This window comes from Bos grunniens, chromosome 5 (genome assembly GCF_055505025.1).
Source record: "Bos grunniens cultivar Pamir isolate PY7600 chromosome 5, Bosgru_T2T1.0, whole genome shotgun sequence".
In the NCBI taxonomy this organism is placed as follows: Eukaryota; Metazoa; Chordata; class Mammalia; order Artiodactyla; family Bovidae; genus Bos; species Bos grunniens.
In genome coordinates, this window is record NC_141169.1 from 58,642,072 (window position 1) to 58,714,160 (window position 72,089).

Genomic DNA, 72,089 nt, shown 5'->3' on the forward strand with positions numbered 1-72,089 from the left:
ATCTATTTCCCACTTCCACTGTATAATCATAAAGGGATTTGATTTAGGACATACCTGAATGGTCTAGTGGTTTTCCCTACTTTCCTCAATTTAAGTCTGAATTTGGCAATAAGGAGTTCATGATCTGAGTCACAGTCAGCTTCTGGTCTTGTTTTTGCTGACTGTATAGAACTTCTCCATCTTTGGCTGCAAAGAATATAATCAATCTGATTTTGGTGTTGACCATCTGGTGATGTCCGTGTATAGAGTCTTCTCTTGTGTTGTTGGAAGAGGGTGTTTGTTATGACCAGTGCATTTTCTTGGCAAAATTCTATTAGTCTTTGCCCTGCTTCATTCCGTATTCCAAGGTCAAATTTGCCTGTTACTCCAAGTGTTTCTTCACTTCCTACTTTTGCATTCCAGTCCCCTATAATGAAAAGGACATCTTTTTTGGGTGTTAGTTCTAAAAGGTCTTGTAGGTCTTCATAGAACCGTTCAACTTCAGCTTCTTCAGCATTACTGGTTGGGGTATAGACTTGGATTACTGTGATATCGAATGGTTTGCCTTGGAAACGAACAGAGATCATTCTGTCGTTTTTGAGATTGCATCCAAGTACTGCATTTTGGACTCTTTTGTTGACCATGATGGCTACTCCATTTCTTCTAAGGGATTCCTGCCCGCAATAGTAGATATAATGGTCATCTGAGTGAAATTCACCCATTCCAATCCCTTTTAGTTTGCTGATTCCTAGAGTGTCGACATTCACTCTTGCCATCTTGTTTGACCACTTCCAATTTGCCTTGATTCATGGACCTGACATTCCAGGTTCCTATGTAATATTGCTCTTTACAGCATCGGACCTTGCTTCTATCACCAGTCACATCCACAGCTGGGTATTGCTATCCAAAGAATAGCAAGAAGAAATAAGAAAGCCTTCTTCTATGATCAATGCAAAGAAATAGAGGAAAACAACAGAATGGGAAAGACTAGAGATCTCTTCAAGAAAATTAGAGATAACAAGGGAACATTTCATGCAAAGATGGGCTCGATAAAGGACAGAAATGGTATGGACCTAATAGAAGTGGAAGGTATTAAGAAGAGACGGCAAGAATACACAGAAGAACTGTACAAAAAAGAGCTTCACGACTCAGAAAATCACAATGGTGTGATCACTGACCTACAGCCAGACATCCTGGAATGTGAAGTCAAGTGGGCCTTAGAAAGCATCACTACAAACAAAGCTAGTGGAGGTGATGAAATTCCAGTTGAGCTCTTTTAAATCCTGAAAGATGATGCTGTGAAAGTGCTGCACTCAATATGCCAGCAAATTTGGAAAACTCAGCAGTGGCCACAGGACTGGAAAAGGTCAGTTTGCATTCCAATCCCAAAGAAAGGCAATGCCAAAGAATGCTCAAACTACCACACAATTGCACTCATCTCACATGCTAGTAAAGTAATGCTCAAAATTCTCCAAGCCAGGCTTTAGCAATATGTGAACTGTGAATTCCTGATATTCAAGCTGGTTTTCAAAAAGGCAGAGGAACCAGAGATCAAATTGCCAACATTTGCTGGATCATCAAGAAAGCAAGAGAGCTCCAGAAAAACATCTATTTCTGCTTTATTAACTATGACAAAGCCTTTGACTCTGTGGATCACAATAAACTGTGGGAAACTCTGAAAGAGATGGGAATACCAGACCACCTGATCTGCCTCTTGAGAAATTTGTATGCAGGTCAGGAAGCAACAGTTAGAACTAGACATGGAACAACAAACTGGTTCCAAATAGGAAAAGGAGTTCATCAAGGCTGTATATTGTCACCCTGCTTATTTAACTTATATGCAGAGTACATCATGAGAAACCCTGGACTGGAAGAAACACAAACTGGAATCAAGATTGCCGGGAGAAATATCAATAACCTCAGATATGCAGATGACACCACCCTTATGGCAGAAAGTGAAGAGGAACTCAAAAGCCTCTTGATGAAAGTGAAAGAGGAGAGTGAAAAAGTTGGCTTAAAGCTCAACATTCAGAAAACGAAGATCATGGCATCTGGTCCCATCACTTCATGGGAAATAGATGGGGAAACGGTGGAAACAGTGTCAGACTTTATTTTTCTGGGCTCCAAAATCACTGCAGATGGTGACTGCAGCCATGAAATTAAAAGACACTTACTCCTTGGAAGGAAAGTTATGACCAACCTAGATAGCATATTAAAAAGCAGAGACATTACTTTGCCAACAAAGTTTCGTCTAGTCAAGGCTATGGTTTTTCCTGTGGTCATGTATGGATGTGAGTTGGACTGTGAAGAAGGCTGAGTGCTGAAGAATTGGTGCTTTTGAACTGTGGTGTTGGAGAAGACTCTTGAGAGTCCCTTGGACTGCAAGGAGATCCAACCAGTCCATTCTGAAGGAGATCAGCCCTGGGATTTCTTTGGAGGGAATGATGCTGAAGCTGAAACTCCAGTACTTTGGCCACCTCATGTGAAGAGTTGACTCATTGGAAAAGACTCTGATGCTGGGAGAGATTGAGGGGCAGGAGGAGAAGGGAACAACAGAGGATGAGATGGCTGGATGGCATCACTGACTTGATGGACATGAGTCTGGGTGAACTCCGGGAGTTGGTGATGGACAGGGAGGCCTGGCGTGCTGTGATTCATGGGGTTGCAAAGAGTCAGACACGACTGAGCGACTGAACTAACTTGGGGTGTGCTGCTCCTGTCTTCAATATCCTGCAGTGGGTCTGAAGTCCAGCTCCCTCAGACTAGTGCACTCTCTGCTGTGATCCTGGGGAAAAGGGTCCTGGCCTTTGGGGAACCACAATTTCTTGTACTGGCAGCCCTCTATAACAACTCTAGTGGGAAGGTGTTCTAATGCTGTTAAGAAATAAATTATTCTCAGTGTGATCTCTAGACTTAAAGCACTTTAGTCAAGGCTTCCCTGGTTGTCCAGTGGCTAAGACTCTGAGGTCCCAATGCAGTGGGCCTGGGTTCGATTGCTTGTCAGGGAACTAATTCCATATACCACAACTTAAAGAGCCTGAAGAGCCTGCATGTCACAACTCAGACTCAGTGCAGCCAAATAAATAAATTAGTAAATAAATATTTACCAAGAAAAAGCAATCCAGTCAAAATTCTAGCAGGATTTTTTGTGGATATAGATAAGTTGGTTTTAAAACTTACTTATAAAGAAAGGCAAGGAAACTCAGATAGTATAAACAATTTTGAAAAGAATAACAAAACTGTAGCATCTACACTATTTAATTTCCAGCCTTTGATGCAAAATAGATCATTTTTTTGGTGTGTGTGTGATCAGCTGCTTTTGTATTGGTGTTGAGTGGGCATTGATCATACACTGTTTTCAACAGTAGTCATTTCAATCTCCTGCTCCATAGATCTTGTTGATTTCTTTACATTAGATAATCCAGTTGCTGAATCATTTGCCATGGCATATACTGCATGACTTTTACAATCCTGAAGACCACATATCAGGTACTATAAAGTGGACAAACTTAGATAAAGGTTACTATTAAATTTTGCAAATTGTCATTGTCCTGGATTTCTAAATCTGGGCTACAAAAGCATGTCTTTGTTTTTTTTTTTTTAATTTTTATTTGGTTCTACCTTAGATAACTATCTATTTTAAAATATGGATGTAATTTGGCAAAACTAATACAATTTTGTAAAGTTTAAAAATAAAAAAAATATGGATGTAGATTGTTTAGTTTTGTAAGAATAATTTGTCATTGTACAGCAGGATGTGTTTACAATGGTACATACATTCTCTTGACTGAAGGAGATTCAAGGTTGTTTTGCCTTGATAGTTGAGATAGTTTGTCCTTGCTGCTGCTGCTGCTGCTAAGTCGCTTCAGTCGTGTCTGACTCAGTGCGACCCCATAGAAGGCAGCCCATCAGGCTCCCCCGTCCCTGGGATTCTCCAGGCAAGAACACTGGACTGGGTTGCCATTTCCTTCTCCAATGCATGGAAGTGAACACATGTATACCTGTGGCGGATTCATTTTGATATTTGGCAAAACTAATACAATTATGTGAAGTTTAAAAATAAAATAAAATTAAAAAAAAAAAAAAAAAGAAAGTGAAGTCGCTCAGTCGTGTCTGACTCTTAGTGACCCCATGGACTGCAGCCTACCAGGCTCCTCCATCCTTGGGATTTTCCAGGCAACAGTACTAGAGTGGGGTGCCATTGCCTTCTCCAAGTTTGTCCTTATGTCTAAGTAAAACACATTGGAGGAGCTCCATGAAGCCCTAGATTCTTTATTAATCAGATATTCCACTGACATTGGCACTATGATTGGAGCTGAGCCTATTGAGGTTCAGAGCAATCTGTTTAAATCTCTTTCCCAATTTTTATAATACCTTCTAAAACCAGAATCCAAAGAAGTCTTAAGGCCAACCATGGAAGATATAATAGGAAATCACATTATGCACCATCCTTGCAACGTTCTTGTCCTCCTAGGTAAACATAATACCATTGAGGAAATAGCTCGACAAATTCGAAACACAGGATTAACCAATGAAGAAGAGGCAAATATGGGACCAATTATATGAACACTTGTTTATTTATTTTCATCTCCACCTCTCAAGCTTGTCCTATAAAAATTGTTCAACTACACAAAGCAAACTTTTTCTCCTGTGGATCAAAATGACTGGAGGACTCTTGTAGCAATCATAGAACATTCCAGGAATGATATGTACACATTTTACATGTGTACTCTTGGAGTCTGCTTACTTTGAGGGGACCAGACATTCACTGATTTGCCACAATCCAATCTTTATAAGCTTATGGGAATGATTATAAAAGATTTCCAAAATTTCACATTACCTACTCTCCCAGTTGATTATATATGCTAGGTAAAGGCTCAATTGTTGGTGGGTACAACTCACTTCCTCTTAAGGCATTTATCTGGACAATAATACCTGCTGTATTTGTAGCATCTGAGATAATCTTTATTCAAGAATAACCCTTATCTGTGGGTCTCAGGAATTGTTCCTACATGTTGAAACATCTTATTGTTTAATTTTATGATACACAAAAATATTTTGAGTCTTGGTTTTTGATTTATTATCTTTTTGTAATGTTCTCCCATTGTTGTAATTCTTGTTGAGTGGTTATAACCCATTTTACTCTTAAAAATTACATCTCATTTCACATTTTAATCCATTAATCAAAAGTGAATATAGGACAACTGTTGAACATACACAGAAGGCCACTTGTACAGATGGAGTAGGAGGATGGAAGCCTTAGAAGTGAGGTCTTTAGGATGAAAGAGGGCTCAATAGAATGTTTAACAGACAAACATTTGAGAGTAAGATACGGCAAATAGTGTTAAATAAAAAGGCAATTAGGCAGAGGAACCAGAGATTCAATTGCCAACATCTGCTGGATCATGGAAAAAGCGAGAGAGTTCCAGAAAAGCATCTATTTCTGCTTTATTGACTATGCCAAAGCCTTTGACTGTGTGGATCACAATAAACTGTGGAAAATTCTGAAAGAGATGGGAATACCAGACCACCTGATCTGCCTCTTGAGAAATTTGTATGCAGGTCAGGAAGCAACAGTTAGAACTGGACATGGAACAACAGACTGGTTCCAAATAGGAAAAGGAGTTCGTCAAGGCTGTATATTGTCACCCTGCTTATGTAACTTATATGCAGAATACGTCATGAGAAACACTGGACTGGAAGAAACACAAGCTGGAATCAAGATTGCCAAGAGAAATATCAATAACCTCAGATATGCAGATGACACCACCCTTATGGCAGAAAGTGAAGAGGAACTAAGAAGCCTCTTGATGAAAGTGAAAGAGGAGAGTGAAAAAGTTGGCTTAAAGCTCAACATTCAGACAATTAAGATCATGCCATCCAGTCCCATCACTTCATGGGAAATAGATGGGGAAACAGTGGAAACAGTGTCAGACTTTATTTTTCTGGGCTCCAAAATCATTGCAGATGGTGACTGCAGCCATGAAATTAAAAGACACTTACTCCTTGGAAGGAAAGTTATGACCAACCTAGACAGCATATTAAAAAGCAGAGACATTACTTTGCCAACAAAGGTTTGTCTAGTCAAGGCCATGGTTTTTCCTGTGGTCATGTATGGATGTGAGAGTTGGACTGTGAAGAAGGCTGAGTGCCGAAGAATTGGTGCTTTTGAACTGTGGTGTTGGAGAAGACTCTTGAGAGTCCCTTGGACTGCAAGGAGATCCAACCAGTCCATTCTTAAGGAGATCAGCCCTGGGATTTCTTTGGAAGGAATGATGCTAAAGCTGAAACTCCAGTACGTTGGCTACCTCATGCGAAGAGTTGACTCACTGGAAAAGACTCTGATGCTAGGAGGGATTGAGGGCAGGAGGAGAAGGGGACGACAGAGGATGAGATGGCTGGATGGCATCACTGACTCGATGGACCTGAGTCTGGGCGAACTCCGGGAGTTGGTGATGGACAGGGAGGCCTGGCCTGCTGGGATTCATGGGGTTGCAAAGAGTCGGACATGACTGAGTGACTGATCTGATCTGATTTGATTTGAGACAATTAAAAAAGCTGTTCAAGAAAATGATGTAATTGTATGGTATCACTTGTATTTATTGAAGAAGGAAATGGCAACCCACTCCATTATTCTTGCCTGGAAAATTCCATAGACAGAGGAGCCTGGCCGGCTACAGTCCATGAGGTTGCAAAAGAATTGGACATGACTGAGTGATGAAGCTAATTTCTTTAAAATGTTCACAGTCTCCCACCTGTGCCTTTAAAATACAATTGATGTATAACATAGGGATCTGTATCCAGTGCTAGGTGACAACCTAGAAGGGTGGGATGGGGGTGGAGGGGAGGAAGATTCAAGAGGCAGGGGACATATGTACAGTTATGGCTGGTTAATGTTGTTGTATGGCAGAAATCAACTATCCTCCAATTAGAAATAAATTTAAAAAACACAACTGAGGAAGCATTTCAGAAGAAATCATAAGACACTAATTCTAAGGAAAATATCAAACAGCACAGATGGTGGATTATTATTATGAAAAGAGGCACAGTGGAATGCTTCCACTTGCCAGGCAAGTAGATTCAAGATTTTTCTTGTTCTCATTATTTCCTTCAGCATCTACCTTGCATGTCTAAAACTTTAATTTCTTTTTAAATTAGGTATGACAAGTCTTTTCCTTCTCTACATGACCTCTAGTTGACTGGCATTACTAGACTGAAATAATTTTGAACTTCACTTATAAAACTTTGAAGGTATAGTGAACCTTTTTAACACTGCCAATTCAACTGTTTTGCTTCCACTTCTGACAATTTTTAAGCCTATAATTTCTGACTTCCAGGGGGACGTTTTACTTCCTTTTCTATAATATCTCTTTATTTCCTTTCTCCCTTCTTTCCTTTCTCCTTCCCTTCTTTCCTTTCCACTGTCTCCTTCCTCTTCCTCCTCTTTCATCTCTCTGATGGCTACTATTGGCAGACTTTATTTCAGAATATCCTTGATTAGAAACTATTTTTCAGACTGTTTCCTAAGTCTGTGCTCTTCAATCACTCTGAGATAAAAGCCAGACATTTATGTCCAAGCCTCACTTGTTCCTTGGATAGCTTGCTCAAATTTACCTTTAAATTAATCTTATATTTCACATGTCCTAAAGCTGAGTCCATTGGCACACTGATAAACAAATACTTCTCATACATTTATTTTTTCATCTGTGTTTCAAAACAAACTTGATTAAATATAACTTGTGAGTATTAAGCTGACAAATGTTTTTCTCTTGAATCCTTCATTTGATTTATGGCTTTATCAACCATGCAGTCTTCCATGCTGGAAAACTTTCTCATCTCTGTCCACTACATTGCTTGGATTGAGATTGTAATTGTGTCCGTTCTCTCTATCTTATGGACCATAATGAAACCTTTACTATTGTTTGCTTGAATGCTATTCTTGAGTAATTGCTTGTCACTCATCTTGTATGTAAAAGTTAATTTATTCACTGCTTTATTATATTCCTCATAAAGCAAAATTTATATATTACTTTCTTATAATTTCTCTTGGCTCATAACACTTAGTTAACTCTTAAATGTGCAATAAATATCTTCACTACTGGGCTCCTACCATTCACTCTAAATTAATATCCTCCTTCTGTTCCCATTATACACCATTTTTGCCTCTCAAATGTCTCAAAAGTGAGAAATCATGATATCAAGAGCAAAGTTGTTTCAAATCATTTTTTATGGCATCTCATTTATTTCTTTGTAATAGCATTTATTAAGTTTCATTATAATTTATATGTTTTTATATTTCTCTATGATACTGGCCTGGAGGTTCTTAGAAATTTGGGAGCTATGTTTCTTGTATTTCTATTCTCAATGCCCAGAATATCCCTTGAAACATAGTCAACACTTATTAGATATGTATTAACTCAATTATTTGTTAATTTTACTAATTAAAATAATAAATTCTGATTATTAAAATTTTGTAATTTTTTAATGGTGTTCTTAAAAGCTTGATTCACCTGCTGATTCTTTAGGGTATAAATAAAGGGGTTCAACAAAGGGCTAACTGAAGTCATGAGCAGAGATATTTCCTTGTCGAAATTCCCTCCTTTTTTGGTGATGGGTTCATGTATAAAAAGATGCAGCTGCCATAAGAGAGTGAGGTGACAATCATGTGGGAGGAACAAGTGGCAGAAGCCTTTGTCCTTTGCTGGGCAGAAGTAATCCTCAGAATGGTCCTGATAATATATGTATAAGAAAGTGTCACCAGCAAAAGAGTAACCACCAGAGTCAAAACAGCTAAGAAGATGACTATTAATTCTAAAAGGCTTGTGTCTGAGCAGGCAACCTCTAGGAGGGGTCTATAGTCACAATAATATTGATTCAGAACATTGGAGGCACAGAAACCCATCTGGCTTTTCAGGATAATTGGTGGCAAGATAGCCAGGGCTCCCAGGGCTAGCCAGGAGCAGAACACCAGTTGTATGCAGACTCTGCTGCTCATGATGGTCAGGTAATGCAGGGGTTTGCAGATGGCCACATAGTGGTCATAGGACATAGAAGTCAGGAGGTAAAACTCTGTTGCTCCAAGGAGTATAGCAAAAAAATACTGAGTCAGGCAGCCAGCAAAGCTGATGACTTTATTTCCTGTTGTCAAGCTGGTCAGAAGCCTGGGAATAAAAATGGATGTGAAAGAAACTTCTAAGAAGGAGAAATTCCGGAGGAAGAAACACATGGGAGTCTTGAGGTGAGGGACTACCAGAGTGAGCATGATGATAGTCAGATTTCCTAAGATGCTTAGCAAGTAGGCGAGGAACAGAAAGATGAATATCACCACCTGGGTTCATGTTGATTTGTGAGGCCCAACAGAATAAACTCAGTAAATGTGGTTTGGTTTTCATTGTTGACCTTCAGTAGATCTAAAGGGAAAAGGGAAGGTCAGTGATGAAAACTGGAGTTTCTCAGGCTAGGACAAATGAAGTTAATTGGAACCAACAGAATCAGGTCATATGATAAACTCTTCATCCAAATTGGCCCGAAGTGGCATCCCACTGGACTAGGGATGGATCATTGGAAGACCCAGTGTTCCTATGTAAGTGGCTTCATTCATAAAGCTCTTTTTTGGCAAGTGAATATTTTAATGGATCAATATTTTCACATTAAAACATGAATAAAATTGATTAAACACAAAGAATGATCTAAAATACACACAGGAATGATTTGCATAGAGAATTCATATAATGGAGTAAAAACACCAAAACATAAAATATTGGTTCAATTAATAAAGCTTTTGTCATTTCTCCTATTCCTGGGTTCTTAACACAGACATGTCACACAAGAATGACTCTGTCTATACCTGTCTTTATTTATAAAATATTCATAAGTTTCCTACATTTAAATAATTTTATCTGATTTGAGTTCTCTATGTCTTTTTTACTTCTATGTTCTTGGTATAAATTTTTCTCTTTGTTCTTCTTTTCTCTTCTTTTTGTGTTCCCCTTCATACACTACCTGATACTTCATCATATATGTAGCTGACCCTCATCTCCTTCACAGTCTAGTTGCCTGGTTTCCTCTTTAAAGTAACCTGTGGAAATTCTCTCAGTACAGGCAACGCTATAAACCCCAAATCCAAAGCTGTTTGTTTTTGCTATATTCCTGAGTTTTTTTTTGGATGAATGTCTATTTGGCTTTTAAGATTATGAGACTGTTTCAGGATGCTATCATTTTATACCATAAGTTTTTTCCTATGTCCAGGCTTGGGCCATCACTAAATTGTATTGATATGCATTAAGCCTTATGCTTTATGGGCTTCCCTGGTGGCTCAGATGGCAAAGAATTTGCCTGTAATACAAGGGACCTGGGTTTGATCCCTGGGTCAGAAAGATCCCCTGGAGAAGGGAATGGCAACCCACTCTAATATTCTTGCCTGGAGAATTCCATGGATAGAGGAAACTGGCAGGCTACAGTCCATGGCGTTTGCAAAGATTTGGACATGATTGAGTGACTAACACTTTCACTTTTCACTTACACTTCATTGCCAGAGTCTTCTGGGCATTAATTCGGCATACAACTGGGGAGAGAGATATTGTGGCAGTCATAGGACATAGCTCCCAGAATGGATTTTGTTCAAAGTTTTGAAGACTGCTGAATGGTATCTAGGAATAGAGGCTGGTTATAAATCTCAAAAATACATGTTTCCAGTGTTCACAGAGCACAGAAATGAGGAAATTGATGCCAGTATTATTGGTTATAGTTGTTCTTTGTAGATATACTGGTAGTCACTAAGGAAGGCAAACTTGATAGTTACAGATTTTTGCACCTGTAGCCTTATCTGGTTAAAAATATTCTTGTGGCAAAGGACATTTTAAAGGATCCTTTAATCAACCTGTATGGTTAGTTAGAAAAGTCATATACTTTCAGACATCACTGATATCCCATTACGGCCATACATGAATATTGAGAGACCAGGTAAGGTGAAACCTGAATCTGGTTTTCTCAGATCTGGATCTTATTTCCTTGGTTGTACTCACCTGAAATTTTTAACAGTGGCTTTACATTTTCTTTCCGAATTTCACAATGGTAAAATTTCATGGTCTATGTCCACTAATGATTCCATCAGTGATTTTGGAAACTAGAAACATAAAGGGCTTATACTGGGGAGGAGGGAGGAGGGTTCAGGATGGGGAACACATGTATACCTGTGGTGGATTCATTTTGATATATGGCAAAACCAATACAATATTGTAAAGTTAAAAAAAAAACTTAAAAAAAATCAACCAACAACAACAAAAATAAATAAAATAAAGCTTGGTGATGCAACCATGGAAAAAAAAAAAAAGGGCTTATACTGTTCACAGTTTGAATGACTGTGGTGGTCTGTTTACCTGGTTGATACTAAAAGATGAATCAAAGGTGAGATTCACATATGAGTCTACAAAGAGCAAAAAATTAGCATAATTTATTTGTATTGTCTTGCCTTATCCTGCCATGCTCTTTCATGGAAGTACTCAAACTTATAAGGCTTAACTACATAGTAAGAGAATTATTTTCTCTATTACTTCAAATAATTCAAATTAGATTAAACTTCAGTTCTTGAGAGACAAGGTTCTACTTAACAGGGGCAAAATAGCATACTAAAAAACTGTAAAAAGTAGCAGTGATATGATTAAAAAGGGGGACTGATCATACTGAAAATACCCTAAATTTTCTGATCTGTGATAAATTATGTTGCTCTCCTTAGAAGCCAAGATATGGACTTCTTTGCAGATCCTGTGTTATCAACAGTGACCCAGGTTTTATCTGTTCCTTTTAGAGAATGCACATGGGGATCAATTTCCCTAAGAAGCTCAAGGTGCCCTGTGGACTCAAGTTCAGAGGTGTTAATGAGCATCAATTGTTGACAACTTTGTGAGCAAGTTGTGGACACATATTTGAGAGAAGAAGGGCCAAAGAGACTATGTTAAAAGTACAATGAGAGCATCAAATTATCACACTGTACATCTTAAAGTTACTCAATATTACATGTCAATTATATTTCAATATATTTGGGAAAAAAGACCAAAAAAAAAAAAAAAAAAAGGTACAGTGAGAGAGTCAGCTACAGCCTAAGAATCTGAGAGAGAAGATGAGAGTAACGAGATGAGACGTTTGAAGATGGTTAGAAAAATTACCACTTGGTTATCACTGAAACATGCTACCACATTGGTGACACAATTTGAGGGTCATTGAAGAGCCCCACATTCTGAAAATACTTTGTGAGTCATTTTTCTAAAATCAGCACAATTAGGGGCTCTTTCATTTGTAGGAGTGTGAGTGGCCCTGTACAGTACTTCTAAATTCATTAGAAATTAAGCCATCTCTCAAATTATGATTGTCATTCATCCACCACCTACCCCCAAATATAATCAAATATTATCTTATTTTCGGTCCATTTTTTTCTTCTTGTTCATCTTTTTGATATTGTAAGATATTATAAGAATGAAGTACAAAGATTATACTCAAAAAGGAAAAAAACATATGCTGTGAGAAACTTCATTTTGGATAAATGTTTGTGTTCTCAGAGATTTCAAAAGATAAAAAATCAATGGCAATACTAACACCACGAACATTAATAGCAAGGCCAAGGAGAAAATTATGAATAACTATTAAGTGATCTCTACTTCTTTTTAAGCAGGGGGTGAGTCTGTTACATGGATTAACTTCTTCAATTATTTCAGAAATCTTTTGAATCTGGATTTATTTGTATCTCCATTTATATATGAGAAAATTTCAACAAATTAAATTTCTTACATTTACAATTTTATTACTTTACGGATCCTTAAACAATATAGTTTTGTGTTGCCTGTTTCAACCTTTATAAAAATGGAATTACATTGTATGTATTCCTTCGTGTCTCACTTTTGTTCAGTTTTATGCATACAGTTCATTTGTGTTGCTGCTGATAGCTGTGACTCATTCATTTGCATTATAATATTCCATTGTATCGGAGAAGGCAATGGCACCCCACTCCAGTACTCTTGCCTGGAAAATCCCATGGATGGGGGAGCCTGGTGGGCTACAGTGCATGGGGTTGCAAAGAGTTGGACACAACTGAGTGACTTCACTTTCACTTTTCACTTTCCTGCATTGGAGAAGGAAATGGCAACCCACTCCAGTGTTCTTGCCTGGAGAATCCCAGGGACGGGGGAGCCTGGTGGGCTGCCATCTATGGGGTCGCACAGAGTTGGACACGACTGAAGTGACTTACCAGCAGCAGCATTCCATTGTATGAATCTGCCACCATTCATTCATTTAGTTAGCAGGGATTTATTTTTCATTTTGGAAACACTATGAAATGCACAGTTCTACTGACACATGTATTCCACAAGTGGAATTGCTTGGTTATTGGGTATGTATTATTTCAACTGTAATAGTAATGCTGAATTGATTTCAAAGTGGTTGAATTGTTTGCAATATCCAATTGCTCTCTGCTCCATAGCTTCCTTACTTGGACTTCAGATTGTCCACGTTTACCTATCTGATTATGTGATGTTGAACTCATGTGATCTTAATTTGCTTTTTCCATGATTATTAGTGTAGGTGAAGAATTTTCTATAGCAATATTAGCCATTTATATTTCTCTTTTTTGAAGTCCTTTTTCCAGTCTCTTGCTCACTTTTTTCCCATTGGGCTATCTGTCTTTTCTCTATTGATATGTTGGAATTCTTTATATATTCTGAAGATAAATACTTTTTGGTATTGAGTTGCAGATATCTTACTATTTTTTGCTCTGTTAATGATTTTCGTTTGTGAACAGATTCTTAATTTTAATGCAGTCAAATTTATCAATTTAAAAATTTATCAATTTTTTTGTTGTACCTAAGTTAAGAAAATTTTTCCCTAACCCACTTCCATGAAAATATTCTTCTATATAATCTTCTTTAATTTTTTGACTTTCAGGTTTATCTATAATTCATTTGGAATTGATTTCTTCTGTAATTGATATCCAATTTCACTTTTTCCCATATAGACATAAAATATTCCCAGAGTTGTTTGCTGTTAAGACTGTCCTTTTCCATTTTAGTGATAACTTTATTATAAATTAAGGGTTCACATACATATGAGTCAGTTTCTAAGTTCAATTATCTTCCATTGTCTTCCATTGTAGAAATATTTGTCTATTTCTACAAAAATAATATGCTGTCTTAATTAACTAGGGCTTCCCTCATAGCTCAGCTGGTAAGGAATCTGCCCAAAATGCCGGAGACCTGGGTTCAATCCTTGGGTTGGGAAGATCCCCTGGAGAAGGGAAAGGCTACCCACTCCAGTATTCTGGCTTAGAGAGTTCCATGGACTGGATTGCAAAGAGTTGGACATGACTGAGCAACTTTCACTTTTTCACTTTAGAATAATTAGTGATCTCTGATAATTTCATTTTGTTACCCTTCTTTTAGAGTGTGTCATTATTTTTTATCCTTTGTAACTCAGCAGAAATTTTGCCTATCAAGTATTACACAAAAAATCTATGAAATCCTTACTGAGGTTGCATTATATCTATAGTAAACTTGTGAAAATTGGTATCTTTAAGATGTTTTGTTTTCCAGCCCATAAGTATGGTACAGCCATTTATTTGAATCTTTAAAATATCTGCAAATAGAATGTTATCTTTTTCTCTGATAAATCTTGCATATATTCATTCACCACTATTTGATTTGTAAATGAAGTCTTATTTTAGTTTCATCTTCTACTGGTTTGTTTTTGACATATAGACAATACAACTGATTTTTGTATGTTGATGTTATACACAGTAACTTTAAATTGAAACTAAAGTATGGAATATAATACTATTTTATTGTTGATTTTTAAATATTTATTTCTATTAATTTTATTCTTAAATGTACACCGAGGTATTCAAGATCAGAGGCAGATTTCTTATTATTTACCTCTCAGGTCAGGTCAGTTCAGTTCAGTCACTCATTTGTGTCCTACTCTTTGTGACCCCATGAACCACAGCATGCCAGGCCTCCCTGTTCATCACCAACTCCCAGAGTTTACTCAAACTCACGCCCATTGAGTCGATGATGCCATCCAACCATCTCATCCTCTGTCGTCCCCTTCTCCTCCTGCCTTCAATCTTTCCTAGCATCAAGGTCTTTTCAAATGAGTCAGCTCTTCGCATTAGGTGGCCAAAGTATTGGAGTTTCAGCTTCAACATCAGTCCTTCCAATGAATATTCAGGACTGATTTCCTTTAAGATGGACTGGTTGGATCTCCGTGCAGTCCAAGGGACTCTCAAGAGTCATCTCCAGCACCACAGTTCAAAAGCATCAATTTTTTGGCACTCAGCTTTCTTTATAGTCCAACTCTCACATCCATACATGACTATTGGAAAAATCATAGCCTTGACTAGACAGATCTTTGTTGGCAAAGTAGTCTCTACTTTTGAATATACTGTCTAGGTTGGTCATAACTTTCCTTCCAAGGAGTAAGCGTCTTTTAATTTCATGGCTGCAATCACCATCTGCAAGTGATTTTGGAGCCCAGAAAAATAAAGTCTGACACTGTTTCCACTGTTTCTCCATCTATTTGCCATGAAGTGATAGGACCAGATGCCATGATCTTCGTTTTCTGAATGTTGGGCTTTAAGCCAACTTTTTCACTCTTCTCTTTCACTTATATCAAGAGGCTCTTTAGTTCTTCTTCACTTTCTTCCATAAGGGTGGTGTCATCTGTATATCTGAGGTTATTGATACTTCTCCCAGGAATCTTGATTCCAGCTTGTGCTTCATCCAGCCCAGCATTTCTTATGATGTATTGCGCATATAAGTTAAATAAGCAGGGTGACATCATACAGCCTTGATGTACTCCTTTTTCTATTTGGAACCAGTCTGTTGTTCCATGTCCAGTTCTAACTGTTGCTTCCTGACCTGCTTATTTACCTCTCAGTAAATAAATATGGGGCTTTCCTCGTGTTTCAGACAGTAAAGAATCCCCCTGCAATGCAGAAGACTCCAGTTTGATCCCTGGGTTGGGTTGGGGTGATCCCCTGGAGAAGGTAATGGCAACCCACTCCAGTATTCTTGCCTGGGAAATCTCATGGACAGAGGAGACTGGCAGGCTACAGTCCCTGGGGTCGCAAAGAGTTGGGACATGCCTGAGTGACTAACATTTTCAACATTTGGTGAGTAGCTATGTAATCCTCTGATCTTAAGAAAGTGCATCTGATTCAACCTTTATTAGTAAACCTTTATTAGCCCACAGGACAGAGGAACCTGGTGGGCTACAGTCCTTGGGGTCTCAAAGAGTTAGACGTGACTGAGTGACTAACACAAATAAATAATAAGCATATTAGATCTCCTCACCCTAAGTCTAATCACTGCGGTGACATGATGACAGCCAAGTCAGATATCCTGTGTGAGCAATTCTAAACCCACAGGCAATGCATGCATGCTAAGTCACTTCAGTCGTGTCTGACTCTGTGCGACCCCATGGACTGTAGCCTGCCAGGCTCCTCTGTCCATGGGATTTTCCAGGCAAGAATACTGGAGTGGGTTGCCATGCCCTCCTGCTGGGGAATCTTCCCAACCCAGGGATCAAACTTGCTTCTCCTATATCTCTGGCATTGGCAGATGGGTTCTTTACCACTAGCGCCACCTGGGAAACCCATAGGCAATAGATGAGGAAAAATAATTGTCTGCTTACAAAGGAAAAGGAGGCAGTTGTCCGCTCCCTTCCAGAAAGGGTCTTCTCTTTAGCCATTTGATAGGTAAATAAAATGTCTCCAGGAGTCAGATAGATCCATGCAGGTCTTAGCTTTTACAATTCAGAGACGGCAGCCAAGTTCCTGAGTTTCCTTCTTCCTTGATGTGTAAAATAATTAGGGAAACGATTCTAGTCTTCCTGGAACCTTGGTGTTTAACCTAAAGACAGTCTTTGGCTGTAACCATTTGACTTGCTAGGGGAGATAGAAATTTATTATTATCTTTTTGGATCAGAGCAATTAACTAGTCAAATGGCTGTAGACCTAATTCTTAAGGCAGGATAAGAGTTGGGAATTGGCATTCCCAACTGCCAATTAGCATTCCCAAATGCCAACCAAAAGAATTAACATTTTACAGGAACCATAAGAAATCCAGGGAAAATTCATATTCCCACATTTATCTGAATACTCTTCTAGACTCATATATCTGCCTTTCATTCTCTAATGTTTCTTGATGAATGGAACCTTCCTAACTGTAAAATATTTCAGTTTACCATACTTTAAAAAAAGTTATTTTTTAGGCTTTTAAAAAAATGATTAATGTTTTCTGTTTTTAGTTTAAAAAATATTCTTTAGCCACTTGGAAATCTGCTCCATATTCTGTAATAACCTAAATGGGAAAATAATTAGAAAAGATTAGAAAAAAATAGATACATGTATATGTATAACTGGTGGTGAAGGAAATGGCAACCCGCTGCACTAGACTCGGACATGACTAAGCAGCTAAAACAACAACCACAGCATATGTATAACTGAATCACTTTGCTGTACACCTGAAACTAACACAACATTGTTAATCAACTATATTCCAATAAAAAAAATTCTTTGCCCCTAGATCATGGGAATATTCTTCTAGTTTTCATCTAGAAGATTTATTATTTTTTTTCACATTTTTAAGATTAGAGTGTGATCATCTATTAAGAAAAAAGCCTTAAGGTGTTGTAGTTAATTACGATAATATGTTGTCTTAGAGATATAGTCATCAATATCAAAGTGGCAAACAAGCACATACTTGAGAGAAAGTATATCCTAGAAGGAAATAAATCTGTGCATATGACTTCACAAATAATTTTCCCTTTTGAAGACAGCTTTATTGAGGTAAAATTGATATTCACACATTTAACATACGTGCAAAGTACATATTTTCACAGAAATTCACATTATTTAATGTATACAATGAGGTCAGACATATTCATACACCAGTGAAACCACTGTCACTGCTGCTCCTGGGAGATCTGGGACTCAGCTTAGGACATATCAGTCAGTAAAAGAGGAGTAGCTGAGCACCAATATAATAGTGCATTGATATTGCCTACATTTCTTGGTTCTGTAAGTAACAGACATATGGTTATAAATATTTACAGAGAATTTCCCCCATGTATTCCTGGAGATAGGCTGAGCTAAAAGGATTATCAATACATGTATTAATGGTAGGTACTAAGTGTAACAGAATGAGATTGTGGTGTATAAAACCATGGCTAACATACCATTAGAGAAAAATAAATGAATACCAAGGAATACTTTTACAATTTTTTTTTTGTACTCAGTAATCATTTTAGTCCTTTGAAATATGATGCAACCCTTTTGATCATGTCTTTGAAAGCTTGTACCACTTGTTTGTTCCTCAGAGTATAAATGAAAGGATTCATTACTGGTGCAACAGAGGTGGTAAGAACTGACACCACTTTATTAATAGCTACCCCTTCTTTTGCATGTGGTTTAATATAGATGAAGATGCAGGTTCCATAAGTGATAGAAACCACAATTATATGGGAAGAACATGTAGAAAAAGCCCTTTTCCTTTGCTGTGCAGAAGGGAATCTGAGAATGGTCCTGATGATGTATGTATAGGACATGATTACACACACCAAGGTGAACAGGAGCGTCAATGCAGCCAGGACCAAGACGAATCGCTCTAGGAACTCTGTGTCTGAGCAAGTAATCTTCAGGATGGGAGCAGCATCACAGCCAAAGTGATCTATGACATTAGAGTCACAAAACTCAAGCTCAAAGCCCATGCCAAATGGTGGCAGGACGATGATTAGAGCAATCATGTAACAGCCAATGAGGAACTTAATGCAGACCATGTTGTTCATGATGGTTGTGTAATGCAGGGGTTTGCAGATGGCCACATAGCGGTCATAGGACATGGCCGTCAGAATAAAAAACTCAGTCACAGCCAGGATAACAACAAAAAATAATTGAGTGGCACATGCATTGTAGGTAACAGTGTTGTCCCCAGATGCCATTGTGTAGAGGAATCTGGGAATGCAGACGGTTGTGAATGACACTTCCAAGATGGAGAAATTCCGGAGGAAAAAATACATGGGTGTTTTGAGGTGAGGATCTACCAGAGTGAGAGTGATGATGATCAGGTTCCCAGCAACACTCAAAAGGTAGGTTAGAAGCAAAAAGATGAACAGCAGAATCTTTAGATTCGGGTCATCGGTTAGTCCCACAAGGATGAACGTTGTTATTGCTGTGTAATTTTTCATCCCTGATTCCTGACAGTGGTTGTGTCTGTGTGTTAAAAAAAAAAAGAGAGAAATTAGATCAGAGAACTAGACTGTTACATGAGTTAGCAGAGGGGTGACATGAAATTCCTCGCTAATGTTAACTTAGCTACATAAGCCAAGGTTTTATTTTATTTACCTGTGAATCAAGAATGCTATTTTATTTACGTGTTAATAAAGAATACTAATGGAGCAGCGGTTAATTAGTCATTATTGCTACTGCAGTCTCACTGCTGAGCATTGTACTGGGTACTAGTCAGAAGGCTCTACTTAAAGATTCTTATTACTATATCAGTGTAGTATTAATTCAATAGTAAAGGAATTATTTGGTTAACAACCTAATGGAAAGGAAGCTAGGCTTTATTATCAGTGTTAATGAACAGAAAAACACTGTCATAAAAATACACATGGTTTGTAATTTCCTGACAATAAAACCTCAAGCTGTGCTGTCATCTTGGTTCTATGTAGGATACAGGGGTGACTACAGTTAAGGTTGTGAAATTAAATTTTTTCTCCTCTCTGCCTCTGCTTCCTTGCTTGTGATGATAATCCACATTCTCCTCTAAGGTGCCTCACATCTCTCTGCTCTCTTCCCTTTTAAACCACACAGAAGTACGCTCATAAGTCTATTCGAAAGATAGAATCAGAGTAATTTTCAAAACCTTACATAAGATCCAATTCTCTGTTTACAATCACTCACTGGAGTTCCAGAACCCTTGGAATAAAAGTCAGACTCCTTACTCTGGTTTATAAGATGTTTCATGATCTCATTGCTGTGAAATGCTCCTAATTTGTGTCTAGCTTAGCTGTTTGGGTCTTCTGTTTCTTGAAGATGCCAACTTCTTTTCCATCCCCGACCTTTTGCAGTTTTCTCTCTTCTAGAAATGCTCTGTTTGCATTCTCGTGTGACGGATCTTATTTTTCAGGTGCCAGCTTAAACATAATCCCCTCAAAGATGCATCTCTCAGGATCCTATCTGTATTGTTTGTACCTCCAGTGTTGTGAGCACACTCTCTGTTTATTTCTTTTATTATCCACTTACTTTTTACTTTCATCCTCTTCTTTATAGCAAGTTCTGTGAGAACACAGATGGATTTATTTTGTAAACCACTGTAAACCCAGGGCTAGATTTTTTTCCTGGCATGTAGCAGATATGCAATACAAGTTTACTGAGTGAATGAGGCCGGGCATTTTGTCCTTGATAATTGACTAGTTTTGTTTAAAGTGTAACTGAAAAGTTATATCATTCATTTATATTTTAGGTTTTAATCTTCAATTAAGGATCTCAGTGTATTGAGGCAATTCTAGAAATCAGAAAGATAAATGATCAATTTTAGTCATCATCTCCCATGATTACACTAAGCTACATCATCTGTACCTAAGATCTAATAAGAATTAATCTTTTTAAAGCTACTTGGGGTTAACAGCTGTGTCTTGAAGGAAGGATTGCAGAGGGAAGGAGGTGGCCTGGTGGCAAGGTTTTCACTTTGTTCATCTGTTTTCCTCATTTTCTCAGAAGGAACTTGGCCGAGGAGAATTGTCACCCAGTCCAAGGTCTCCTCTGAGACAGCCCATCTGGGTTAATTATAAGATGTAGGGATGGGACTTCCCTAGTGGTCCAGCAGGAGGATATGGGACTTCCCTGGTGGCCAAGATATGGGGATATGGGTTCGAACCCTGGTTTAGGAACTAAGATCCCACATGCTGCAGGGCAACTAAGCCCATGCACCACAACTAATGAGCCTGCACTCTAGAGCCCGCAAGGCACAACTGCAAAGCCCATAGGCTCTACAGCCCATGCGCCACAACAAAGAGAAGCCACCACAACGAGAAACCCACAGACCACAACTAGAGAATAACCTCCGCTCAGTGCAACTAGAGAAAGCCCACCCACAACAATGAAGACCAGAGAAACTTAAAAAAAAAGAGGTAGGGGTTAAGAGTGGAAGTTCTGGAATAAAATAGATACCAGGGCTTGATACTTGGGTTCACACATGGTCATGAAACTTTGGAAAGTTCAGTAATGGGCTCTGTTTCCTGGTCTGTGACATGCAAACAATAATTGTATGTTTTCCAAGGGTTAGTATAAAGATTAAATACATGAATTCTTCCAGGCTCTTAGCATCCTGCCTGGCATAGAACAGATATCAAATATGTTCTATTCACTCAATTTCTTCTTCCAGGACCTACTGTCTCTCCCTGTGTTCACATACCATCTCATACTTTCTCCACCTTATCCCTAGATTTACCTCTCAACTCTTACTGTATTCTGTAACGTATTTTAAGTTTGCTGCTATCTTTGAGATTAAATACAAAATTATAAGGTCCTCTTAAGTTCCACAAATGTAATATTCATTGATAAGTCTGTTTACGTAGAAGTATTTCAACTATATACAATGTAACATGTGACTTATTCTCTCTGAATCTCGAACATTCATGATCTATACTGTTAATACTTTCTAATGTGATTTCCTGCCCAAGTCTCTTAATTCAAGCATTGTTCCTTGGGATATTCACTTCCTTTAAGTAACTGCAGCTTTTCTATTCTCTCCTTGTCCTAGGGTCCTCTTGTTTCATTTCATTGTACTTGAGAACTCCCCAGAAATTCCCCCCACTCATTTATAAGAAATCTCTTTTATGACCTCTACGTGTTGTCTTATCTCTTTCTCTTTGAACTATTGTGAAGGAACAAGAGAGAAAAACAAACAAACAACAAAAAACAAAACCTTAGTCAAATGGATGCCAGGTTACAGTAAATGAAATGGTCAAGGACTTAAGAGAGCTACATAAATTGAGATACAAATCACCTTAATAATTATTTTAGCCAACCCTCTAATTTTAAAGATAAAAATCAGAGGGTCAGCAGTCACCAGGCTCACTAGGAACAAAGTCTAAGGAAGAATCCCAGTTTTCTAAATCTGATTTCTATGCTTTTTTGCACTGTGCCAAAATTATGAGAGAATTTCAGGGTTTTTTTTTTTGGTTTCCCTGATTTCCACTCACCCCTTAGGAAGTTTGCCACTTCTAATGTGTGTGTGTTTTAATCTTCCAAGGGTACTCAGTCCATTCTAGCCGATTCCTCAGTCTCTATATTACTTCAGGGAACACTTACCATCAGTGCTGTAGGAGGAAATAAATTCACCTAGGGTTTTATAAACTGGTAACCATATTTATGTTACTCACTTCAGGCATATTTATGTTTTTAATTGAAGAATAAACTTGTCATGAGGAAATTCCTGGGATAAGAATTGGGTTTTAATGGAGATACCAGTGTAGAGAATCTCCTTTTCATTTTATTCAATTTAATTCACAAACTTCATCAAGGAAGGTAATATTTATAAGGCAGGTACTAAATGTCAATAATTATGTTAAACATTTAGAGCATATCATTTAATTCTCAAAGCAGCCCTCCGAGGCTGGTTGTAATTTAATCCTCATTTTACAATTGAGTAAATCATGGTCCAGAAATATTTAGAATTGTGCCCAAGGTCAATGACTTAGGATGCGGTAAAGCAGGAATATTAACCGTCTGTCTATATGACCCAGCTCATAACCACTATAAAACACTGCCTTCTCAACTCTTTATTTGACTGATTTATTTCTTCTCTTCATCTTTTGAGAGACAGAAAATGACCAACATCTTCTCTGTGATGCTGTCAAATAAGTTTCAGGGAATGAAATAAATCAATGCCCAGGGTGTATTTATTTCTGAGTTACAGGTTATAGAAGAATGATAGTTAGTCTTCAACAGTAATAATTCATTACATTTGTAGGGTTTTCCTGGTGGCTCGGACAGTAAAAGAATCTGCTTGCCATGCAGGAGATGCTGGTTCAATTCCTGGGTCAGGAAGATCCCTGGGTCAAGAAGATACCCTGGAAAAGGAAATGGCAACCCACTCCAGTATTCTTGCCTTGGAAATCCCATGGACAAAGGAGCCTGATGGGCTACACAGTCCATGGGGTCGCAAAGAATCAGACAGAGTGAGCAACTAATGCACACGCTTGTAGCAAACAGAATGTTTCCCATTTGCAGTCACTGTCTCTAGGGCCTCTGGTTTCTCTCATCACTGGGATGGAACAAGATCTTCCCAGGAGAGCTCAATTAGTTTAGAACATGAATATTTTCTCTTGGATGTTTCCACCTATTTCCCATAATGATCTTCAGGCGTTTCCCCTGAGACTAGGGATATGTGGCTTTTCCCTTCCCACTGGGGGTGCAGCGTCCATTTCCAATATATGCTCAGATCTCACTTCAGAGTCCACTGTCTTGCACTGATGGACAGGGGTCTGATTTGGGTGTGTAATAACTGGTTGGTCAATTAACTGCTTATTTCTCAGGTACTGTGGAACCACTCAGGGAGTGACCACACCTGACCAGATGTGAAAGTTGAGTAGCATTCCTGTTATCCTTCCTTGTCTTCTGATCTAGATTCCCAGTGCCCATATATGGTGTCCACCAAGCTCTCCTCAACCTGGGTAAGCCCCGTGAACTCACAATATTCTAACTTCTCTCCTTGCAAATATCTGTTATTACCTAGTCTCACCTGAAACATATTGGGTAAACTCATGCAGAATAACATACAAAAGTTCATTGATGTATTGTGGCATCTTATTAATAGCCCCTGTGCAGACAGTGATTGCAGCCATGATATTAAAAGACACTTGCTTACTCCTTGGAAGGAAAGTTATGACCAATCTAGATAGCATATTGAAAAGCAGAGATATTACTTTTCCAACAAAGGTCTGTCTAGTCAAGGCTATGGTTTTTCCAGTGGTCATGTATGGGTGTGAGAGTTGGACTGTGAAGAAAGCTGAGTGCTGAAGAATTGATGCTTTTGAACTATGGTGTTGGAGAAGACTCTTGTGAGTCTCTTGGATGCAAGGAGATCCAACCAGTCCATCCTAAAGGAGACCAGTCCTGGGTGTTCATTGGAAGGACTGATGCTGAGGCTGAAGCTCCAATACTTTGGCCACCTCATGCGAAGAGTTGACTCTTCACCATTTGAAAAAGACTCTGATGATGGGAAGGATTGGGGGCAGGAGGAGAAGGGGAAGACAAGAGGATGAGATGGCTGGATGGCATCACTGACTGGATGCACATGAGTTTGGGTGAATTCCAGGAGCTGGTGATGGACAGGGAGGCCTGGCATGCTGTGATTCATGGGATCACAAAGAGTCGGACACGACTGAGCGACTGAACTGGACTGAACTGAACTGAACTGAACTGGAGGAGGAAATTGCAACCTACTCCAGAATTTTTTTCCTGGAGAATTCCATGGACAGAGGAGCTTGTCAAACTACAGTCCGGGGGGTCACAAAGAGTCAGACACGACTGAGTGACTAACACACACTTATTAATAGCACAATGTTTTACCCTCTCAAGTATATTTTGTGGTACTGCTCATTAAATACAGGGAATTATCTCTAATGGTAGATATTCAAGCTTTTGAGCAAAATAGATACATTAGGGAGACATTTTTGCTGGATTAAGAGAAAAGGAAGTCTTAGGGTTTCACACATGGGAGACTATATTCTTCCCCTAAAATTTTACTGTCCTAGCATTCAAATTTTTCCAGAGGACACCTTCTAAAGTCTTATCAGAATTCAAATGTCACTTGTCAGAGAATAGAATAACATTGGATATAACTATTGATTTCTATTGTGAAACACTGTTCTTAATTCTTCTGGACCTGGGTTTTGAAACACCTAGGTCAAAGCTTTCTCTCTTGTAACTTTGAACCAAGTAAATCATACTCACCTTTCAGATAGCTGCTCATGGCTTCTGTGCAATTTAACCACAAATATCCTTAGGGAGACTCAGAGCTGAGAAGACTTTGTTAGCTGATGGTGTGTCCTACAATATGTTTCACGCACTCATACATTTGCACTCACTGGCAAGTGTGTGAGTGAGCAGAGATCTCTTAGGGTCCCATTGCCCACAGTTTCCCAGGGATTTTTCTCAGATGTCCTTTTATCTTCTATAGTCTTATAAGGATACCAAATGAAGGATATTTTCTGACTTAATTCTAGGAAAAATGCTCATATGTTCTGTATAGTTAAAAGAATTAAAGATTATTGTCATTGGTGAGAAGCTCTTTTTGCTTTGGGCAAACTGATATCTTGACCTCTGCATAGAAAGAGAGCACTCTCTGCAAATTACATATTAACAAGAATGGTATAAGTTATATCTGGTCCTCAACAGGTTAGCAGGGATCATTTGAAACAATACAATGCCTTGGGATCATAGGTTCAAAAGTCACTAATTAACCTATAGTGTAATTAACTTTGGGTGGAAAAAATACTGTTCCCAATTGGGACTGTGTCCTTGGAGAAAGGAAGATGCAACAATAGAATCAGAAATAGGTCAGGTGCAAAACAGTAAGTGTTTGTTGTTGATGAATCATAAGTGTGGTTTCTTTTCACCATTTTTTTCATTGTTTAAGGAATTCTGCTGAGTTCAGGGAAGAAGCTCTCAGGAATGCAAAGTTGCTGCTCTTGGTGAAACCACACCTTCTTCTATTGTGGGAGAATTAGCTCTTCCCTTGATTTTGGGCACCCATTCATCTCATGTGTGTTTTGCCCAATTACACTACTCATTATTATAAGTACTTAGGAGATTGCACACTCATAATTTAAAGTAAAACAATATACCTCACTATCAGATGGTTTTATTTTTTGTAAGTAACATGGGTAGGAAAGAGCAAAACTAATGATTTCAGGTCTACTTCACAATTCACTTCCATTCATAACTCACTAAGAATTATCAAGAATGAATTTTGAATTTTATCAATTTTAAAAATATCTAGTAAATTAGACCCAATGGACATGAATTTGAACAAGCTCTGGGAGATGGTGAAGGACAGGGGAGCCTGCCATCCTGCCGTCCATGGGGTCAAAAATAGTTGGACATGACTTAGCAACTGAACAACAACAAAATTCAGTCAGTTCAGTCTCTCAGTTGTGTCTGACTCTTTGGGACCCCATGGACTGCAGCACGCCAGGCTTCCCTATCCATCACCAACTCCCAGAGCCTGCTCAAACTCATGTCCATTGAGTTGGTGATGCCATCCAACCATCTCATCCTCTGTCATCCCCTTCTCCTCCTGCCTTCAATCTTGCCCAGCATCAGGGTCTTTTCCATTGAGTCAGTTCTTTGCATCAGGTGGCCAAAGTATTGGAGCTTTAGCTTCAGCCTCAGTCCTTCCAATGAATATTCAGGATTGATTTCCTTTAGGGTTGACTGGTTGGATCTCCTTGCAGTCCAGGGGACTCTCAAGAATCTTCTCCAACATCATAGTTCAAAAGCATCAATTCTATGGCACTCAGCCTTCTTTATGGTCCAACTCTCATATCCATACATGACAACTGGAAAAACCAAAACTATTGATTAATTTCCTTAAATTTTATAGTACCATTTAGGCTTTTTATTTTTTTAGGTCATTTTAAAAAGAAGTAGTTCATTTTACTAAGATTTACATTTACTGATATAATATTTTTTTTTTTTGAAATCTGTATAAGTTATTTATTTTAGTATCTGCTTCATAGCATGAAATATTATTAACAACTTTAGCAGAAGCTTCTCTACAATAACAACTAATATTTATGTATTGTAACTCAATGTTGAATCTTTAAGGTACTTTTCTTTTATTTATTTATTTATTTTTAAAATTTTATTTTATTTTTAAACTTTACATAATTGTATTAGTTTTGCCAAATATCAAAATGAATCCGCCACAGGCATACATGTGCTCCCCATCCTGAACCCTCCCCCTCCTCCCATATAATATTTTTATGGCATTTTTATCTTTGCTATCTAAGTTGTAGCTATCAAAGTCTCTCCACTTTTAATATTATCTATATTCTCCTTATTATTTGTTTATCAATTTTACCAGAACATGAAAACCTTATTAGTTCTGTTTTTGGGAGAGCACTTTATTAATTTCCCTCATGCTATATGTTTATTTTTCATTTCATTAATTTCTGATCCTGTCTTTATATCTTATCTTTATATTTTCTTATATTTACTTAGAGTTTTAAAAAATTCCATTAGAGTTGAAAGTTTAATTTCGGTCATCTTTTCCAAATATGTGCATTTAAGTTTAAAAATACCCCTCAAATCTGGCTGCTGATACAGGATCTCCAGTGACATTTAAATTTCAAATAAACAGAAAGATTTCTTTAAAAAAATGCCTCAAGTTAACACTTTCAGAGCATGATACATGCTTAAATGTGTCATATTGGTATTCAGTGTTATCATAGATACATTCAATATAAACTTACATTTTAAATTGTATGAATTGTGAATGAACTTGCATGAATGATGAATATGAATTAAATACAGATGTGAATAAAATGTAAATATAAGATTTTAATATTAATGAAATATAAATGTATTTTATATAGTATATATAAGTTCATTTTTGATGGAATATATTGTATAAGTTGTATTTGTATATAGTACTTTTATATATTTACATGATGAATACTCATATTCATTATATGAGTTTTTAAAGCTTTGTAACAGCAGAATGTATAAAAAGATATTCAGTTAAAGCTCATTTTCATCACCTTATCCTTATATGCTTGGTTACCTATGCATATATTTTCACTATTTTTCCATTGTTTTAATGAATTTTTAGGCATATGTATAATTAGATGATAAGTTTTCATCTTTTTCGAAACAGAAATGATGTATGCACTGTTTTGCATCTTTCTTACTTTAAATATATAGCATAATGGAAAATTTTCTATGTCAATACACAAAAAGCTAACTTTATTTTTTAAATAGATGTAAGGTAGTCTACAGAATGGAACTTCTGTTGACTAGATCAGTCTTCTATTGAAAAACATTGCACTTAATGCCTTTTGCTATTGCAAGCAATGCTGAAAAGAATGACTTTAAATGAATATTACTTCACAGATTTATTCACATACCACAAATTGGGAGAAAATATTTGATTTTCAGATATCAAATATTTGATAAAGGACTTGGATCAAAACATACAAAGAGTTCTTACAACTCAGTAAGAAGACAAACAACCTGGAGCTTCCTTATCACTCCAGTGGTTAAAACTTCAGGTTTCTCATGCAGGGGGTATGGGTTCAATATCTGGTGGGGGAACTAAGAACCATGCATGCCATGTGGTGCAATCAAAAATTAAAAAAATAAAAGACAAGCAACCCAATTAAAAATGGGCGAATTATTTGAATGGAAATTTCACCAAAGAAGATATACAAACAGATGATAAACACAGGAAAAGATGCTCAATATCATTCATCATTAGGGAAATACCAATTAAACCCATAATCAGGTGCCATCACACACTCATGAGAATGGCCATAATAAAAAAAGAGTCACAATTCAAGTGTTGGTGAATATGTCATGAAACTGGACCCTTTACACATTGCTGGTGGGACTAACATGGTACAGATTTAGAAAACAGCTCTATAGGTACCATACAACTCAACAACTCCATTTTAGGTACAGAGAATGAAAACATATGTCTCACAATGACATGGAACGACCCAAATGTTCAACTGGTGAAGGAAAAAATGAATGTAATATATCCATGTGATGGAATACTATTTGCTATAAAATGGAGTAAGCTGCTAATAACTGCTACAACATGAATGAGCCTCAAAAACATTATGCCAAATAAAAGAAATTAGACACAAATACATATATGTTTCCATTTGTATGAAATGTCCAGAAAAAGCAAATTTATAGAGAAGGAAAAGAGATCAGTGTTCATACTGGAGGTGAGGGGATGAAAGTGGTGACTGACTGCCGATGGTCATCAGAAAAATATTTGGGGTGATGGAAATGTTCTAAAATGGATTATAGTGGTGATTGGACAGCTTTATTAACTTACTTGAGTGTATTCAATGGTACAATGAAAACTTGTGAATTTTATAATAGTTAAATTACATCTCAATAAAACTGTTAAAATTATAGGAAGTTGTTTTACACTTTGATCTTTTAAGTTCACTAATCTTAGTTCTTTGAAATAGATGCAACCCTTTTGATCATATCTTTGAGAGCTTGTACCACTTGCTTGTTCCTCAGAGTATAAATGAAAGGATTCATTACAGGGGCAATTGAAGTTGTTAGCACTGACACCACTTTATTCATAGCAACCGCTTCTTTTGCATGTGGTTTGATGTAGATGAAAATGCAGCTTCCATAAGTGATAGAAACCACAATTATATGGGAAGAACATGTAGAAAAAGCCTTTTACCTTTGCTGGGCAGAAGGGAATCTGACAATGGTCCTGATGATGTATGTATAGGACATGATTACACACACCAAGGTTGAAAATGAGTCTCAACACAGTCAGGACCAAGAAGAATCACTCTAGGAACTCTGTGTCTGAGCAAGTAATCTTCAGGATGTGAGCAGCATCACAGCCAAAGTGATATTAGAGTTACAAAACTCAAGCTCAAAGCCCATGCCAAATGGTGGGATGATGATGATTAGAGCAATCATGTAACAGCCAATGAGGAACTTGATGCAGACCATATTGTTCATGATGGTCGTGTAATGTAGGGGTTTGCAGATAGCCACATAGCGGTCATAGGACATGGCTGTCAGGAGGAAAAACCCAGGACAATAAGAAAAAATAATTGAGTGGCACAAAGATTATAGGTAACTGTATTGTCCCCAGAGGCAAGTGTATACAGGTATCTGGGAACACAGACAGTGGTAAAAGAGACTTCTAGAATGAAGAAATTCCGAAGAAAGAAATACATAGGTATTTTAAGGCAAGAATCTGTAAAGGTGAGGGTGATGATTGTCAGGATCCCAATCACACTCAGCAGATAGATGATGAACAAAAAGATAAAAAGCGAAATCTGTAAATCTGGGTCATCTGTCAGTTGCACCAGGATGAATGTTGTTAACACTGTAATTTTTCATCACTGACCTCTGACTTCTGCACCTTCTGTTGGTTAAAATAAGGTAGATATTGGATATGAGTAGGGTTCAAATGGCTTAGAAATGTGTGTACAGTAAGAATGCTAGGCAAGACAATATAATTTTATTTGATAATGTGATTGCATTGGTGACTCATGCTCGTCCAAGATTCATACAATAGTGTGGCCAAAAGCTGGTATTAAACATTCTTATCATTATACTTATAAGTCTGTGATACAAGGACTCCCAGATTACAGCCATCTAGAGAATGAACCTCTTTCAGATGGCATCAGATCAGATCAGATCAGATCAGTCGCTCAGTTGTTTCCGACTCTTTGCGACCCCATGAATTGCAGCACGCCAGGCCTCCCTGTCCATCACCAACTCCCGGAGTTCACTGAGACTCACGTCCATCGAGTCAGTGATGCCATCCAGCCATCTCATCCTCTGTCGTCCCCTTCTCCTCCTGCCCCCAATCCCTCCCAGCATCAGAGTCCTTTCCAATGAGTCAACTCTTCGCATGAGGTGGCCAAAGTAGTGGAGTTTCAGCTTTAGCATCTCATGTAGAAAAGGAAAAAATAAAGGCAAAAGCATTATTTATCATGAATCATATAAAGACACCAGAGAGGCAGCACAACACATTGGCTTGGGACATGGACTCTGGAGCCTGATTTTCTGGGCTCAAATTATCATTATTTAGCACAAGACTTTAGGCAAACTATTAATCTCTGTGTATCATTTTCTTTATATGGAAGAATTATTCCATGGAGAATAACTGAATTTATTGCATAGTGTTGTTAAATGAATAAATGAGTCAATATATTTAAACCACTTAGAAAATTATCTGAAATATAATGAATACCATATATGATTATGTTATTATTATTCTATACAAGACTTCAGAATGAATGCCAATAATCCTTCTGGTCATAAATACTGTGTATCTTCTTTCAGTGGAATGTAAACAGAGTTGACTATAATGAAAGGTGGGATGTTCCTAAAGCTTTTTCTATCACTCTCTGTCTTTTCTGAATTCCATAGCCAAACATGCTCATTTAACAATTGCAAAGAAAAAAAGATTGCTTTTCTACTCTCTTTACTTTCAAAACTAGAAAAAATAAAATGAGGCGTCTTCTACATATTAACCAGAATGCTCTTTTAAGCTGATACATTGAACTATGTCATTTCCTGGTTTCAGTTCCTTCAGTGGTTTCCTTCTGAACTTGAAACTAAAGCGAAATTCTCACTTTCGCCTGAAAATTCCCATGTGACCTGGCTCCCTTATCTCTCTCCAACCTCAGTTTTTCTACTCTTTCTCTCACTCGGCAGGTCTCATTTAGCGTGCCCTTTTTTAGTTCGTCCAGCTTCAGAGAGGAGGTCCTATGCTCTCCTAAACAAACCTGTGAACTTGGGGTTTTCAGAACATCACTGTTTATCTTATGGCACACCTTTGCTATTTGCAATTATGTATTTTTCTTTTAAACTTCTCTTTATTTTCTTACCCCACTGCAAGACACACAAGAACACAGATGATGTTTGTTTTGCTCACTATTCCAGTGGATTGCCTTGCAACACGTCTGGCACTCAGGAAGAGTTAAATAAATATTTTTCAAGTCAATAAGAAGGACCAAGCATTTTATATATGGAAATAAGTTGGCTGATTTCCCTTTTTTTTAAAAAAATTTTTAAAAATTTTATTTTATTTAACTTTACAATATTGTATTGGTTTTGCCATGTATAAAAATGAATCTGCCACAGGTATACATGTGTTCCCCATCCTGAACCCTCCTCCCTCCTCCCTCCCGATACCATCGCTCTGGGTCATCCCAGTGCACCAGCCCCAAGCATCCAGTATTGTGCATCGAACCTGATTTCCTTTTAACTGAAACATCATTCATCTATTTCCATATAGTCTTACTTACCTCCCATAATGTCTTGAAACTTATTGAAGCCATTTTTGGCATCAAGGGTAAAGAGATTACTTTTACCTGAGTCCCTTCAACTGATGTGGGTGCATGCTTGCTCAGTTGCTAAGTCTTGTCTGACTCTTTGTGACCCCATGGATTGTAGCCCGCCAGGTTCCTCTGTCCATGGGATTTGTCAGGCAAGAATACTGGAGTGGGTTGCCATTTCCTCCCCCAAGGGATCTCCTCAACCCAGGGATTGAACCTCTCCCATGGCTCCTGCATTGGCAGGCAGATTCTTTACCATTGAGCCACCTGGGAAGCCCCTCTTCTCAACTGACGCCAGGTGTCTTTGCCTTGGCCCAAGAGTAAATCAGACAAAAATTTTTATATTATTAAGATCAATGTGCAGAAATGTTTTGTGGAAATGAGCTGCTATAGGACTGAATTCTGTTCAAGCCCTTGAGTCTACCCCCATTCCCAGTTCTTCTCTAGGTGGTTGGTTGAGACTTCAGGAAAGGTAATTCCTGAATCGGCAGAGTTCAGTTACCTGGGTCATTTTGTAAATGGTGATGGTGAAGGACTGGGGTATTGGAATCAGTCAGATTATGGTAATGGTCTGGGTAATGAACCAAATAATGGATCTGCCGCCCTCTGCTTTCTTTATTTCATCACCCAAAAAGTGCAAATATTAATATCATGTGCCTCATTGAATTATGGTGAGAACTAAGTAAGATTAAACCCAAGGTTCTTAGCATAGTTTTAGGGACATTATTAATACTAAATAAAGGCTGATATTGTCAACCATTTTGTTCAGTCCTGTAATTTTGATGTTGAGAACAAATTGTTGGAAGTATATGTATGACTGTCTCATAATTGGCAAGAAAATAAATTTGTCTCCTGAATTTTAATTATATATTTTATTTTCTATAAAAGTGTGAGGAAAAAAATTTTAGGAATCTGTTTTGTGATATTCAGATTTTCTAACTCTAAAGTGTTCTCTAGCTTCCAACAATTACTAGTTCACCTATTTCGGTTTCTTGGTCTCTAAAATTCTCTGGAAAACTTAATAAGTGAATTACTTATTATGTGAAAGGTTAACCACTTAGTGAGGGTGTCTTCTCTTTCAGAAAGCTTCTTTCTAATAGCTTTCTTGTTGTAAAGTCAGAACATGGTTCAATATTAAATTTTCAAAAGCTACATTAAGTTTTTAAAAAACTCAAAATATTTTGAACTATTGATTCTAGAGATATTTTGTTTTAATTGGAAAGTATATTTCTGATAATTAATTTCAAACATAGAAAAGATGCTTCTGGATAAGGAAGTCCATTTTTCTTCCTTCAAATTAACTTCCAAATTTTATTAGGCTAACAGCTAACATTTCGTAAACTAGGTGCCAGATGCAGTGTTAAACACATTACATAGTTTATCTCAACATATCAGACCACCTGACCTGCCTCTTGAGAAACCTGTATGCAGGTCAGGGAGCAACAGTTAGAACTGGACATGGAACAACAGAATGGTTCCAAATAGGAAAAGGAGTATGTTAAGGCTGTATATTGTCACCCTGTTTATTTAACTTTTATGCAGAGTATGTCATGAGAAATGCTGGGCTGGAAGAAGCACAAGCTGGAATCAAGGTTGCTGAGAGAAATATAAAAAACCTCAGATATGCAGATGACACCACCCTTATGGCAGAAAGTGAAGAAGAGTCTCTTGATGAAAGTGAAAGAGGAGAGTGAAAAAGTTGGTTTAAAGCTCAACATTCAAAAAACTAAGACCATGGCATCCGGTCCCATCACTTCATGGCAAATAGATGGGGAAACAGTAAAAACAGTGTCAGACGTTATTTTTTTGGGCTCCAAAATCACTGCAGATGCTGACTGCAGCCATAAATTAAAAGACACTTACTCCTTGGAAGAAAAGTTATGACCAACCTAGACAGCATATTAAAAAGCAGAGACATTACTTTGCCAACAAAGGTCTGTCTAGTCAAGGCTATGGTTTTTCCAGTGGTTATGTATGGATGTGAAAATTGGACTACAAAGAAAGCTGAGCGCTGAAAAATTGATGCTTTTGAACTGTGGTGTTGGGGAAGACTCTTCAGAGTCCCTTGGACTGCAAGGATATCCAACCAGCCCATCCTAAAGGAGATTAGTCCTGGGTGTTCATTGGTAAGACTGATATTGAAGCTGAAACTCCAATACTTTGGCCACCTGATGTGGAGAGCTGACTCATTGGAAAAGACCCTGATGCTGGGAAAGATTGAGGGCAGGAGGAGAAGGGGACGACAGAGGATAAGATGGTTGTATGACATCACCAACTCAATGGACATGGGTTTGGGTGGACTCCGGGAGTTGGTGATGGACAGGGAGGCCTGGCGTGCTGTGGTTCATGGGGTCACAAAGAATCGGACATGACTGAGCGACTGAACTGAACTGAATGTAGCAACTCTCTGCGGGCTGTAGTATTGTAATTCACACTTTGAAGATGAGGAGTAAGTATTGTTGTTTAGTTGCTAAGTTGTATCCGACTCTTTGTGACCCCATGAACTGTAGTCTGCCAGGCTCCTCTGTCCATGGAATTTACCAGGCAACAATATTGGAGTGGGTTACCATTTCTTTCTCCAAGGGATCTTCCCATCCCAGGGATTGACCTGTGTCTCTTGCGTTGGCAGGTGGATTCTTTACTGGTTAGCCTTGAATGAAGCTCCTCATAAGTATTAGGGAACCTAAATTATCCATCTAGATTACCATCCATCAAAGGTATGGTAAAGTGGGGATATGAAGACAAATAATTTGATTCCAGAGATTCAGTTCTTAAACATTTAAGAATACTGCCATTGAAACTTCCTGCCACTTTACCTGTGTATAGCTTTTCATTATTGGGCAGATGGGAGGACATGGATAACTGACTTCTCCATGTTCTCATTTCCCCTGTTTTTTTAAGTCGAGAATTAATCTTTTATATGATGCCACTTCTGCCTATTTGACCAAAGTAAATGTCAGTTAACTAATTGAATCTGAATTGGGACCAGTAGTAGGCAGACAACTGCTCTTTAAAACCTATGATTAATCACACTCTAGCTATTCAAATGTTTCCCATCTGTATTCTGTCTCCAGAGCTCCTGATTTTTCCCTTTTAGAACAGGATCCTCCCAGTAAACACCAACTAGTTTTTTTGCAAGAATGGTGTTCACTTGGTTGTTGTAAAATATTTCCCACAAAGAGCCTTGAGGTGGGTTTCCCCTGAGTCTAAGGAAACATAGCTTTGCCCTCCACAGTGAGGGAATGGACTGTGTCCAATTGCAGAGTTTTCAGATGCACCTGATTTTCAGATGGCATTATGGGGACATGAAATGGCTTTTGTTAGCTGCTAGCCGCTGCCATTCTAGGTAATACAGTCACTCAGGGACTGATCATAGGAGACTTCATGTGCAAGGTCAAATCTCTGACCCCCAACTGTCTTTCCATCTTATCTACCTGGTTCTATCTCTTATTTTTGATTCTGGCTTCAGGTAGCCTCATATGTTACCTTGCCCTGGACTATTCTTTGGTCCCTGAAAACTTCCTTATTTTTTCCCTGTCAGTAGCTACTTTTCTGATATCTCAATTTCATCTGGGAAATAAATTAATAAACTCCTGTGCAGTAGCATAGAAATGTCCTAACTTAATATATTCATTGACCAATAGCCTAATGTGTTTACATACATGGGGACAAATGTGTTATAAAATATAAAGCTCATTAAAGAAGATTATATTCTCAGCTTGGAGATTTAGATAGTGCATCAGATTGAGAGGAAAGGGCTTTCTTGGAACTTTTCCTATTGACTGTATCCTCTATAAATCATCAGTCTCTGTTCTTAACCCTTCTCCCTCTCATGAACATTATTCAAAGATCTTGTGCAAAATCATGTCACATGTCATAGGACAAGGCAATATCTCAGAACTATCTGTTGATTCTTTTTCTGAAATATTGTCAATGTTATTTAGTACCTAAATTTGAGCCCAGTAGTTTCGAGTGGTGAATATCTGTCAAAATCAACAAACTTACAGAACAAATTTTATTATACTTCACAGTTGTAAAGTTTAATTATTCAAAAACAAATATGTCAACAGAGGAGAGCAATGATACAGGATGAAGGAAACAGGATGTTGTGAAATAAGTTGAAGGAAACTTCATTTAAAATTGAGGCAGAAGGCCAGAAGGAAGAACCTTCACATACTACAACTTGACATCAATCACAGACCCTGACAGGAAGGATTTTCCTTGCCCAGCAACAAGCCCAGCCAATGGAAACTACTGCACTATACTTATTTACTTATTACTTATTTATTTATTGAACTCCTTTCCTTACCAAGAACAGGCTTGTGGTTGCTGAAGGGCAGTGGGTAAGGGAGGGAAGGAATGGGAATTTGGGGTTAGCAGAGGCAAACTATTATATATAGGGTAGATAAACAATGGACTTATGGATAAATGGATAAAAAATGGACCAACTCTACAGCACAGAGAACTATACTAAATATCATTTGACAAATCATAATGGAAAAGAATATGTAAAAGAATATACACGTGTATAATAGAGTCACTTTGCTGTACAGAAGAAACTACACAACATTGTAAATCAACTATACTTCAATAAAATTAAAAAAATAAACTCACTTTCCTTACAAGGACTTTCATATGAAACAACCCCTTCCAACTTCCACTTTTTTCTCTACAAAGTAATGTTTCTCTTATTTGCTTGTTAGACTTGCCTATAATTTTTGCTATAGCAGCTTGTCCCAAATTACAGTCTTCTGCTAAACTCATTATGCTGATAAAAATATCAGCTTGATTATACTCACCTCTTTGATGGTCCTTCATGGCTTCTGAGTGCACTTTAATCACAAAAGTCCTTGGTGTGCCTCAAAGCTAGACAAGAATGGATGACTGAAGGCAAGAAAGTGTAGACTTCACCACATTATTTGTATGCACCTCACATTAGTATTTCACAAAAATTCTATGAGAATGTTCTCCTCAGTAGCCAATGCCTATTAATTTCCAGTCACCTCTTCTTTTAGGAAATTTTAAAGAAACACATTTCAGTTTTATGGTTCCACTCTATCAGTAGGAAAAAATGTTCATGTATTCTGAAAAGACCCTGATGCTGGGAAAGATTGACGGCAGAAGGAGAAGGGGACGACAGAGGATGATGGTCAGATGGCATCACCGACTCAATGCATATGAGTTTGGGTGAACTCCAGGAGTTGGTGATGGACAGGGAAGCCTGGTGTGCCTCCCTGTTCATGGGGTTGCAGAGTCAGACATGACCGAGTGACTGAACTGGACTGAACTGAATTATGGTTAACTGAGAAGATGGAAAGACTGTGGAAACTGATTGCAACTCTCTCCAGTTTGAGAAATTGAGACTTTGGCCTTTTCAAACAGGGAGACAGGTTTCCTCCTAAAATTTACATTTACAAGAACAGGATTAGTTATATCTGCTGAGTCCACCATAGATGTGAAGGGAACAACAGACTAAACAAACTCAAGGTTCCATTGGGAGCCCAGGTTTAAAAGTCACTAATTAATCTACAGTGTATTGAACTTGAAGAAATTCTTTGAAATAAAAGTTTTCATCATACATCAGGGGGAGGTGTGTCTTTGGAGAAAGGAAGATGCCATGACAGGTCATCTGCAAAACAAAAAGAATCAGATGAGAAGTCAAAAGACTTGATTCTCTCCACATGGCCTAGAGATAGTTCAGATGAATTTAGGAGAGAAGCTGCTCAGAATTCCCTGAGGGAAGCCAGACTGATTTATTTATGGCTTCGCTGGTGACTCAGATGGCAAACAATCCACCTGTCAATGCAGGAGACACAGGAGACCCTGTGTTCGATCCCTGAGTTGGGAAGATCTTCTGGAGAAAGAAATGCAACCTACTCTAGTATTCTTGCCTGGGAAATCCCATGGATGGAGGATCCTTGTGGGCGAGAGTCCCTGGGGTTGCAAACAGTCAGATACGACTGGGTGACTAACACTTTCATAGTTGATTTACAATGTTGTGTTAGTTTCTGCTGTACAGCAAAGTGACTCAGTTATATACATACATATATCCACTCTTTTTTAGATTCTTTTTCCATATAGGCAATTATAGAATTTTGAGTAGAGGTTCCTGTGTTTTACAGTAGGTCCTTATTAGTTATCTACTTTATGTTTATCAGATCAGATCAGATCAGTTGCTCAGTCGTGTCCGACTCTTTGCGACCCCATGAATCGCAGCACGCCAGGCCTCCCTGTCCATCACCAACTCCTGACGTTCACTCAGACTCACGTCTATCGAGTCAGTGATGCTATCCAGCCATCTCATCCTCTGTCGTCCCCTTCTCCTCCTGCCCCCAATCCCTCCCAGCATCAGAGTCTTTTCCAATGAGTCAACTCTTCGCATGAGGTGGCCAAAGTAGTGGAGTTTCAGCTTTAGCATCATTCCTTCCAAGGAAATCCCAGGGCTGATCCCCTTTAGAATGGACTGGTTGGATCTCCTTGCAGTCCAAGGGACTCTCAAGAGTCTTCTCCAACACCACAGTTCAAAAGCACCAATTCTTTGGCGCTCAGCCTTCTTCACAGTCCAACTCTCACATCCATACATGACCACAGGAAAAACCATAGCCTTGACTAGACGAACCTTTGTTGGCAAAGTAATGTCTCTGCTTTTGAATATGCTGTCTAGGTTGGTCATAACTTTCCTTCCAAGGAGTAAGAGTCTTTTAATTTCATGGCTGCAGTCAACATATGCAGTGATTTTGGAGCCCAGAAAAATAAAGTCTGACACTGTTTCCACTGTTTCCCCATCTATTTCCCATGAAGTGGTGGGACCGGATGCCATGATCTTCGTTTTCTGAATGTTGAGCTTTAAGCCAACTTTTTCACTCTCCTCTTTCACTTTCATCAAGAGGCTTTTGAGTTCCTCTTCACTTTCTGCCATAAGGGTGGTGTCATCTGCATATCTGAGGTTATTGATATTTCTCTTGGCAATCTTGATTCCAGCTTGTGTTTCTTCCAGTCCAGCATTTCTCATGATGTACTCTGCATATAAGTTAAATAAACAGGGTGACAATATACAGCCTTGATGAACTCCTTTTCCTATTTGGAACCAGTCTGTTGTTCCATGTCCAGTTCTAACTGTTGCTTCCTGACCTGCATACAATTTTCTCAAGAGGTAGATCAGGTGGTCTGGTATTCACATCTCTTTCAGAATTTTCCACAGTTTATTGTGATCCACACAGTCAAAGGCTTTGGCATAGTCAATAAAGCAGAAAGAGATATTTTTCTGGAATTCTCTTGCTTTTTTGATGATCCAGCGGATGTTGGCAATTTGATCTCTGGTTTCTCTGCCTTTTCTAAAACCAGCTTGAATATCAGGAAGTTCACGGTTCACATATTGCTGAAGCCTGGCTTGGAGAATTTTGAGCATTACTTTACTAGCGTGTGAGATGAGTGCAATTGTGCAGTAGTTTGAGCATTCTTTGGCATTGCCTTTCTTTGGGATTGGAATGAATACTGACCTTTTCCAGTCCTGTGGCCACTGCTGAGTTTTCCAAATGTGCTGACATATTGAGGGCAGCACTTTCACAGCATCATCTTTCAGGATTTGCAAGAACTCAACTGGAATTCCATCACCTCCACTAGCTTTGTTCATAGTGATGCTTTCTAAGGCCCACTTGACTTCATATTCCAGGATGTCTGGCTCTAGGTCAGTGATCACACCATCGTGATTATCTGGGTCATGAAGATCTTTTTTGTGCAGTTATTCTGTGTATTCTTGCCATCTCTTCTTAATATCTTCTGCTTCTGTTAGGTCCATACCATTTTGTCCTTTATCGAGCTCATCTTTGCATGAAATGTTCCTTTGGTATCTCTGATTTTTTTGAAGAGATCTCTAGTCTTTCCCATTCTGTTGTTTTCCTCTCTTTCTTTGCATTGATCACTGAAGAAGGCTTTCTTATCTCTTCTTGCTATTCTTTGGAACTCTGCATTCAGATGTTTATATCTTTCCTTTTCTCCTTTGCTTTTCACTTCTCTTCTTTTCACAGCTATTTGTATGGCCTCCCCAGACAGCCATTTTGCTTTTTTGCATTTCTTTTCTATGGGAATGTTCTTGATCCCTGTCTCCAGTACAATGTCACGAACCTCATTCCATAGTTCATCAGGCACTCTATCAGATCTAGGCCCTTAAATCTATTTCTCACTTCCACTGTATAATCATAAAGGGATTTGATTTAGGACATACCTGAATGGTCTAGTGGTTTTCCCTAGTTTCTTCAATTTAAGTCTGAATTTGGCAATAAGGAGTTCATGATCTGAGTCACAGTCAGCTCCTGGTCTTGTTTTTGCTGACTGTGTAGAGCTTCTCCATCTTTGGCTGCAAAGAATATAATCAATCTGATTTCGGTGTTGACCATCTGGTGATGTCCATGTATAGAGTCTTCTCTTGTGTTTTTGGTAGAGGATGTTTGTTATGATCAGTGCATTTTCTTGGCAAAACTCTATTAGCCTTTGCCCTGCTTCATTCTGTATTCCAAGGCCAATTTTGCCTGTTACCCCAGGTGTTTCTTGACTTCCTACTTTTGCATTCCAATATAGTAAGGTATATATGTCAATCACAACCTCCCAATTTAGCCCTACTCCTTTTTCACCCTGGTAGAGCCATAAGCTTGTTTTCTACTTCTGCAATATAGAGTGCAAACTAGTGGTTACCAGTAAGGAGAGGGAAAGGGAAAAGAAAGGTTTTTACAGGATTATATGAAAGCATATGTGTGGAATTTTTGAAAATTGTAAAGCACTATAGAATTTAAAGAATCTTTCATTCAATTAAAAAAGAATGAATTTTGGCAGGAGGAGCTAAGATGGTGGAGGAGTAGGACGGGGAGAACACTTTCTCCCCCACAAATTCATCAAAAGAACATTTAAACGCCGAGTAAATTCCACAAAACAACTTCTGAAAGCCAGCAGAGGACATCAGGCACCCAGAAAAGCAACCCAAGTCTTCGAAAGGAGAGAGAAGAAATACAGCTCCACTCACCAAGAACACCGACACAAGCTTCCCTAACCAAGAAACTTGACAAGCCACCTGTACAAACCCACACAGAGCGAGGAAACGCCACGATAAAGAGAACTCCACAAATTGCCAGAATACAGAAAGGACACCCCAAACTCGGCAATTTAAACAAGATGAAGAGACAGAGTAATACCCAGCAGATAAAGGAACAGGATAAAAGCCCACCAAACCAATCAAAAGAGGAAGAGATAGGGAATCTACCTGATAAAGAATTTCGAATAATGATAGTGAAATTGATCCAAAATCTTGAAATCAAAATGGAATCACAGATAAATAACTTGGAGACAAAGATTGAGAAGATGCAAGAAAGGTTTAACAAGGACCTAGAAGAAATAAAAGAGAGTCAATATAAAATGAATAATGCAATAAATGATATTAAAAACACTCTGGAGGCAACAAATAGTAGAATAACAGAGGCAGAAGATAGGATTAGTGAATTACAAGATAGAATGGTAGAAATAAATGAATCAGAGAGGATAAAAGAAAAATGAATTAAAAGAAATGAGGACAATCTCAGAGACCTCCAGGACAATACTAAATGCTACAACATTCGAATCATAGGGGTCCCAGAAGAAGAAGACAAAAAGAAAGACCATGAGAAAATACTTGAGGAGATAATAGTTGAAAACTTCCCTAAAATGGGGAAGGAAATAATCACCCAAGTCCAAGAAACCCAGAGAGTCCCAAACAGGATAAACCCAAGGCGAAACACCCCAAGACACATATTAATCAAATTAACAAAGATCAAACACAGAGAACAAATATTAAAAGCAGCAAGGGAAAAACAACAAATAACACACAAGGGAATTCCCATTAGGATAACAGCTGATCTTTCAATAGAAACTCTTCAAGCCAGGAGGGAATGGCAAGAAATACTTAAAGCGATGAAAGAAAATAACCTACATCCCAGATTATTGTGCCCAGCAAGGATCTAATTCAAATATGAAGGAGAAATCAAAAGCTTCTCAGACAAGCAAAAGCTGAGAGAATTCAGCACCACCAAACCAGCTCTCCAACAAATACTAAAGGAGATTCTCTAGACAGGAAACACAAAAACAGTGTATAAACTCAAACCAAAAACAATAAAGTAAATGGCAACGGGATTATACTTATCAGTAATTACCTTAAATGCAAATGGGTTGAATGCCCCAACCAAAAGACAAAGACTGGCTGAATGGATACAAAAACAAGACCCCTATATATATTGTCTACAAGAGACCCACCTCAAAACAGGGGACACATACAGACTGAAAGTGAAGGGCTGGAAAAAGATTTTCCATGCAAATAGGGACTAAAAGAAAGCAGGAGTAGCAATACTCATATCAGATAAAATAGACTTTAAAACAAAGGCTGTGAAAAGAGACAAAGATGGTCACTACACAATGATCAAAGGATCAATCCAAGAAGATATAACAATTATAAATATATATGCATCCAACACGGGAGCACCGCAATATGTAAGACAAATGCTAACAAGTATGAAAGGAGAAATTAACAATAACACAATAATAGCGGGAGACTTTAATACCCCACTCACACCTATGGATAGATCAACTAAACAGAAAATTAACAAGGAAACACAAACATTAAAAGATACAATATACCAGTTAGACTTAATTGATATCTAGAGGACATTTCATCCCCAAACAATGAATTTCACCTTTTTCTCAAGAGCACATGGAACCTTCTCCAGGATAGATCACATCCTGGGCCATAAATCTAGCCTTGGTAAATTCAAAAAAATAGAAATCATTCCAAGCATCTTTTCTGACCACAATGCAGTAAGATTAGATCTCAATTACAGGAGAAAAACTATTAAAAATTCCAACATATGGAGGATGAACAACATCCTGCTGAATAACCAACAAATCACAGAAGAATTCAAAAAAGAAATCAAAATTTGCATAGAAACTAGTGAAAATGAAAACACAACAACTCAAAACCTGTGGGACACTTTAAAAGCAGTCCTAAGGGGAAAGTTTATAGCAATACAGGCATACCTAAAGAAACAAGAAAAAAGTCAAATAAATAACTTAACCCTACGCCTAAAGCAACTAGAAAAGGAAGAAATGAAAAACCCCAGGGTTAGTAGAAGGAAAGAAATCTTAAAAATTAGGGCAGAAATAAATGCAAAAGAAACAAAAGAGACCATAGCAAAAATCAACAAAGCCAAAAGCTGGTTCTTTGAAAGGATAAATAAAATTGACAAACCATTAGCCAGACTCATCAAGAAACAAAGGGAGAAAAATCAAATCAATAAAATTAGAAACGAAAATGGAGAGATCACAACAGACAACAGAGAAATACAAAGGATCAAAGGAGACTACTATCAACAATTATATGCCAATACAATGGACAACGTGGAAGAAATGGAGAAATTCTTAGAAAAGTACAACTTTCCAAAACTGAACCAGGAAGAAATAGAAAATCTTAACAGACACATCACAAGCACGGAAATTGAAACTGTAATCAAAAATCTTCCAGCAAACAAAAGCCCAGGTCCAGACAGCTTCACAGCTGAATTCTACCAAAAATTTAGAGAAGAGCTAACACCTATCCTACTTAAACTCTTCCAGAAAATTGCAGAGGAAGGAAAACTTCCAAACTCATTCTATGAGGCCACCATCACCCTAATACCAAAACCTGACAAAGATGCCACAAAAAAGAAAACTACAGGCCAATATCACTGATGAACATAGATGCAAAAATCCTTAACAAAATTCTAGCAATCAGAATCCAACAACACATTAAAAAGATCATACACCATGACCAAGTGGGCTTTATCCCAGGGATGCAAGGATTCTTCAATATCCGCAAATCAATCAATGTTATATACCACATTAACAAACTGAAAAACAAAAACCATATGATTATCTCAATAGATGCAGAGAAAGCCTTTGACAAAATTCAACATCCATTTATGATAAGAACTCTCCAGAAAGCAGGAATAGAAGGAACATACCTCAACATAATAAAGGCTATATATGACAAACCCACAGCAAACATTATCCTCAATGGTGAAAAATTGAAAGCATTTCCTCTAAAGTCAGGAACAAGACAAGGGTGCCCACTTTCACCATTACTATTCAACATAGTTTTGGAAGTTTTGGCCACAGCAATCAGAGCAGAAAAAGAAATAAAAGGAATCCAAATTGGAAAAGAAGAAGTAAAACTCTCACTGTTTGCAGATGGCATGATCCTTTACATAGAAAACCCTAAAGACTCCACCAGAAAATTACTAGAACTAATCAATGATTATAGTAAAGTTGCAGGATATAAAATCAACACACAGAAATCCCTTGCATTCCTATATACTAATAATGAGAAAACAGAGAGAAATTAAGGAAACAATTCCATTCACCATTGCAACGGAAAGAATAAAATACTTAGGAATATATCTACCTAAAGAAACTAAAGACCTATATATAGAAAACTATAAAACACTGGTGAAAGAAATCAAAGAGGACACTAATAGATGGAGAAATATACCATGTTCATGGATCGGAAGAATCAATATAGTGAAAATGAGTATACTACCCAAAGCAATTTATAGATTCAATGCAATCCCTATCAAGCTACCAACGGTATTCTTCACAGAGCTTGAACAAATAATTTAACAATTTGTATGGAAATACAAAAAACCTCGAATAGCCAAAGCTATCTTGAGAAAGAAGAATGGAACTGGAGGAATCAACCTACCTGACTTCAGGCTCTATTACAAAGCCACAGTTATCAAGACAGTATGGTACTGGCACAAAGACAGAAATATTGATCAATGGAACAAAATAGAAAGCCCAGAGATAAATTCACCCACATATGGACACCTTATCTTTGACAAAGGAGGCAAGAATATACAATGGATTAAAGACAATCTCTTTAACAAGTGGTGCTGGGAAAACTGGTCAACCACTTGTAAAAGAATGAAACTAGAACACTTTCTAACACCATACACAAAAATAAACTCAAAATGGATTAAAGATCTAAACGTAAGACCAGAAACTATAAAACTCCTAGAGGAGAACATAGGCAAAACACTCTCCGACATACATCATGGCAGGATCCTCTATGACTCACCTCCCAGAATATTGGAAATAAAAGCAAAAATAAACAAATGGGACCTAATTAAACTTAAAAGCTTCTGCACATCAAAGGAAACTATTAACAAGGTGGAAAGGCAGCCTTCAGAATGGGAGAAAATAATAGCAAATGAAGCAACGGACAAACAACTAATCTCAAAAATATACAAGCAACTCCTACAGCTCAACTCCAGAAAAATAAATGACCCAATCAAAAGATGGGCCAAAGAACTAAATAGACATTTCTCCAAAGAAGACATACAGATGGCTAACAAACACATGAAAAGATGCTCAACATCACTCATTATCAGAGAAATGCAAATCAAAACCACTATGAGGTACCATTTCATGCCAGTCAGAATGGCTGCGATCCAAAAGTCTACAAGCAATAAATGCTGGAGAGGGTGTGGAGAAAAGGGAACTCTCTTACACTGTTGGTGGGAATGCAAACTAGTGCAGCCACTTTGAGAACAGTGTGGAGATTCCTTAAAAAACTGGAAATAGAACTGCCTTATGATCCAGCAATCCCACTGCTGGGCATACACGCTGAGGAAACCAGAATTGAAAGAGACACGTGTACCCCAATGTTCATTGCAGTACTGTTTATAATAGCCAGGACATGGAAGCAACCTAGATGCCCATCAGCAGATGAATGGATAAGAAAGCTGTGGTACATATACACAATGGAGTATTACTCAGCCATTAAAAAGAATACATTTGAATCAGTTCTAATGAGATGGATGAAACTGGAACCTATTATACAGAGTGAAGTAAGCCAGAAAGAAAAACACCAATATAGTATACTAACGCATATATATGGAATTTAGAAAGATGGTAACAATAACCCTGTGTACGTGACAGCAAAAGAGACACCAATGTATAGATCAGTCTTATGGACTCTGTGGGAGAGGGAGAGGGTGGGGAGATTTGGGAGAATAGCACTGAAACATGTATAATATCATGTATGAAACGAGTCGCCAGTCCAGGTTCGATGCACGGTACTGGATGCTTGGGGCTGGTGCACTGGGACGACCCAGAGGGAGGGTAGGGGAGGGAGGAGGGAGGAGGGTTCGGGATGGGGAACGCAGGTATACCTATGGCAGATTCATTTCGATATTTGGCAAAACTAATACAATATTGTAAAGTTTAAAAATAAAATAAAATAAAAAAGGATGAATTTTATGGTTTGTGAATTATATATCAATAAAGCAGTTATTTTTTATTTATTAAAATTCTTTTTATTGAGGTATAGTTGATTTGCTATTTTATGTTAGAAGCAATTATTTTTCAAAAAAGGACAGATCTTCTAGACTGAAGAAACTGCATTGCAGAAATTCTGCTGCATGATCTTGTTGACTGAACAGAAGGCCTGAAGTATTAGAAGAGGACAGTGAGAAAGAATTTTTACACTGGGTGACTAAAGTCCTAGAGTGCTATCTTAAGAAGATTTGACTAAAATCTGTCCTCAAGGAGGCACTGAAGAATTTTTTTGAGGAATGTGAAAAGCTCAAATTCATTTATGGAAGATTATTCCGGAAAAAGTAGGAATGTGGATTTAAGAAGTAAGGATCTTGAAAGAAGGTGGAAAGACCAATTTGGAGAAATGATCAAAAAGCACAATGCTGAATCTCCATGTTAATTGCCTATTTGTGTCAAGAGCAGTATAATTACAGTCATCCAGACTGAAACTCTATAAGAAACTTATACTTTGCTTTCATCTAGTATTAATGCCAGCAAATATCATTAATTATTTCTAATTTTTATATTTGCCTTAAACATTTTGTCTAGGTGGAAATATTAACCCAAAGAGTTTTAAAAGACAGACTCATATATTTGTTGATCCAGTTTTCTTAAAGAAATGCTCTCTGAAAAAAAAAAAAAAAAAAGAAAGTAATGCTCTCTGCTTACTTTTCCACTTTTCTAATCTTTTCTGAGTTTAAGGTGGGTTCTATCCCCTTATTGGTCCTTCAAGAATAGAAAGTAATATTGTGCTTCCATCATATACCCAGACATACATGCTCAGTTGCTCAGTCATGTCTGACTCTTGCGATCCCATGAACTGTAGCCAGCCAGGCTCCTCTGTCCATGGGATTTCCCAGGCAGGAATACTGGAGCGGGTTGCCATTTCCTGCTCCAGGGGAGCTTCTCATCCCAGGAATCAAAGTGGCATCTCTTGTGTCTCCTGCATTGGCAAATGTGTTCTTTACCATTGCAATATCATTAACTTTTTAGAGGTTCTTAAACATCCAAAGTAACATAGTCTTTCTCTCTTCAGAACAGCCACATTGGGATCAATTGTGCTGAGACACAATACATTCCTTGGGGATCCTGGTTCTGAGGGACTAATAAAGACATTTTGTTGCCATTTCCAAGAACAAAGTTAAGTAGATGTTTAAGAGAAGTCATCCCAGAGAAATTGGTAAGAAAGTTGCAATGAGAGCATCAAATACAGGTCATCAGGAGACTAAGGAGAAGAATGAGAGACAGAACAATGAAGTTGGGAGGCGTCCTTTCATTGCTGCTGCTAAGTCACTTCAGTCGTGTCCGACTCTGTGTGACCCCATAGATGGCAGCCCACCAAGGCTCCCCCGTCCCTGGGATTCTCCAGGCAAGAACACTGGAGTGGGTTGCCATTTCCTTCTTCAATGCATGAAAGTGAAAAGTGAAAGTGAAGTCGTTCCGTTGTGTCCGACTCTTCGCGACTCCATGGACTGCAGCCCACCAGGCTCCTCCGTCCACGGGATTTTCCAGGCAAGAGTACTGGAGTGGGGTGCCGTTGCCTTTCATTGAGTGGCTGGCAAAACACATCTTTATGTCTTCATTCAAATCCATCACTTAAGTAACCATGGATTTTTCTCAGCATGGAGAAATAGTTGCTATTTAACTTGAGGATTTATATTTATTTTTAAATAGATTTTATTTTTTTAAGAACTTTTTTAAAAAAAAGAACATTTTAGATTTACAGAAAAGTGGAGAATGTAGTGGGCTTCCCAGGTGGCACTAGTGGTAAAGAACCCACCTGCCACGTCAGGAGATGTAAGAAACATGGGTTCGATCCCTGGGTTGGGAAGATCCCCCGGAGAAGGATGTAGCAGCTAACTCCAGTATTCTTTCCTGAAGAATCCCATGGAGAGAGGAGCTTGCAGGGTTACAGTCCATAGGGTTACCAAGAGTCAGACCTGACTGAGTTCCCACAGAGTAGATAGTAAGGGTGATTCCTGTATACCATATACCCAAATTATCCTTTTAAAATCTTACATTAGGATGATGCATTTGTTACCATTAATGAACTAGTGAAAAAGTGAAAGTGAAAGTCTCTCAATCGTCTCCAACTCTTTGTGATTCTGCATACTGTCCATGGAATTCTCCAGGCCAGAATACTGAAGTGGGCAGCCTTTCTTTTTTTCATGTGATCTTCCCAACCCAAGGATTGAACCCAGGTCTCCCACATTGCAGGCGGATTCTTTCTCAGCTGAGCTACAAGGGAAGCCCAAGAATACTGGAGCGGGTAGCCTATCTCTCCTCCATGGGATCTTCCCAACTCAGGGATCAAACCCAGCTCTCCTGCATTGCAGGTGGATTTTTTACCAGCTGAACCACAAGGGAAGCAATTTAGGACTATAATGAATAAAGTTACTATAATAAAAGTGATAGCCACTTAGTCGTGTCTAGCTGTTTGTGACCCCATGAACTGCAGCCTGCCAGACTCCTCTGTCCTTGGAATTCTTCAGGCAAGAATGCTGGAGTGGGTAACCATTCCCTTCTCCAGGGGATCTTCCCAACCCAGGGATAAAACCCGGGTCTCCTACTTTGCAGGTGAATTCTTTTCTTTTTTTTAAAATATAAATTTATTTATTTTAATTGGTGGTTAATTACTTTACAATATTGTTTTGGTTTTGCCATACATACACGGGGATTCTTTACCAATTGAACTATCAGGGAAGCCCAATGAACTAGTACTAATACATTATTATTAAATAAAGTCCACAGTTTATTCAGATTTCCTTAGCTTACACAGGTGTGTGTGTGTATATGTGTGTGTATATGTGTGTGTATATATATATATATATGTGTGTGTGTGTGTGTGTGTGTGTGTGTGTGTGTGTGTGTATATATATATATATATATTTTTTTTTTTCCTATTCCATGACCTCATCTAGGACACTATGTTACCTTTAGTCATCAGATCTCCTTAGGCTCCTCTTGCCTGTGACAGTTTCTCAGACTTTCTTATATTTGAAGACTTTGGCAGCTTTGAGGGTTGCTGGTTAGATATTTTATTAATATAAGATGCCCACTATTGGAAGTTGTCTGACAAGATTGGGAAGAAGACCACAGAGGTAAAGTGGCATTTTTTTTTTTCACATGCTGTCAAGGATACATACTATCAACATGATTTATGATGTTGATCTGGATTATCTGACTGATGTAGTGTTTGTCAGTTTCTCCTCTATAAGAGGAGTATCTATATGAATTATTTGGGATCCTTCTGCACAATATTTCTCCCTCCTATGTTAATTTATTTCATCATTTATTTGTATCAGTATGGACTCTTGGTGTTTTAGAAATTTTAAATGGACAAAGAAGAAAGGTCTTGGAGAATATAGTCCTATTTTCCCATAATATTTTTGAAGTATAGAAGAAGCTTGCACTCGTGCTATGGCCATTATCATGTAAAGAACAATTAAAAATATGATCAAAATAAACAGTACATTTGAGCAATGAGGTGATGGTTAATAAACATAGATAATATTGTGGAAGCACAAAATTTTATTTTCACAAGTGCAGAACTACAAAGACTGTCATTACCATTTAATAGAAAGAATTTTAATCATTTGATCCAAGGTCCTTGTGTAACTGTTACCTGTTTTACCACTTCTATCTTCTGCAAGTCTATCATTTTTATCACACTATACCTGGATTTTGTCTTCAGTAGTCTAGGATAAGCAACAAAACACTCCTTAGAATATCCTTCCCAAATCATGAACTTTTTGATGTTTTGATCAACCCTCCTAATTTCTAACTTTCTCCTTAAATCAAGGGATAATAAAAGTTTGGATACTGGAGAACTTAATTAACTAAGATTTACTTATCTTATTCCTAAATTCAGGGCTTGTTCTTTTTGGGTCTATGTCGAAGCACCATTGTTGGTAATGTCAGTAGAAGTATCCAGCATTTGGAAGTCTTTTTATTTCTCTTCTGTAATCATATATTTCAGGATGTAGTACAGCCAAATAATTTTCAGAAAGGTCAGCAGAAGCATTTTTGTATATAAATTGATTTAAAAGAAAGAATATAATTATCTTCAGTATTTTGAATTTGCTCTATTAATACTGTCTTACTCATTCCTGAAAAATAAACATTTTAAAATGAGAAAGAGAGCTTTAGTATTTTAAAGATAATTTTTAAAGCTTTGGTAAAGAATCTTTAATGACTAATGACTCTTGTACAATTGAACACTAGATACTGGAAGTATCTTCCCAATGAGTCTTAGATACTGAAGTCTTCCCAATGAGTGAGAAATGCTCTTTGGGCATTTATTTCTGTATCATGAGATGGCCATATGATCAGAAATATAATTTTATTTATTTAAATTTCTTTTTTATGACATGGGTTATTTTGGAGAGTCTGGTCTCTGGAACATGCATTAATTGAAAAAACCATACTGAATGAAATAAGCTTGAAGAAAGAAGAAAAAGCTTTATTTTGGCTTTTGTATTATAAGAGAAAAATCTTCCTGGGGTTGGATTAGCTCGATGAATCTGCAGAATATAAAGAAACCATTTATTTGAAGATGGCGGAGGAATAGGACGGGGAGACCACTTTCTCCCCCACAAATTCATCAAAAGAACATTTAAACGCTGAGTAAATTTCACAAAACAACTTCTGAATGCTGGCAGAGGACATCAGGCACTCAGAAAAGCCGCCCATTGTCTTCAAAAGGAGATATTTTATCAACAGTGTTTTGCAGAAGGAGAAGTCTTGAGACTACCGTAAAAATAAGACTGAAAACCAGAAGCAGGAGGATTAAGTCCAAATCTTGAGAACATCAGAGAACATCTGACTCCAGAGAACATTAATCAATAGGAGCTCATCAAACGCAACCATACCTAAACTGAAACCAAGCACCACCAAAGGGTCAACAAGTTCCAGAGCAAGACATACCACGCAAATTCTCCAGCAACACAGAAACACAGCCCTGTGCTTCAATATACAGGCTGCCCAAAGTTACTCCAAAACCATTGACATCTCATAACTCATTACTAGACACTTCATTGCACTCCAGAGAGAAGAAATCCAGCTCCACCCACCAGAACACCAACACAACCTTCCCTAACCAAGAAACCTTGACAAGCCACTTGTACAACCCCACCCACAGCAAGGAAACTCCACAATAAAGAGAATTCCACAAACTGCCAGAATACAGAAAGGCCACCCCAAACGCAGTAATATAAATAAGATGAAAAGACAGAGGAATACCCAGCAGGTAAAGGAACAGGATAAATGCCCACCAAACCAAACAAAGGAGGAAGAGATAGGGAATCTACCTGATAAAGAATTCTGAATAATGATAGTGAAAATGATCAAAAATCTTGAAATCAAAATGGAATCACAGATAAATAGCCTGGAGACAAAGATTGAGAAGATGCAAGAAAGGTTTAACAAGGACCTAGAAGAAATAAAAAAGAGTCAATATATAATGAATAATGCAATAAATTAGATAAAAAATACTTCCAGGACAATATTAAACGCTCCAACATTCGAATCATAGGAGTCCCAGAAGAAGAAGACAAAAAGAAAGACCATGAGAAAATACTTGAGGAGATAATAGTTGAAAACTTCCCTAAAATGGGGAAGGAAATAATCACCCAAGTCCAAGAAACCCAGAGAGTCCCAAACAGGATAAACCCAAGGCAAAACACCCCAAGACACATATTGATCAAATTAACAAAGAGCAAACACAAAGAACAAATATTAAAAGCAGCAAGGGAAAAACAACAAATAACACACAAGGGGATTCCCATAAGGATAACAGCTGATCTTTTAGTAGAAACTCTTTAGGCCAGGAGGGAATGGCAAGACATACTTAAAGTGATGAAAGAAAATAACCTACAGACCAGATTACTGTACCCAGCAAGGATCTCATTCAAATATGAAGGAGAAATCAAAAGCTTTACAGACAAGCAAAAGCTGAGAGAATTCAACACCACCAAGCCAGCTCTCCAACAAATGCTAAAGGAGATTCTCTAGACAGGAGACACAAAAACAGTGTATAAACTCGAACCAAAAACAATAAAGTAAATGGCAACGGGATCATACTTATCAATAATTACCTTAAATGTAAATGGGTTGAATGCCCCAACCAAAAGACAAAGACTGGCTGAATGGATACAAAAACAAGACCCCTATATATGTTGTCTACAAGAGACCCACCTCAAAACAGGGGACACATACAGACTGAAAGTGAAGGGCTGGAAAAAGATATTCCATGCAAATGGAGACCAAAAGAAAGCAGGAGTAGCAATACTCATATCAGACAAAATAGACTTTAAAACAAAGGCTGTGAAAAGGCACAAAGACGGCCACTACACAATGATCAAAGGATCAATCCAAGAAGAAGATATAACAATTATAAATATATATACACCCAACACGGGAACACCACAATATGTAAGACAAATGCTAACAAGTATGAAAGGAGAAATTAACAATAACACAATAATAGCGGGAGACTTTAATACCCCACTCACACCTATGGATAGATCAACTAAATAGAAAATTAACAAAGAAACACAAACTTTAAATGATACAATAGACTAGTTAGACCTAATTGATATCTAGAGGACATTTCACCCCAAAACAATGAATTTCACCTTTTTCTCAAGTGCACACGGAACCTTCTCCAGGATAGATCACATCCTAGGCCTTAAATCTAGCCTTGGTAAATTCAAAAAAATAGAAATCATTCCAAGCATCTTTTCTGACCACAATGCAGTAAGATTAGATCTCAGTTACAGAAGAAAAATTATTAAAAATTCCAACATGTGGAGCCTGAACTACACACTGCTGAATAACCAACAAATCACAGAAGAAATCAAAAAAGAAATCAAAATATGTATAGAAATGAATGAAAATGAAAACACAACAACCCAAAACCTATGGACACTGTAAAAGCAGTGCTAAGGGGAAAGTTCATAGCAATACAGGCATACCTCAAGAAACAAGAAAAATGTCAAATAAATAACCTAACACTACACCTAAAGCAACTAGAAAAGGAAGAAATGAAGAACCCCAGGGTTAGTAGAAGGAAAGAAATCTTAAAAATTAGGGCAGAAATAAATGCAAAAGAAACAAAAGAGACCATAGCAAAAATCAACAAAGCCAAAAGCTGGTTCTTTGAAAGGATAAATAAAATTAACAAACCATTAGCCAGACTCATCAAGAAACAAAGGGAGAAAAATCAAATCAATAAAATTAGAAATGAAGAGATCACAACAGACAGCACAGAAATACAAAGGATCATAAGAAACTACTACCAGCAATTATATGCCAATACAATGGACAATGTGGAAGAAATGGAGAAATTCTTAGAAAAGTACAACTTTCCAAAATTGAACCAGGAAGAAATAGAAAATCTTAACAGGCCCTTCACAAGCACGGAAATTGAAACCTTATTCAGAAGTCTTCCAGCAAACAAAAGCACAGATCCAGACGGCTTCACAGCTGAATTCTACCAAAAACTTAGAGGAGAGCTAACACCTATCCTACTCAAACTCTTCCAGAAAATTGCAGAGGAAGGTAAACTTCCAAACTCATTCTCTGAGGCCACCATCACTTTAATATCAAAACCTGACCAAAAAAAAAAAAAAAAAAAGAAAACTACAGGCCAATATCACTGATGAGCATAGATGCAAAAATCCTTAACAAAATTCTAGCAATCAGAATCCAACAACACATTAAAAAGATCATACACCATGACCAACTGAGCTTTATCCCAGGGATGCAAGGATTCTTTAATATCCACAAATCAATCAATGTAATACACATTAACAAATTGAAAAATAAAAGCCATATGATTATCTCAATAGATGCAGAGAAAGCCTTTGACAAAATTCAACATCTATTTATGATAAAAACTCTCCAGAAAGCAGGAATAGAAGGAACATACCTCAACATAATAAAAGCTATATATGACAAACCCACAGCAAACATTATCCTCAATGGTGAAAAATTGAAAGCATTTCCCCTAAAGTCAGGGACAAGACAAGGGTGCCCACTCTCACCACTACTATTCAACATAGTTTTGGAAGTTTTGGCCACAGCAATCAGAGCAGAAAAAGAAATAAAAGGAATCCAAATTGGAAAAGAAGAAGTAAAACTCTCACTGTTTGCAGATGACATGATCCTTTACATAGAAAACCCTAAAGACTCCACCAGAAAATTACTAGAACTAATCAATAATTATAGTAAAGTTGCAGGATATAAAATCAACACGCAGAAATCCCTTGCATTCCTATACACTAACAATGAGAAAACAGAAAGAGAAATTAAGGAAACAATTCCATTCACCATTGCAACGGAAAGAATAAAATACTTAGGAATATATCTACCTAAAGAAACTAAAGACCTATATATAGAAAACTATAAAACACTGGTGAAAGAAATCAAAGAGGACACCAACAGATGGAGAAATATATCATGTTCATGGGTCGGAAGAATCAATATAGTGAAAATGAGTATACTACCCAAAGCAATCTATAGATTCATGCAATCCCTATCAAGCTACCAATGGTATTTTTCACAGAGCTAGAACAAATAATCTCACAATTTTTATGGAAATACAAAAACCTCGAATAGCCAAAGCAATCTTGAGAAAGAAGAATGGAACTGGAGGAATCAGCCTGCCTGACTTCAGGCTGTAGTACAAAGCCACAGTTATCAAGACAGTATGGTACTGGCACAGAAACAGGAATATAGATCAGTAGAACAAAATAGAAAGCCCAGAGATAAACCCATGCACCTATGGACACCTTATCTTTGACAAAGGAGGCAAGAATATACAATGGAGAGAAGACAATCTCTTTAACAAGTGGTACTGGGAAAACAGGTCAACCACTTGTAAAAGAATGAAACTAGAGCACTTTCTAACACCATACACAAAAATAAACTCAAAATGGATGTATAAAACTCTGAGAGGAGAACATAGGCAAAACACTCTCGACATAAATCACAGCAGGATCTTCTATGATCCACCTCCCAGAATATTGGAAATAAAAGCAAAAATAAACAAATGGGATCTAATTAAAATTAAAAGCTTCTGCACAACAAAAGAAACTCTAAGCAAGGTGAAAAGACAGCCTTCAGAATGGGAGAAAATAATAGCAAATGAAGCAACAGACAAACAACTAATCTCAAAAATATATAAGCAACTCCTGCAGCTCAATTCCAGAAAAATAAACGACCCAATCAAAAAATGGCCCAAAGAACTAAATAGACATTTCTCCAAAGAAGACATACAGATGGCTAACAAACACATGAAAAGATGCTCAACATCATTCATTATCAGAGAAATGCAAATCAAAACCACAATGAGGTACCATTTCACGCCAGTCAGCATGGCTGCAATCCAAAAGTCTACAAGCAATAAATGCTGGAGAGGGTGTGGAGAAAAAGGAACCCTCTTACACTGTTGGTGGGAACACAAACTAGTACAGCCACTATGGAGACCAGTGTGGAGAATCCTTAAAAAACTGGAAATAGAACTGCCATATAACCCAGCAATCCCACTGCTGGGCATACACACTGAGGAAACCAGAATTGAAAAAGACACGTGTACCCCAATGTTCATTGCAGCACTGTTTATAATAGCCAGGACATGGAAGCAACCTAGATGCCCATCAGCAGATGAATGGATAAGAAATCTGTGGTACATATACACAATGGAATATTACTCAGCCATTAAAAAGAATACATTTGAATCAGTTCTAATGAAGTGGATGAAACTGAAGCCAATTATACAGAGCCAAGTAAACCAGAAAGAAAAACACCAATACAGTATACTAATGCATATATATGGAATTTAGAAAGATGGTAATGATAACCTTGTATGTGAGACAGTAAAAGAGACACAGATGTATAGAACAGTCTTTTGGACTCTGTGGCGGGGGCGGGGAATGATTTGGGAGAATGGCATTGAAACATGTATAATGTCATATAAGAAACAAATCGCCAGTCCAGGTTCGATGCAGGATACAGGAAGCTTGGGGCTAGTGCACTAGGATGACACAGAGGGATGGTATGGGGAGGGAGGTGGGAGGGGAGCTCAGGATTGGGAACATGTATACACCCATGGCGGATTCATGATGATGTATGGCAAAACCAGTACAGTATTGTAAAGTAATTAGCCTCTAATTAAAATAAATAAATTTAATTAAAAAAAAAAGAAAGAAACCGTTTATTTGGCAAATTCACAATTGTTACTTCTGAGTTATTAAGATTTAAATTTAATTTACCTTGGTCTCAAAACACTAATAGTCTCTTACTTCTTTGTGAGAAATACAACTTGTTTTATTGTGTGTTTAAAGGCCTCTTTCACTTGTTTGTTTCGAAGTGTGTAGACGAATGGATTAAGCAAAGGGGCAACTGAAGTTGTGAGCACAGACACCACTTTGTTGAAGGCCACTCATTCCTTTGCTGAAGGCTTGATGTAGATGAAGATGCAGCTGCCATAGGTGATGGAAACCACAATAATGTGGGAAGAACAGGTGGAAAAAGCCTTTTGCCTTTGTTGGGCAGAAGAGAATCTTAGAATGGTCTTGACGATGTATGTATAGGAGAGGACCACACACAGTAAGGTAAAAATGAGTGTCAGCACAGCAAAGCTCAAAGCAATTCTCTCTATTAAGACTGTGTCTGAGCAAGTTATCTGTAAAATAGGAGACGTATCACAGACAAAATGATCAATCACATTCGAGTCACAGAATTCCAGCTGGAGGCCCATGCCAAGAGGTGGGAGGATGATCAACAGGCCAGCCAACCAACAGCAGAGAACGAGGGCAGTGCAGACTCTGTTGTTCATGATAGTGGTGTAGCGCAGGGGTTCACAAATGGCCATGTAGCGGTCATAAGACATGGCTGCAAGGAGAAAAAATTCAGTTGCTGCAAAGAGGACAACAAAAAATAATTGGGTGGCACAAGCATTGTAGGTAACAGTATTATCTCCAGTTGCCATAGAATACAGGAATCTGGGGATACAGACCGTGGTGAATGAGACTTCCAAGACAGAGAAATTTCGGAGGAAATAATACATGGGCGTTTTGAGATGGGAATCCAAAAGTGTGAGGGTGATAATGATGAGGTTCCAAGCCACACTCAACATGTAGGTGAGAAACAAAAATACAAAAAGCAGAACTTGTAGTTTTGGGTCATCTGTCAGTCCCAGGAGGATGAATGATGTTATTGTTGTATGATTTCTCATCACTGCCTCCTGTCAAGTCAAGAGTGAATCCACCTGAAGAAACAAATGTCATAAGAACCTAATATTAGAATACGAATGAAATATCCCAGCAAGCCAGTTCACATGCAGTTTTTCTCTTTTACTTAATAATCAGTTTGTTAACAGCGACTTTGACATCCTACTGAGACATTTACAAGAAATATCTATTGCGAATCTTCCACCTCTAGTTCTCCAAACAGGAAGAATATTTAGGACGTAACTCAGATGGTTATGTGCCTAAAGTTCGGGAGACCCGGGTTCGATCCCTGGGTCAGGAAGATCCCCTGGAGAAGGAAATGGCAACCCACTCCAGTATTTATGCCTGGAAAATGCTATGGGCGGAGGAGCCTAGTGGGCTACAGTCCATGCGGTGGCAAAGAGTCGGACACGACTGAGCAACTTCACTTTTCTTTCTTTCTTTCTGGTGGTCCAGTGGTTAAGACTCTGAGCATGCAGGGGTCCTGGGTTTGATCCCTGGTTAGTACTTTGGCCACCTCATGCGAAGAGTTGACTCATTGGAAAAGATTCTGATGCTGGGAGGGATTGGGGGCAGGAGGAAAAGGGGACAACAGAGGATGAGATGGCTGGGTGGCATCACTGACTCGATGGATGTGAGTCTGAGTTAACTCCGAGAGTTGGTGATGGACAGGGAGGCCTGGCGTGCTGCAATCCATGGGGTCGCAAAGAGTCAGACACGACCAAGCGACTGAAATGAACTGAACTGAACTGAACTAGGGATGCCAGCATCCCACATGCCACGATGAAGAGCCCACATGCTGCAACTAAGACCAGGGCAGCCAGATAAATTAATAAACAAACAAATAAACATTAGAAAAAGAAAGTATACTTAAAAAGAGACGGAGAAGGCAATGGCACCCCACTCCAGTACTCTTGCCTAGAAAATCCCATGAATGAAGGAGTCTGGTAGGCTGCAGTCCATGATGCCGCTAAGAGTTGGACACGGCTTAGCGACTTCATTTTCACTTTTCACTTTCATGCATTGGAGAAGGAAATGGCAACCCACTCCATTGTTCTTGCCTGGAGAATCCCAGGGACGGGGGAGCCTGGTAGGGGGCCGTCTATGGGGTCGGACACGACTGAAGTGACTTAGCAGCAGCAGCAGCAAGTTAAAAAGCCATAAATCTGACATGCAGCTTCTTAACAATATTGCCTTGTGGCTTAGATTTTATTTGCCCTCATCCCGGAGGACCAGGATGTCATTTTTGAAGTTTTTCTGCCCAACCTCTTCTTTCTTTGCTTCTCCACCCTACACCAAAATGGTCCATTTTCAAAACCAAGAAAAATCTTATTAGTACTTTTTTGGTGTGTGTTTTATTTATTTATTTTTTTGCCTTTACATTTTTTAAAATTTATGTATGGTGTGTGTTTTAAATCAAAACATGTCTTTAGGGCAATTTTGTGTTCACAGCAAAATTGAGGGGAAGGTACAGAAATGTCCCATATACCTCTTGCCTCCACATATGCACAGCTTCCCCTGCTCCATTATCAACAACCCCCGCCAGAGCTGTACATTTGTTATAACTGATGAACTTGACACATCACAATCACTCAGTCTGTTAGTTTACTTTATGGTTCATTCTTGGTGTTCAATGTCCATGGGCTTGGACAAATATTTAATTGGTATTTTATGTTGATCATCTTATTTGTTATGCCAAATTTTAACAGCAGCACATTCAGTTAAAAGTGCTAGTTCTTATTGCATCATTCTTTTGAAAGAACAACTCAAAGAACATACATCTGAGTTGGTGGGTAAGTAGTGTTAACTATATGAGAAATGCTGCATAAGATTTGCTGATATTTAGGATTTGGGATTGTTTTTTTTTTTCTTTCTTTTTTTTTTTTTAATTAATTTTATTTTATTTTTAAACCTTACATAATTGTATTAGTTTTGCCAAATATCAAAATGAATCCACCACAGGTATACATGTGTTCCCCATCCTGAACCCTCCTCCCTCCTCCCTCCCCATACCATCCCTCTGGGTCGTCCCAGTGCACCAGCCCCAAGCATCCAGCATCGTGCATTGAACCTGGACTGGCATCTCGTTTCATACATGACATTTCACATGTTTCAAAGCCATTCTCCCAAATCTTCCCACCCTCTCCCTCTCCCACAGAGTCCATAAGACTGTTCTATACATCAGTGTCTCTTTTGCTGTCTCGTATACAGGGTTATCATTACCATCTTTCTAAGTTCCATATATATGCGTTAGTATACTGTATTGGTATTTTTCCTTCTGGCTTACTTCACTCCGTATAATAGGCTCCAGTTTCATCCACCTCATTAGAACTGATTCAAATGTATTCTTTTTAATGGCTGAGTAATACTCCATTGTGTTTTTTTCAGTTTTATTAAGGTATGCTTGGAGAAGGCAATGGCAACCCGTTCCAGTATTTTTGCTTGGAAAATCCCAAGGACAGAGTAGGCTGGCAGGCTACAGGCCATAGGGTCACAAGAGTTGGACATGAGTTAGTGCTATCTTTCTTTCTTTCTTTCTTTTATATATAATAATCTGCAATCATTAAAAGATTTGCAGTTCAGTGAGTTTGGAAAAAATGTATATATCTGTGAAACCACCACCACAACCAAGATACCTCAAGATGCAATGTAAGATACATTGCATTTCCATCATAAAAAATCTCCCTCATTTCCCTTTGCAATTAAATCCATTCCTTTACTCTTGGCCCCCCAAATAATCATTAATTTGCTTTTTGTCAGTATAAATTAGTTTTCAAGAATTTTGTATGATTGGAACCAGCTTTTAAATCTGATTACCACTCAGGATGTTTTTGAGAATCATCTATATGTTTGGCATATATAGTCCCTTTCAATCTGCTCAGTCATGGTGGACTTTTGGGTTGTTTGCAGTTTGGAACTATAATGAATAAAGTTACTATAATAAAAGTGATAGCCACTCAGTCCTGTCCAGCTCTTTGTGACCCCATGAATTGCAACCCACCAGGCTCCTCTGTCCATGGAATTCTTCAGGCAAGAATGCTAGAGTGGGTAACCATTCTCTTCTCCAGGGGATCTTCCCAACCCATTGATCACCCCCGTCTCCTACTCTGCAGGTGGATTCTTTACCAACTGATTTACCAGGGAAGCCCAATGAACTAGTACTGATACATTATTATTAAATAAAGTCCACAGTTTATTCAGATAATCTACACTTACTCATACAAAGAAATACTTAATAGGCATCTATTACATAAAGAGCATAATATCAGAGACTGGTGATCCAACAATTAACTGGATCTCTTCCCTCTAGGAGTTTTCAGGCTACCAGTGAAAGTGAAGTCACTCAGTCGTGTCCGACTCTTTGTGACCCCATGAACACCAGGTTCTATTGTCCGTGGGATTTTCTAAACAAGAGTACTGGAGTGGGTTGCCATTTCCTTCTCCAGGGAACTTCCCAACCCAGGGATCGAACCAAGGTCTCCCACATTGTAGACAGACACTTTACTGTCTGAGCCAGTGGAAGATAACATTTCACTGTAGTGCATACTCAGTGATGTGGTAACATAGATAAAAGTGAAAACGCACTTTAGATTTGGGATGATAACTGCTCCAAGTTTGTTCCTTAGCATTATGTAACTATTCATATTTTTCTATGCTCATTCAGTTTCTTTATGTTCTTTTCTTTCTTTACTAAAATCGTCAGCATTATCACTTACCTTAGGTGAGTTATCGAGGTGCACTGCTCAGGGTTCACAGACATGCTTTTGAAACAGAAATCCCTCCCTTAGCACATGGGTAAAATGGTTTACTGGAGAGATAGTATGTTGTTATTCTGAAGGAACATGAAGTTAGAATTTTCCTGCCACAGTCACAACATAGTAGAAATGAGTATTGATTACCTTTTGCATAATTATAATGAACTAAAAACCCACATTTAAGATTTGACTGAACTCACCCTTTGCATATAGTTAGGGAATATGGAAAAAAAGACTTTCATGACAAATTAAACACTGACAATTTTCTGACAATTTTTATAAGTAGCAGCCTTTGAGGAAACCACAGTCTGAGGAGCACTGAGTTAGTGAGGAGCTTTTATTCACTTCTTTTCCTAATCTCACATTTCACCTGCCTCAGCTCCCAGTCTCACTCTCCATAGAGACCTGCATGGATGGACACACACACACACACACAGCCTCTCACAGGCAAATCTGACAATCAACAGAAATCTAGATTTTCATGGCTCCTCATACAAAGATCCCTGTCTCAGTCTCCTTTTCCCTTGCCAAATCTAAAATGACATCTGATCCTGGAGTTCCAAGTTCTTCTGTTAGTTCAAAGGGAAAAGAGATAGTGCAGAGAAAAGGAAGACTTCTCTTGAGTTTTGTTAGGGTATACTTGATCTTCCTGGGTTGGGAGGCAATCTTCTCCACAAATTCTGTAATAGGAACATTTCTTTTATATGTTTAGTATGCTACCAGTGCACAGGGAACATTTGAGTGAATGACAAAATAGTCCTTGGTGACCTAGTTTCCAAAGTACTAATGAATTGGTGGAAGCTTAATCAACAGTGCAAAAACACACGTAGCAATGGAGACAGTGTCCTCAGAGACACTGAGGGTGGTCTGATGTCATCTGAATTCTGTTTTGATTTCTTTGCTGAATCGTAGGATTATTCCTAGAATTTGAAAATCGATTTAGCACCTTATATATTGTTTATATATATATATATGTATTAATCTTTGACATAAATCTCAGCTAAAGTGAAAAAAAAAAAAAAAAACAAACACTCTTACCCTCTTTTTACAGATGAGGAAATTAAGGAGAAGAGAAATGAATAATCAGGATGCCCTATAGTGGTGATGCAAGTTTAGAACAAAAGTTTATCTGAGTACAAAGATCCTGCTTCTTCCTCCACGCTACCCTAGTTGCTTGTTTTGATATTGAAGACTCACTAGCATTTAAGTATCAAACTTGATATTCTAGGGCTACTTGACCTGTATTTTCATTTTTTCATCTTCTACTTATGATTTTTCTGGTAGGCAATGAAACGATCTTTGGTATTTGAAGCAATGGAAAGTTTTCACTCCAACTATTGGACAAAAAGTTGCCTCTTTCCAGGATATGTTATTTGTTTTGCTTTGGCTTATTATTGTCCAGATACTGGGAAATGTTGAGGGCTGGAGGAGAATGGAGCGACAGAGGATGAGATCATTGGGTGGTATCACTGACCCAATGGATATGAGTTTGAGCAAACTCTGGGAGATAGTGAAGGACAGGAAAGCCTGGTGTGTTGCAGTCCATAAGGTTGCAAAGTGTTGGACATGACTGAACAATGAACAACAAATTACTGTCCAGTGACCTTGAGCAAAGCTTTCTGTTTGACTATCTCTGCTGTCATTTCTGGACATTTTCATTCTTGATGCTCATGTCAGATGATGCAGCAGAGGAGTGGTCTTGCTGCCTTTACTGGGGCAGGTATTTCCTCTCCTCAGGCCACTCACTACTGCTCCATGCAGTTTTCTCACACTGAATAGACATGACACATCATACTTCTCCCACTATGGAGAGAGAGTGATTGAAAATGTTCCTTGGCAGAGGAATGAGCTGGGGAGAAAGAAGATCTTTCTCTTTGTATTTATAGTACATTTTTGAAAAACATCCTGATGGACTATGGCAGAGATGGACTTCCTGATGAATTGTCCCAGTGATCAGTAGATAGTGCCCATTTTTGCCTTTTGTTACTTTTTTGCTTAAAGTCTATTTTTGCCTGATATGAGTATGGCTTGACAACTTTCTTTTGGTTGTCATTTGCCTGGACCATTCATTCTCCATTCTTTCACTTTGAGCTTTGTGTTTGTTTTTAAAGCTGAACTGTGTCTCTTGGAGGCAGCATGTAGTTGGGTCCTGTTTTTTAATCTATCCAGTCACACCATGTCTTTTGATTGGTGAATTCAATTGGTGAATTCAGTTACCTTTAGGATGATCGTTGATAGATGAGTACTTGGTGCTGCCATTTTGTCTTTTATTTTCTGGTTGCTCTATGTCTCCATTTATTTCTTTTCCCTTGTGTTTCTGTCTGCCATTTTGGCTTGGTAGTTTTTCTACGATGTTTCTCTTTTTTTATGCTTTGCATCTCTGCTCTAGATTTATGTTTTATTGTTACTATGGGGTTTGTATAAAATGTCTCAGAGATAAAATAGCTCATTTCTCTACTGATAGCATCTTACCATTATTTAACCTATATGGATTCCATCCTTTCTTCTTCCCTTTTTGTGTTTTGATGTCTTAAACTATCCCTTTTTATATGGTGAGTTTGTTTCCAAATTGAAATAGCTATAGCTATTTTTTTCTAATTTCCCTTATGCTATAACAAGTGGTTAAAAATCTATTCTGATAAAGAGTTTCAATTTTCTGATTCTTTCTATTTATCAACTTACTAAAAGTTTTGTGTGCTTTTGCCTTTTTGTTTCTGGTAGAAGAGCTCTTTTTATCATTTCTTTTTTTAAAAAATATAAATCTATTTATTTTAATTGGAGGCTAATTACTTTAAATATTGTATTGGTTTTGCCATACATCAACATGAATCCACCACGGGTGTACATGTGTTCCCCATCCTGAATCTCCCTTCCACCTCCCTCCCCATACCATCCCTCTGGGTTATCCCAGTGCACCAGACCCGAGCATCCTGTATCAGGCATCGAACTTGGACTGGCGATTCATTTCACATATGATATACATGTTTCAATGCCATTCTTCCACATCATCCCACCCTCGCCCTCTCCCACAGAGTCCAAAAGACTGTTCTATACATCAGTGTCTCTTTTGCTGTCTCGCATATAGGGTTATTGTTATCATCTTTCTAAATTCCATATATATGCGTTAGTATACTGTATTGGTGTTTTTCTTATTGGCTTACTTCACTCTGTATAATCAGCTCCAGTTTCATCCACCTCATTAGAACTGATTCAAATGTATTCTTTTTAATGGCTGAGTAATACTCCATTGTGTATATGTTCCACAGCTTTCTTATCCATTCATCTGCTGATGGACATCTAGGTTGCTTCCATGCCCTGGCTATTATAAACAGTGCTGTGATGAACATTGTGGTACATGTGTCTCTTTCAATTCTGGTTTCTTTGGTGTGTAAGCCCAGCAGTGAGATTGCTAGGTCATACGGCACTTCTATTGCTATACTAGTTTGCATTCCCACTAACATTGTAAGAGGTTTCCCTTTTCTCCACACCCTCTCCAGATTTTACTGCTTGTAGACTTTTGGGTAGCAGGCATTCTGACTGGTGTGAAATGGTACCTCATGTGGTTTTGATTTGCATTTCTCTGATAATAAGTGATGTTGAGCATCTTTTCATGTGTTTGTTAGCCATCTGTATGTCTTCTTTGGAGAAATGTCTATTTAGTTCTTTGGGCCATTTTTTGATTGGGCCATTTATTTTTCTGGAATTGAGCTGCAGGAGTTGCTTGTATATATTTTTTTTGGGGGGAATTTATTTATTTATTTTTAATTTAATTTTATTTTTAAACTTTACATAATTGTATTAGTTTTGCCAAATATCAAAATGAATCCACCACAAGTATACATGTGTTCTCTATCCTGAACCCTCCTCCCTCCGCCCTCCCCATACCATCCCTCTGGGTCGTCCCAGTGCACTAGCCCCAAGCATCCAGTATCGTGCATCGAACCTGGACTGGCAACTCGTTTCTTACATGATATTTTACATGTTTCAATGCCTATATTTTTGAGATTAATTTTTTGTTGCTTTGTTTGTTATTATTTTCTCCCATTATGAAGGCTGTCTTTTCACCTTGCTAAGAGTATCCTTTGTTGTGCAGTTCAGTTCAGTTCAGTTCAGTCGCTCAGTTTTGTCCGATGCTTTGTGACCCCATGAATCTCAGCACGCCAGGCCTCCTTGTCCATCACCAACTCCCGGAGTTCACTCAAACTCATGGCCATCGAGTCAGTAATGCCATCCAGCCATCTCATCCTCTGTCGTCCCCTTCTCCTCCTGCCCCCAATCCCTCCCAGCATCAGAGTCTTTTCCAATGAGTCAACTCTTTGCATGACGTGGCCAAAGTACTGGAGTTTCAGCTTTAGCAAAGAACACCCAGGGCTGATCCCATTTAGAATGGACTGGTTGGATCTCTTTGCAGTCCAAGGGACTCTCAAGTGTCTTCTCCAACACCATAGTTCAAAAGCATCAATTCTTTGGCGCTCAGCTTTCTTCACAGTTCAACTCACATCTATAGATGACCACTGGAGAAACCATAGCCTTTACTAGATGGACCTTTGTTGGCAAAGTAATGTCTCTGCTTTTCAATATGCTATATAGGTTGGTCATAACTTTCCTTCCAAGGAGTAAGTGTCTTTTCATTTCATGGCTGCAGTGATTTTGGACCCCCCCCCCCCAAAAAAAAAAGTCTGACACTGTTTCCACTGTTTCCCCATCTATTTTCTGTGAAGTGATGGAACCAGATGCCATGATCTTCGTTTTCTGAATGTTGAGCTCTAAGCCAACTTTTTCACTCTCCTCTTTCACTTTCATCAAGAGGCTTTTTAGTTCCTCTTCACTTTCTGCCATAAGGATGGTGTCATCTGCATATCTGAGGTTATTGATATTTCTCCTGGCAATCTTGATTCCAGCTTGTGCTTCCAGCCCAGCATTTCTCATGATGTACTCTGCATATAAGTTAAATAAGCAGGGTGACAATATACAGCCTTGATGTACTCCTTTTCCTATTTGGAACTAGTCTGTTGTTTCATGTCCAGTTCTAACTGTTGCTTCCTGACCTGGATATAGGTTTTTCAAGAGGCAGGTCAGGTTGTCTGGTATTCCCATCTCTTGAAGAATTTTCCACAGTTTCTTGTGATCCACACAGTCAAAGGCTTTGGCATAGTCAATAAAGCAGAAATAGATGTTTTTCTGAAATTCTCTTGCTTTTTCGTTGATCCAGCGGATATTGGGAATTTATATCTGGTTCTTCTGCCTTTTATAAAACCAGCTTGAACATCAGGAAGTTCACGGTTCACATATTGCTGAAGCCTGGCTTGGAGAATTTTGAGCATTACTTTACTAGCGTGTGAGATGAGTGCAATTGTGCAGTAGTTTGAGCATTCTTTGGCATTGCCTTTCTTTGGGATTGGAATGCAAACTGACCTTTTCCAGCTGTGGCCACTGCTGAGTTTTCCAAATTTGCTGGCATATTGAGGGCAGCACTTTCATAGCATCATCTTTCAGGATTTGAAATAGCTCAACTGGAATTCCATCACCTCCACTAGCTTTGTTCGTAGTGATGCTTTCTAAGGCCCACTTGACTTCACATTCCAGGATATCTGGCTAGGTTAGTGATCACACCATCATTATTATCTTGGTCATGAAGCTCTTTTTTTGTATAGTTCTTCTGTGTATTCTTGCCACCTCTTCTTAATATCTTCTGCTTCTGTTAGGTCCATACCATTTCTGTCCTTTATCAAGCTGATCTTTGCATGAAATGTTCCCTTGGTATCTCTGATTTTCTTGAAGTGATCTCTAGTCTTTCCCATTCTGTTGTTTTCCTCATTTCTTTGTGTTGATCGCTGAGGAAGGCTTTCTTATCTTTTCTTTCTATTCTTTGGAACTCTGCATTCAGATGCTTATATCTTTCCTTTTCTCCTTTGCTTTTTGCTTCTCTTCTTTTCACATCTATTTGTAAGTCCTCCCCAGACAGCCATTTTGCTTTTAAGTATTTCTTTTTCATGGGGATGGTCTTAATCCCTGTCTCCTGTATAATGTCATGAACCTCAGTCCATAGTTCATCAGGCACTCTATCTATCAGATCCAGTCCCTTAAATCTAGTTCTCACTTCCACTGTATAATCATAAGGGATTTGATTTCGGTCATACCTGAATGGTCTAGTGGTTTTCCCTACTTTCTTCAATTTCAGTTTGAATTTGGCAATAAGGAGCTCATGATCTGAGCCACAGACAGTTCCCAGTCTTTTTTTTTTTTTGCTGATTGTATAGAGCTTCTCCATCTTTGGCTGCCAAGAATATAATCAATCTGATTTCAGTGTTGACCATTTGGTGATGTCCATGTGTAGAGCCGTCTCTTGTGTTGTTGGAAGAGGGTGTTTGCTAAGACCAGTGTGTTCTCTTGGCAAAACTCTATTAGCCTTTGCCCTGATTCATTCTGTATTCCAAGGGCAAACTTGCATGTTACTCCAGGTGTTTCTTGACTTCCTACTTTTGCATTCCAGTCCCCTATAATGAAAAGGACATCTTTTTTTGGGTGTTAGTTCTAAAATGTAGGTCTTCATAGAACCGTTCAACTTCAGCTTCTTCAGCATTACTGGTTGGGGCATAGACTTGGATTACTTTGATATTGAATGGTTTGCCTTGGAAACAAACAGATCATTCTGTCACTTTTAAGATTGCATCCAAGTACTGCATTTTGGACTCTTTTGTTGATCATGATGGCTACCCCATTTCTACTAAGGGATTCCTGCCCACATTAGTAGATATAATGGTCATTTGAGTTAAATTCACCCATTCCAGTCCATTTTAGTTCGCTGATTGCTAGAATGTCGATGGTCAACTCTTGCCATCTCCTGTTTGACTACTTCCAATTTGCCTTGATTCATGGACCTGACATTCCAGGTTCCTATGCAATATTGCTCTTTACAGCATTGGACATTGCTTCTATCACCAGTCCCATCCATAACTGGGTATCGTTTTTGCTTTGGCTCAATCCCTTCATTCTTTCTGGAGTTATTTCTCCACTGATCTCCAGTAGCATATTGGGCACCTACTGACCTGGGGATTTCCTCTTTCAATATCCTATCATTTTGCCTTTTCATACTGTTCATGGGGTTCTCAAAGCAAGAACACTGAAGTGGTTTGCCATTCCCTTCTCCAGTGGACCATATTCTGTCAGACCTCTCCACCATGACCCGCCTATCTTGGGTTGCCCCACAGGGCATGGCTTAGTTTCACTGAGTTATACAAGGCTGTGGTCATAGTGTGATTAGATTGACTAGTTTTCTGTGATTACAGTTTCAGTGTGTCTGCCCTCAAATACCCTCTTATAACACCTACAGTCTTACTTGGGTTTCTCTTACCTTGGACGTGGGGTATCTTATCATGGCTGCTGCATCAAAGCGCAGGAGCTGCTCCTTACTTTGGACGAGGGGTATCTCCTCACCACCGCCCTTCCTGACCTTGAACATGGAGTAGCTCCAATAGGCCCTCCGGTGCCTGCGCAGCCACCGCTCCTTGGACGTGGAAAAATATGGAACGTGTCACGAATTTGTGCCTCAGCTGGTAAAGAATCTGACTGCAATGCAGGAGACTTGGGTTTGATCCCTGGGTTGGGGAGATCCCCAGGAGAAGGGAAAGGCTACTCACTCCAGTATTCTAGCCTGGAGAATTCCATGGGTTGTCTAGTCCATGGGGTTGCAAAGAGTCGGACATGACTGAGCAACTTTCACTTTGTTGTGAAGAAGCTTTTAATTTTAATTAGGTACCTTTTGTTTATTTTTGCATTTATTTCCAATATTCTGGTAGGTGGGTCATAGAGGATCCTGCTGTGATTTATGTCGGAGCATGTTTTGCCTATGCTCTCCTCTAGGAGTTTTATAGTTTCTGGCCTTACGTTTAGATCTTTAATCCATTTTGAGTTTACTTTTGTTTATGGTGTTAGAAAGTGATCTAGTTTCAGTCTTTTACAAGTGGTTGACCAGTTTTCCCAGCACCACTTGTTAAAGAGATTGTCTTTAATCCATTGTATATTCTTGCCTCCTTTGTCAAAGATAAGGTGTCCATAGGTGCGTGGATTTATCTCTAGGCTTTCTATTTTGTTCCATTGATCCATATGTCTGTCTTTGTGCCAGTACCATACTGTCTTGATGACTGTGGCTTTGTAGTAGAGCATGAAGTCAGGCAGGTTGATTCCTCCAGTTCCATTCTTCTTTCTCAAGATTGCTTTGGCTATTCAAGGTTTTTTGTATTTCCATACAAATTGTGAAATTACTTGTCCTAGCTCTGTGAAAAATACCGTTGGTAGCTTGATAGGGATTGCATTGACTCTATAGATTGCTTTGGGTAACATACTCATTTGCACTATATTGATTCTTCCAAACCATGAACATGGTGTATTTCTCCATCTATTAGTGTCCTGTTTGATTTCTTTCACCAGTGTTTTATAGTTTTCTATATATAGGTCTTTAGTTTCTTTAGGTAGATATATTCCTAAGTATTTTATTCTTTCCGTTGCAATGGTGAATGGAATTGTTTCCTTAATTTCTCTTTCTGTTTTCTCATTGTTAGTGTATAGGAATGCAAGGGATTTCTGTGTGTTGATTTTATGTCCTGCAACTGTACTATATTCATTGATTAGCTCTAGTAATATTCTGGTGGAGTCTTTAGGGTTTTCTATGTAGAGGATCATGTCATCTGCAAACAGTGAGAGTTTTACTTCTTTTCCAATTTGGATTCCTTTTATTTCTTTTTCTGCTCTGATTGCTGTGGCCTGAACTCCAAAAATATTGAATAGTAGTGGTAAGAGTGGGCACCCTTGTCTTGTTCCTGACTTTAGGGGAAATGTTTTCAATTTTTCACCATTGAGGATAATGTTTGCTGTGAGTTTGTCATACATAGGTTTTATTATGTTGAGGTATGTTCCTTCTAGTCCTGCTTTTTGGAGAGTTTTTATAATAAACTGATGTTGAATTTTGTCAAAGGCTTTCTCTGCATCTATTGAGATAATCATATGGCTTATATTTTTCAAGTTGTTAATGTGGTGTATTACAGTGATTGATTTGCGGATATTGTAGAATCCTTTCATCCCTGGGATAAAGCCCACTTGGTCATGGTGTATGATCTTTTTAATGTGTTGTTGGATTCTGATTGCTAGAATTTTATTAAGGATTTTTGCATCTATGTTCATCAGTGATAATGGCCTGTAGTTTTCTTTTTTTATGGCATCTTTGTCAGGTTTTGATATTACGGTGATGGTGGCCTTATAGAATGAGTTTGGAAGTTTACTTTCACCTGCAATTTTCTGGAAGAGTTTGAGTAGGATAGGTGTTAGCTCTTCTCTAAATTTTTGGTAGAATTCAGCTGTGAAGCCGTCTGGACCTGGGCTTTTGTTTGCTGGAAGATTTCTGATTACAGTTTCAATTTCCGTGCTTGTGATGGGCCTGTTAAGATTTTCTATTTCTTCCTGGTTCAATTTTGGAAAGTTGTACTTTTCTAAGAATTTCTCCATTTCTTCCACATTGTCCGTTTTATTGGCATAAAATTGCTGATAGTAGTCTCTTATGATCCTTTGTATTTCTGTGTTGTCTGTTGTGATCTCTCCATTTTCATTTCTAATTTTATTGATTTGATTTTTCTCCCTTTGTTTCTTGATGAGTTTGGCTAATGGTTTGTCAATTTTATTTACCCTCTCAAAGAAACAGCTTTTGGCTTTGTTGATTTTTGCTATGGTCTCTTTTGTTTCTTTTGCATTTATTTCTGCCCTATTTTTAAAGATTTCTTTCCTTCTACTAACCCTGGGGTCCTTCATTTCTTCCTTTTCTATTTGCTTTAGGTGTAGAGTTAGGTTATTTATTTGACTTTTTTCTTGTTTCTTGAGGTATGCCTGCATTGCTATGAGCCTTCCCCCTTTATCATTTTTATAAGGCAGGTCTGGGCTTCCCAGGTGGTGCTAGTGGTAAAGAACCCATCTGCCAATGCAGGAGATGTAAGAGTCATGGGTTCCATCCCTGAGTGTGAAAGATCTGCTGGAGAAGAGCACAGAAAACCACTCCAGGATTCTTTCCTGGAGAGTCCCATGGACAGGGGAGGCTTGTGAGCTACATAGTCCATAGTGTTGCACAGATTAAGACATGACTGAAGTGACTTAGCATGCATGCATAAGGTAGGTCTAGTGTTGATGAACTGCCTAAGCTTTTATTTGTCTAGGAAAGTCTTTGCTTTCCTCCATATCTGAATGATAACTTTGCTGGTTAGAATATTCTTGGGTTGCATTGTGGATGTTTTACTGGTTGTAGATTTAAGGGGAGAGACAATGTTATTTTTCACTCCACTATTTTGCTGATGTCACCTGCTCATTTCTTCAAAAACTTTTTCAGTCCTTTCTAGTTTTAAAAGGAGACTCTATACAACGTATAAGGCCTCTTGAATTTATCTCACAGTTTCCTGATGCTCTGTTAATTTTGCTTAATGATCTATTTCTTTGCATGTTTTATGTAGAGAACTTTTATTGCTGTTTCTTCCAGTTAACAAAATTTTTCTTCTGTAATATTTAATTGATATTAAAACTACTCAATGCTTATTTTTCTTAATGGTGCAGTTTTAATATCTGTAAGTTTGATTTGAATATTTTAAATAATTTTAATATTTTTACT

General features: G+C 38.1%; 1 protein-coding gene and 3 pseudogenes across 1 annotated transcript; all 4 read right to left on the reverse strand.

Moving 5' to 3' along the window:
- Positions 1 to 8,420: 8,420 nt before the first annotated feature.
- Positions 8,421 to 11,064, reverse strand: LOC147372099 (olfactory receptor 6C4-like; annotated as a pseudogene).
- Positions 11,065 to 18,261: 7,197 nt separating this feature from the next.
- On the reverse strand, positions 18,262 to 19,212 carry LOC147372100 (olfactory receptor 6C2-like). Its single transcript, XM_086403593.1, has one exon. The coding sequence runs from the start codon at positions 19,204 to 19,206 to the stop codon at positions 18,262 to 18,264; it is 945 nt and encodes a 314-aa protein (XP_086259719.1). The 5' UTR covers positions 19,207 to 19,212.
- A 10,006-nt stretch (positions 19,213 to 29,218) lies between these two features.
- On the reverse strand, positions 29,219 to 32,065 carry LOC147372101 (olfactory receptor 6C2-like; annotated as a pseudogene).
- A 24,690-nt stretch (positions 32,066 to 56,755) lies between these two features.
- LOC147372102 (olfactory receptor 6C2-like) lies at positions 56,756 to 57,733 on the reverse strand (annotated as a pseudogene).
- Between the last annotated feature and the right edge of the window lie 14,356 nt (positions 57,734 to 72,089).

Coding starts and splice junctions, on each gene's coding strand:
- LOC147372100 (XM_086403593.1), bottom strand. CDS start 19,206: ATGAAAAATTACACAGCAATAACAACGTTCATCCTTGTGGGACTAACC.